Below are 72,089 nucleotides of genomic sequence, written 5' to 3'. Positions count from 1 at the left end.
AGTTTTTCCTTCTCACTAGAGTCCTTAAAATGGTACATAAGATCTACATGACTTGACCCCTCATGATTGTGTCTCTGCCCTCATTTGCCACTAATTTCCTCCCAAACTTTCAGCTCCCTCTCACTGACTTCCTTTTCATTCTTTGTATATAATAAGTAACTCTTACCTCCAAAGTGTCCATTCCTGCTCCCTAGATAGTCTTCCAGGCAGACACGTGATGTCTTCTTTCTCCTCACCTCTTTTAGGGATATGGATGATGAGGTACACCACATTTAGGAACCACGTTCATTTGAGTGAAAGCTGGAGCCATGGTACTACTTGAGACTGGGCCAGGAGTGTGTGGACAGGAAAAGATGATCACATACAGAGCCCATGGTAAGAGCGTTTAGTGACAGGGATCCCAACAGGATGGGGAAGGAGAGTTGAGAGAAGAACCCGAAGAACCTAGCTTCACAAGGAAGAGAACGCAAACACACGTGAAGAAGGTTTTTGCGTGGGGGATTTCTGTCTTTTGCGGTTTCATGTGAAAATACAAGTTTGAGGGTCTTTGGAGACAGTTTTGTGGGCCCAAGTATAATAGTAGCCCATTGGGCAGCTCAAAACCATCTGCAACTCCAGCTACAGGGCATCCAATACTCTGTTCTGGTCTCTGCAGGCACCCATACACACACAACCCAGTCTCTCTCTTTCTCCCCCACTCCCTCCCTCCCCTCTCCTCTTCTCTCTCTCTCTCTCTCTCTCTCTCTCTCTCTCTCTCTCTCTCAATCTCTCTCTCTCTCTCTCTCTCTCTCTGTCTCTCTCTCTCTCTCTCTCTCACACACACACACACACACACACACACACTTTTATACACAATAAATAAATCTGTTCTAAAGATACAAGTTTGAGCCAGGCAGTGGTGGTGCATGCCTTTTACCCCAGCACTTGGAAAGTAGAGACAGGTGGATCTCAGTGAGTTCAAGGCCAGCCTGGTTTACAAAGCGAGGTCCAAGATAGCCAGAACTGTTTCACAGAGAAACCCTGTCTCAAAAAATAAATAATTTAAAAAATACAAATTTGAAGATGGGCAAGGTAGCTCAGCAGGCAAACACCAAGCCTGAGCACCTACCTATGTTTGATCTCCAGGACCTCTCATAGTGGAAAGAGAGAACCAGCTTCTGCAAGTTGTCCTCTGACTTCCATATGCATGCCATGGCTTGCATACAAGTACATGCACACATATATACATACATACATACATACATACATACATACATACATACATACATATGAATAAATAAACATTTTAAAAATACTTGTTTGAGTAAGTATAAACTAAAAGTTGGAAGTAAAAGAAAAGAATATTCAGAAGAAGAAATAACTGGTGTGTCTAAGTCCTGCAAAGGGGTATCAATAAATGTCCAGCTAATACTTATGGTATGCCCACTTCCACATGAAGTCAAATGATAGATACAAAGAGTAAAATCAACATAAAGCAGCTTTGAGCATAATGAATGTGAGTGAGGTAAAGACCACAACTGTGAGTCCAACTCTTTAAACTCAAGGGAAATAGAGAGAGAGTAAAGGAGGACGTTGAGGAATTATGTAGACTCTGGTCTCAATTTTCTCAGCAGTCTGTAGTCTATTGAGAGTGAAGGGGCTATAAGGAGCAGACTTACAGAAGATAATTGTATCAATATTGTAACAATATTCACAAAGGATTGTTCTTTACCCAGGATCCACCCAGTAGAAAGAAAGAACTGACCCCTGAAAGTTGTCCTCTGACCTCCGCACATATTTTATTGGATATGAACATCACACACACACACACACACACACACACACACACACACAAAATTTTAAATTATTTTTAAAGATTTGCAGTAAGTAAATAAGAGGAGGAAACAATAAAGCTAAGAATAGCTCTATGTGCCTAAATAATACTAAATTCTACTAATTTGCAGAGGATTCATTGTCCCCAAGTTTGTGCCCTTTATCCAACACTCAGCGTTAAAAATATGGAAAGATCTGTACAAGTAACAGGTACCCAATGGCTTGTAAGTGAAGGGGAAGTGATATATAATCCAAGTTACTAAGTTGAGTTTTTCCATCTCTACCACATTTTCCCTTTGCCTACCTCAAACAAGGAGACAGTGAAATTCAAAGCATTCTGTCCCTAGCTCCTCTGCAGCTGGAAGAAGCCATACAACGTGCTTCTAGCCAAGAAGACGTACCCTAGGTTTGAAAATCTCCATGATCTGCACAGCTGATGGAGCTGTACATTGAAGCTGACCTGACTGGGATAATGAGGGAATAAAGAAAGGACAGACACACACATATAGAAAAGCTGGGATTGAGTGCGCCCTGCCATCTCTGATGGAGACACACCAACCACAACATGGAAACTCAGCAGATTTATTGTGTATGTATGGCTGAACAAGGAGGTGGGTTTATTACATACAGGTGATAAGGAGGTGGATTAGCCCAACTCCATAGAGGAGTGAGCTGTCTCAGGCTGTAGTATTCTGGGAGAAGGAAGCTGTGGTTGATACTTTCGGTAGACTCTCTCAACACACATACTCAGATCAGGGGAAGGCTTTGCCATTTCCGTGGTCTGAGGCATCGGGGTCTTTGACATGTCAGTACCTATGTCAACAATATACATTTACTCAAAACTTCATCTATTCCCCACATCTTCCCTTTCTTATTTCTTCAATGTTCCTGATGCAGCTTGACTTTTAATCCGTGAAAGCTCTACATAGTCTCTGGAGCCCAACTGAGAAGAGAAAGGAACAAAACATTGTGCCCTCTCGGGTCTGGGTTATTTGACTCATCCTGTTCAAAAACTAGAACACCTAAAAAACTGGCAAGGTCCTCCCTATCCTGACCACCACATTCCTCTCCCTGGCCCCTATAAGCTTGTAACAATGTCATAATGCAAAACTGTGTTCAGTCCAACTTCAAGGGTCTCAACAATGTTTAAAAATTCAAAGTCTCTTCTGAGATTCATGAAGTCTCTTACCTGTAATCCCCTACAAAATCAAAGTCAAAACACAGATCGCCTACTCCCAACATATAATGGCACAGGTTGAATTACCATTCCAAAACACAAGAGCAGAGTGAGGAAATACTGGAGGAGACACTTCAGGGCTGCTTGTGAGACCTGGACGACAGTGTGGCACAATTCTTCTAGATCTTGGTGTCTTAATGTTGCAGGATATTTGATAGCACTGTGACACCCTGAGATTGTGTTAATAAAGTTAACCTTGAATCAGGGCGCAGAGCTAGCTGACCAGTATTAGCCATGGAGAAGCCAGGAATACGGGTAGAGAGACACGCAGGATGTGTGAAAAAAGTCAACTGGTTGCTTCTCAGCTTCTCTGATCTGGCGGTTTTTCACTCTGATATCTGAATCCCAAGTCTTTATTGGTAAAGAGAGCAATAGAGACTTAGTTAAAACCTATATTTGGTGGCTGTGGCTGAGCTGGAGCTGGCAGGACTGGAAGTAGATTCAACTTCAGCCCCTAAGCCAAAAGAAAAACATCTTAGTTAGGGTTTCCATTGCTGTGAAGAGATACAATGACCACAGCAACTCTTATAAAGAAAAACATTTCACTGGGGTGGCTCGCTTAAAGTTCAGAGGGTTAGTCCATAACCATCATGGCGGTGTGAAGCAAGGCAGCATATAGGCAGGCAGATATGGTGCTGAAGAAGGAGCTCAGAGTTCTTATATCTTGACCCGCATGCAACAGGAAGTGGTCTGAGACACCGAGCATAACTTGAGCAAAGGAGACCTCAAAGTCTACCCCTCACAGTGACACATTTTTCTCCAACAAGGCCACATCTCCTAATAATGCCACTTCCTATGAGCTTCTGGAGGCCAATTATATTCAAACTACCACATACCTGGCCCCCATAAGTTTGTAACAATATCATAATGCAAAATGCATTTAGTTCAACTTCAAAAGTCCCTATAGGCTATCACAGTCTCAACAATGTTTAAAAGTCCAAAGATCAAGTCTCTACTGAGATTCATGCGATCTCTTAACTGTAATCCCCTATAAAGTCAAAATAAAAAAACAGATCACATACATCCAACATATAATGGCACAGGATATACATTACCATTTCAAAACATAGGGAAGGAAGCATAGTGAGGAAATACTGGACCAGAGCAAGGCCAAAAACCAGCTGGACAAACTCCATACTCTGCATCTCCATGTCTGATGTCAAAACACTCTTCAGATCTCCAACTCTTTTCAGGTTTGTTGACTACAACATACTTCTTTCTCTTGGACTGATTCCATTCCTTGTTAACAGCTTTCCTTGGCAGGTATCCCATGGCTCTGGCATCTCCAACGTCTTAGGGCCTCCAAGGCAATCCAGGATTCTCCTTCACAGCTTCATACAATGGCCTCTCTAGGCCTCCTTGAATGGACACCCCTGACACATGCCTGGCTTCAGTGGCTTTCTTTAGTTATGGAATTAGATTCCATAACCCCTTTCTTCTATCCTTGACTCTAAAGTCAGAACCACATGGCCAACAATGCCAGGTTCTGCTATTTGCTGGGGCTAGAGCATACTCCCCTTGTTAAGTTACATCTTCACCAGATTTCTGTTTTCAATGGTTACCTTCACTGCCTAAGATTGGCTGTTCTGGAACTTGCTCCGTAGACCAGGCTGGCCTCAAACTCAGAGATACACTAGCCTCTGCCTTCCCAGTGCTGAGATTAAAGGTGTGTACCACCACTCCCAGTTCTAAGCTTTTCTTTAATTCCTTTTCACAAGTTGAGAACTTATCTGGGTGGGATGTTTCCCAGAGGTTTCCACTCCCTTTATTCCATTCCTTAATCTGTTTATCTCCTTGAACACGGGACTTAGATCCATTTCACTCCTTTTCTCCTCAAATTGTACATTTTGCATTTTTCCTAGCTCAGCTTGCTCCTATTCATTATAAATCTTCATTAGAGTTAACATTAATAACTACATGACAGAGTCTATATTAGGCTGTTTTGATATTTCCTCTGCCAATGGAATTAATCCAAAACTCTTCACTTTAGCCTCAGACAAGGGCAAAAAGCAGCCACAATCTTCACCCAAATATCACAATAACAATCTCTAGGTAACATAGTAAAATTCTTCTCTGAAACCTCTTGAGCTAAGCCCCCATAGTTCATCAATTCACACTCAGCACCACTGTCTTCCATGTTCCTACTAGTATGCCCCTTAAGAACTACTTAAAGCATTCCACTGTTTTTCTAATTCATAGTCCCAAGGTCCATATACCTTCAAACAAAAGCATGGCCAGGCCTATCACAGCAATACCCCAGTCTCTGGTAACAACTTTTATCTTATTTATGGTTTCTATTGCTGTGAAGAGACACCATAACCATGACAACTCTTATAAAGGAAAAACACTTAATTAAGGTGGCTTTTAGTTCTGAGGTTTAGTCCATTATCATCCTGGAAGCAATGGTGGCATGCAGGCAGACATGGTGCTGGAGAAGGAGCTGAGAGTTCTACATCTTGATCGGCAGGCAACAGGAAGTAAACTGAGACACTGGGCATAGCTTGTTTCTTTTTTTCCTTCCTTCTTTCCTTCCTCCCTCCCACTTCTTGTTTGCTTTCTGTCCCAGCTTCCTGGCTACTGAGCCCAGTGACCAGTCACCTCATTGACCTGCAGCGGTAACCCCTGTGCCATGATAGACTGAATTTCATTGAACTACAAGCCAAAATAAAACCTTCTTTTCCTTATATTGCTCTGGTATTTGGTCATCGCAACAGGAAGGTAGCTAATATAACAGTGTAATGAAAAAAGAGGTGGGGATTATTGATTGGCTTACACAGCTGGAAAAAAATCTAAGATAGAAATGGCTTCCAGCCCAGGAGGATCCACAATTCAAATAACATAATAAGAACCTTGTCTCACTTCATTTCTTAGTTCTGCTTGTCTCTGCCTGACTTCAGTCTCCAAATCTGTCAATTATGTCAAGGCTCCAGCAGTTCTATTCTTGCATGAATTTAAGAGCTCACAACCCTTGGGCAGACTTTGGAGCTTTATCTCACAGTGTAAACATCTAACCTCAACAATGATTGCTTGGCCAGTCTGAGGAACCCACACCCAGGTCTTGGGACTTAATGTACATTTATAAAAAGGAAATGAAGTTTTGAAACCTTTCAAAGTTGAGAGATGAAACACAAAAAGTCCCATAAAGTTAGCATCACCTCATGCATGATCTGGTAGATTAAAGGGAAAGGCCATTCTGCCTGAATTAGGGAATGACTCTGAGGTTTGTCTGTCTGCCTGAGCTCTGAGTGGTGGGAACAAAGGCTTTTCTGAGAACCTGAGAATTCAAAAACCAGAAGTCTGTCTTCTATTAGGTTTAGGGTTCAAGTTCATACCGCTCAACCTTGGAGCCCTCCTCAACTCAAGACACTGACACCAGAGTTGGCCTTGGTTGGTAGTATTCCTTTATCCCTCACTCACATATGCTTCACATGCTTAGAAAAGAGAGTCCCCAGATTGAGACCACCAAAGAATCTCACAAGAAAACAAAACAAAGCAAATTTCAAAGCACACATATAAAGTCTTGATGAGCAAAAGCATACTAATGAAAGGAAGGCTAAAGTCCCTGAGCACTTAAAATAACAAGTTGACCACATTCACTTAATATAAAATATTTATGTGAAAATTATTTAAATGTGCTGGGTGTGGTGGTACACATCTACATTCCCAACACTTAGAAAGCTGAGGCAAGAGAGTCATGAGTTTAAAGCCAGCCTTGGGTACATAGTAAGGCCCTATGAAAAAGAAAGGAGGAAGGAAGGAAGGAAGGAAGGAAGGAAGGAGGGAAAGGAAGGAAGGAAGGAAGGAAGGAAGGAAGGAAGGAAGGAAGAGAAAGAGAGAAAGAAAGAAAAGAAAACTGAAAACAAATAGGGCCAGCTGTGGTGGCTAAAGAAATCCATTTTGTGCTAGGCATCCCTCTTGGTCCCCACTAGCCTTTTGTCTGACTCCAGCCCCTGGACGATAAGTTCCCAGTAACTCTGACTCGGTGACCTCCACACAAAAATGAACAGCTGTGACCATCTACTTTGTTACAATATGACTAACTGCTTTTTTGGCTTCTGTAACCTGCCTATGCAGACATCCAAGGGCTGTTTTGAGGTTGCCTTGACTACTTAACCTTGGGAGAGCAGAACAGCTCTCCCCTTGCTTATACAGATACTCTGAGGTCTTCTTGTGGTTTTCACTTTTAAAAACGCCCCCTTCTCGTGGCAGTCTAAAGTCTGGCTCGGGGATTGTTATCCTGCTAGCAGTTTCAGTGAATTCAGCTAATTATAATCCAGATTGAGTCTGTGGTCTTTCCCTAGGGGGTCTCAAACTCTGTAACATAGCAAGGTGGCTCAGTGGGCTACGGCACTTGCTTCCAGCCTCATTCATGACTTGGGCTCAATTCCTAGAATCTGCACAGTAGGAGAGACTCCTGCAAGTTGTCCTGTGACCTCCACATGCACACACTGTGGCACAATCATACCCACACACATGCAGACAAAAAATAACGTAATAAAAATTTAAATAAAGCTGGGCATGGTAGTGCATGCCTTTAATCCCAGCACTCAGGAGGCAGAAGCAGGTGAATATCTGTGAGTTCAAGGCAAGTTGTTCTACAGAGTGAGTTCCAGGACAGCCAGAGCCACACAGAGAAACTTTGTCTCAAAAAAAAAAGAAAGAAAGAAAGAAAGAAAGGAAGGAAGGAAGGAAGGAAGGAAGAAAATAAAACAAAGAGCAAAGAGCAATAATTTACAAAATTTATATCCATTGATAAGCATGTAGTCATTGAAATTAGAAAGTCAGTATATATTTAGCCCTAATTAAAGGAATTATTTTACATGCTACAATACAGATGCTACATTGTTGAGTGGACTAACACAGGCACAAAAAGATAAATAGCTAACTATGGTCATGCATGCCTGTGATTCCAGCCCTTAGAAGACTGAGGCAGGAGACTGTGAATGTGAAGTTAGCTGGACTACATGAGTTCCAAGCCAGTTGGGGCTACATAGAGGTACATTGTTTAATTTAGATAGATGGATAGATAGATAGATGATAGATAGATAGATAGATAGATAGATAGATAGATAGATAGAGACAGATAACTGGGGCTACATAGAGGTACATTGTTTAATTTAGATAGATAGATAGATAGATAGATAGATAGATAGATAGATAGATAGATACAAACAGATAACTGGGGCTACATAGAGGTACATTGTTTAATTCAGATAGATAGATAGATAGATAGATAGTATATGGCCATGTTTAAGTTAGATGTCTATAGAACTCAGAAAATAAAATTAGGCAGTCACCAAGGTTTGGGGAGAGGAACCAAAGAAGAAAACACAAAGGGACAGAGCAGCCATTGAACCTTTGACAGGACTTTAAACTGATTGTGCACGAGAATTATAACGCTTTTGAAGATTAACCCAACACATCTCACTTGAGAACTGTGATACAGAAACAGAGGCTCAGAATTATGAACAGGAAGTAGACTTCCTGTGCTTTGGTTATAAATAAGATGAGAACAAGATAAGAACAGAGCTTTAAATGGAAAAGTATAACTAGAGATGCAACACAGAAATGTTTTAGTTAACATAAAAGATAATAATATAAACAAATCTGGAAAAGTAGGAGAGTGGTTACAGGGGTGTTTCAGAACTCAAATGTAAAGATGAATAGACCTGTCTACCTTTATACAGTGTCATTAAGAAAATGTGACTGATTCATACAGAACATCTTCAAGCAACTTCTTGTAATAAACATTTTGATGAAAACCCTCAATAGACTACCATTTCACCATTTCCTGGTGAATCATGTTTGTCACTGTGGCTATTAATTACCACACTTTATCATATTTCTCTAGAAGACCCTGCTCTATCAAGAGAATACTAATTACTTCTTTTATAAGAGACTCTCATAACTCCAGTACCTTCTAACCAGCCATTTTATTTTTGCTGTGTTCTAAGAACACAGTTACCACTGATTCTCCATGAAGGAAGGGCTGAGAGAAGACCCAAGAACCTCCCCTGCAGAGTTTTTAGATAAACATAGTGGTAGCCCTTTTCTTTTTTTTTTTTTTTTTTTTTTTTTTTTTTTTTTGTTGTTGTTGTTGTTGTTATTTTGTTTTGTTTTCCAAGACAGGGTTTCTCTGTGTAGCTTTGCGCCTTTCCTGGAACTCACTTGGTAGACCAGGCTGGCCTCAAACTCACAGAGATCCACCTGCCTCTGCCTCCGAGTGCTGGGATTAAAGGCGTGTGCCACCGACACCCAGCAGTGGTAGCCCTTTTCATAGATAAGCTCTTCTTAACATTTCTCAAAGTTCCAGGATGTCTATGTAATAATTTTATAGGCATAGCTTTTGGGCCATACTGTCCATACAGACACGATGCCATCCTTACAGTGCAGAAAGGAATCAGAGTGGAAAAGTGGCACAGGCACACACACACACACACACACACACACACACACACACACACACTTCCAAATTAGCACAATTCTTCATTTACCTAATAATGACAAGACAGGTAAGGTGGCTCAGTAGGTTAAGGCACCTTCCACGAAGTTGGATGACCTGAGTTCAATCCCTAGAACCCACGTGGTAGAAGGAGAGAACCAATTCCTAATATCCAATGACAATAATGGCCCAAATCTTTTTGGGTCATGCTTGTTTACTTAAGCCATGTTAATATAAAATATTTCTTAAATAAATAAGCCAAATGTTTCCATGTCTTCTGCCTTTTAAGGTTATTCTTTCATCTAACATCTAAATAAAATATTCCAATGCCTTTGTGTACTCTACTGGGAACCTGCATTTCCCTGGGAATCTGCATTTCTGAAGCATTGGGAAGAGATGATGTTTATGTTCACTTTGTGTCCTCTCCAAATAGCTGTGCCGATAGACTTTCCAATCCCTGTTGGCATTTCACCTTCTGCAGGTGTTCTCGCCATGCTGTTCCATCTCAGACACGGGCTGTGCCCCTCCAAGGACCACTAATACTAGTCTGTGTGTCTTTCTCACTTTTACTTGAAGGTTTCTGGACAAAGACAGGAGTCTAAAGCACCACAAAGAATAGGGAGCCCAGGGCTGGGGAGATTGCTCAGTTGGTAAAGTCCCTGCCAAATGAACATGAGGGCTTGAGCTCAGAGCTCCAACATCCAGGCATGATACAGCACAGGTGCATCTGTGACCCTAGTGCTGGGAACAGAGGGGAGACAGACAGGTAGCCAGAGCTCATTGGCTAGACAGTCTAAGCAGTTACTGAGCCCCAGACTCAGGAAGAAACCCCATCTTTAAAAAAATGAAGTGCATGGTAAAGGAAGATACCCGACATTGACCTCTGGACCCATACATGAAAGAAAGAAAGAAAGAAAGAAAGAAAGAAAGAAAGAAAGAAAGAAAGAGAGAAAGAAAGAGAGAGAGAGAGAGAGAGGGAGGGAGGGAGGGAGGGAGGGAGGGAGGGAGGGAGGGAGGGAGGGAGGGAGGAAGAAAGAAATTGATTCAATAAAATTTTTTACATAATAAGAAACATTAAAATTAAGTGCTTTAAGTCACTGTCCTCAGAGTTTTTGGTCATTCCTACATTTCTGCACAGGGACATTCTTATTGTGTATCATTTTTCTAAGCTCCTGAAAGCATCCTTCCTTGGAGCCCACTGCTGCTCTTGAAGTTGTTCATATCTACTTGGCTTATAATGAAATACTATATACTGGTGCACATCTTTTCCCAGTAACTTAGTACAAATGCTTGCACAGGAATTGACAACTGCTATAAACCAAAATTGGGTAAGTTGGTTTGTTGGTTGGTTGGTTAGTTGGTTGGTTGGTTGGTTGGTTGGTTGGTTGGTTGGTTTTTTTGTTTGTTTGTTTTTACCAGCACATTACTCCTCTACCCACTACGGAAAACCAAAACATACTCATTACTCTATAATTCAGACCAATTTTAACACTTCATTAAACAGCTGTTCTCATTTCAGAACAGGCTCTGGGGCCTACATCTGAACAAAAGCAGCCCACTGAGACTTTCCCAAGGTCACGAGCCTTCTACTTCTTAAACAAAGTTTAGCAACTATGATCAGTTTCTAAGTAACCTATTAACAAATCTTTGGCTCATCCACGGTCTTCCTCAATAATAATAAATACCAAACATAACATTCAGAATGAAGTCGGCTCACAAGAAGTCAAAATGAAAGACAAGTTCAGGAAGCGTGTGTGGAAAAGGTGAAGCTCCCTCACAGAAGGGATTTGGGAAGCTTTGTCCGATTGAAGGAAAGCTTTAACAACAAAGCTAGTGGAAACTCTCCTCTCTGTGTGTGAGGAGGTGTTAATAAAAGTGAGAGAGCGCCCCTTCCCCTCCTTTGTGAGTCATTTCCTTCTCAATGCTTCCTGTTTGTCCTGGGCTGTTCCTCAAGCACTTGTCTGCCTGCCTCTCACCCTTACCTCCCCTCCCCACCATGATTTTCACAGCTCAACTGTTGAGTGAGTCTACGGAGGCCTCCAAAGCCTTTGATGTTGAAATCAGTTAGGAAGCCAGAAATGACTTCTGAATTTGCAAATTTTCCAGTCATGGTGAACCTGTCTCGATTAAACAGGTAGATAGATACACGTTCCAAACCCAGCCCTGCCCGTGTGTGTGTGTGTGTGTGTGTGTGTGTGTGTGTGTGTGTGTGTGTTCTTCGCCCCCGCCCATTTTCCTCCCTCCATTTCTCCTCCCTCTTCACATCATCTTCTTTCTTTCCTCTCCCATCTTTCCTACTTGAGTGTTGTTTTCATGGATTTAAAGACACTTAGACTAGGAATGCTATCTCCAGGACAGGAAGTAAAGCTTTTTTGTCTTGTTTTGAGACAGGCTCTCTCTATACAGTTGTGCCTGTCCTGGAACTCCCTCTGTGGACCAGGCTGGCCTTGAACTCAGAAATCCACTTGCCTCTGCCTCCCCAGTGCTGGGATGAAAGGCGTGTGCCACCGTGTCTGGCACGAAATAAACCTTCAAGATGAAGATTTTGAAGATGCTAACTGAACTCTAGTCTACTAGAAGCATAAGAAATAAAGTTGTTTTGTCTTTTTTTTTTTTTTTTTTTTTTTAAAGAAAAACCAGAGGTCTTTTGCCAGGGTAACCATAAAGATGAAACTTCTTAGCCTGGTGTCTCCTTATCCAAGTACGTCAGTATAACTGCCTGTGAGAATAATGATAGCTGTCTTGTGTGTGGCTACTTTTTCTAAAGTGTGCAAGTAATCAGCAAAAGGGCAGACTTTTTTTTTTTTTTTTTTAAGATTTACTTATTTATTATGTATACAGAAGAGGGCGCCAGATCTCATTACTGATGGTTGTGAGCCACCATGTGGGTGCTGGGAATTGAACTCAGGACCTCTGGAAGAGCAGTTGGTGCTCTTAACCTCTGAGCCATCTCTCCAGCCCAAAAGAGCAGACTTAGTTGTGGGATGGCTCTAAGAATAAATGCTGGCCTTCCTCACTAGCTGCCTAGCCTTGGATAAGGCACCTGGCCTATCCCAGCAGTTTTCATCAGTGGAGCGCTACTGTTAGGATAGGCCACTCCCCTCAGCGGCCGGTACCATCCTAGTTGCCAAAGGCTACACTGTGTCAGCTGCAGATGTTATTAACTCTGAATCAATTAAGTCTTATATGTAAATAAGGTATCACAGAGCTTGCCTGACACATAATTATAGATGCTCAATTAATTTTAGTTTTACTAAATTTTTTCCTCTTTACCCACCCCCAGACCTCATCATCAACGCAGTTCTGATAGGAAAAAGTTTTTTTTTTTTTTTAAGTATTATTCTAATGTTCCACACAGCTTACAAAAAGGAAAACTTAGACACAGAGGTGAACAGACTAAGATGACAATACTGAGTCAGAGGCTCCAACAGAAGATTGTTTATGCCAATTTAGAACATGAACCCAAGCCTCCAGGTGCAGGACTCCATAGGAATCAATTTATGGTTCTCAAGAGAAAAAGAGCTCTAACTCTGAAATCAGAGGGACCTGGGCTCAAGCTCTGTTCTTGCCCATTACTATCCATGTGATCTCTACAAGTCTCATTTTCCCTGTGTGCAAAAGAATACCAACATACCTAAATGACTAAATGGGAGAGTCCATGTGCAAACAAAATTTTAAATGGGATTCTTTTTCATGTAGTTTCAACTGGTGATGCAAAAACAAAACTCTAGACTATACATGTTCCCTGTATTGCAAAGCTTGGGCACTTGTTTAAAGGATACAGCCAAAGCTGGTGTTGGGACTCTTAGCACATCACCTACTTCAGGAACTGAAGTTGAGGAGGAGTGAAGAAAGATTTCTTTGGCAGGATATATTGGAATATTGTGTTCTACTGCTCTTCCCTAAGGGGAAAGGAAACTCCCATCATGTCAAGTCAATCGACAGGCTTCAGTGGAAAAATGAGTGGATCCTTCAGAGAGGCACACATCCCCGGAGTAGACAGTAGGAGAGAGGCTGAGGCAGATGTGCTTGAAAGCACAGATCAGAGAAGAGAGCGACCATCTACCTACCTACGGCAGGATGGGCACACACTAGTGTTTTTACAGATCAGCATAAGCACTCCAAGGTGGAATTAGTTTGGAAGCTCGCCACTCCATGGAAGTCCACGAAGACTAGGAAAAGTTCAATCCAGAGAGCTTCAGTTAAAGAACAGCGAGCCAGATAAGAGTTATGATATCAGAGTTACAAGCACCCAGCAGAGGAGTCTTGGAAGAACCGAAAGTATATTCCACGGGAGAAATAGCCTTCTGTTTCATATGTGCTGCGTTTCAGTCACAGTCAGATGTAAGGTGTATTCCAGCTGTTACCAAAGTCCCAGGCAATAAGGGCCTGACTTTGGGGAATCCTGACAAATTAGGTCTGACCACTCACTCCAGAAACCAAAAAGAAAAAGTAACGGGAAATAGGAATTTTACCAATATATTTAGAAAATAAATCAATGCATCCCAGGGTTGCGATATGTTACACAGAACCCTGAGGGTATCCCACGCGTGCAGAGGAACATGTTGGCATGTTGGGCTGATGCAGTGGTGGGCTGGTAGGGGACCCATTCCATGCGGTCGTGGTGGTGGGGCAACGGGTGGACATTCACAACTCAGAAGCTACATCCGGGCAGAAATGGTTCATTACAATAGATGAAGAGAAGATAGGAAAGAAGAGAGAAGAGGGGAAAAGAGATGGGGGGGTCAAGGGGTACACACCTTGTGGGAGTGGAGAAAGGGAGAGAGAGAGAGAGAGAGAGAGAGAGAGAGAGAGAGAGAGAGAGAGGAGGTTGGAGTTTTTCCTTAAGAAGGGACTTCTTGCCGGGCGGTGGTGGCACACACCTTTAATCCTAGCACTCAGGAGGCAGAGCCAGGCGGATTTCTGTGAGTTCAAGGCCAGTCTGGTCTACAAAGTGAGTTGCAGGAAAGGTGCAAAGCTACACAGAGAAACCCTGTCTGAAAAAAAAACAAAATAAAAAAAGAAGAAGAGACTTCTTCATCATAACACAGGGCGTGTTCTAGTTTGTTGGGAGCACTCTCATCCTGGAGTAATCTACCTCCAAGATGCCACTGCTCCTAGAATCCAACACAACTGTAGATTCAGAGCAACGTCAAAAACTTTCAAACACATTTTCACAGATCTAGAGTAGATTTTGTAAAAGCTAGCAGTAAAACGCCTTAGTTCCTTTTATCTTGATGACTTCAGTCTTGAAAGGTGAGGCAGACTGGGTAAATTTGAGGCTAATCAAGAAAAATAAATTTTTAAAAAATGGAGGTTAATCAACCTGTATTACCAGCTTTTACCTAAGCACTGCTTAAGAGATGAACATCACTAAATGCAGAGTTGAATAGGAATCTGACTCAAAGTAAGAGATATATATATAAGAGGAAGATAGATTTGCAAAGCTTTATTTTGCCTTTAATTGCCCATCTGCAGGCCCAAGTGCAAGTTATGACTGAGCCTGTTATAGTTTGAGTACAAAAAGCCCTCCAAAAAGACTCATATGTTGAAAGCTTAGTCCCCAGCTGGTGGAGCCAATCATTGAGAGGTGATTGGATCATGATGACTCTAATCTAATCAATTTATTAACCTTTTTTTAATGATTTATTTTATTTATTATTAGGTAATTTCACACATGTATATATAATGTATTTCAATTATGTTTACACACATTCATATTACCTTCTCTTATCTGCTTCCCATTTCCTCTGGACCCATGGCCCCCACTCCGCCCTTCTTTTTTCCCCAAAATGTCTTGCTCCTGTCTTTATGCATTGTTTTTTTTTAATGACTCAATAATTGTAATTAGAGTTGCTTCCATGAGCATAGGTATGGGGTTATTTACTGGAGCATGGGCAACTCATCAGTAGCTTTACCACTGGAGGAAAAGTGACTTCTCCCTCCTTAGCCACCATTAACTGTCTATAGGTTTAAATATTTAGGAGACATTTTGATAATACATCCAATTTAGCAAAGCATCGGTAGTCGGTTCCCTCTAGGGCCTTTGACCTCCTCATCCATGGGCTTTTGACCAGGTTTACAGTACCAGTTATGAACTCCCTTCTGTGGGGGAGGTCTCAAATCTAATTGGTAAACAATTGCTTATCTTCATAACAGTCATGCCACTATCACACCAACAGGTACATCTTGCCTGGTAGATTGGCATTACAGTTCAAAGGGCTCACAGATAAGTAAGACAGTTGATGGGTTTCTCCTTCAGCAGCCTGAATAGTACCTTCCAGCACCATGAAAGTAGCTGGTGGGGAGGAAGCTTCCAACTCAGTTCCAGTTTGATTTCACCGTGTCGTACAACCAAAGTACATGGTATCTTCAGCAACAGGGTCTTACCATCTAGTTCTTGTTGGGGACTAAGCTACTGATAGTATTGCAGCGGGTAGTGAGGGATGAAGCCTAGTTGGAGGAAGCAATCTTGTTCCTCCCTACCCATCATGCACCTTGAGGGTGGGAGGGCAAGGAGGGGGCTGCTTAGCAGCCATCAGGAGGTAAACACTTCTGCTCTGGCACATCTTCCCCATCTTGTCTCAGGACCACAGTGATGGGATCAACTACCCTTTGGGCTACTGAAGCCTCTAAAATCATGATCTGAAAAAACTTTTCCTCTTTTACATTTCTTTCTTTCTTTCTTTCTTTCTTTCTTTCTTTCTTTCTTTCTTTCTTTCTTTCTTTCTTTTTTCAGGGCTAGAGAGATGACTCAGAAGTTAAAAGCACCGGCTGCCCTTCCAGAGAAACTGAGTTTGATTAGCAGCTCACAACTGTGTAAATCCAGTTCAAAAGGATCTGATGCCCTCTTCTGGCCTCTACAGGCAGTACACACACATAGTGCACAGACATACACGCAAGCAAAATACCCATGCACATTTTTTTACATTTTCCATACCTATGTGATTCCTAAACCTTTGTCTTAGATCACGTCTTTCATCGTGAGTGTTTTATTGAGATATTTTCTTAAAGACAGTTCAATAGTTCAGTACAAGAAAAATGTCTTAGGTGTGATAGAACGCACCTATAATCATAGCATTTGGGAAGCAGAAGCAGCAGGATTAAGGATCCAGGGTCAGCAGCCTGTACATAGAGAGACAGCTGCATTGAAAGTTAGAGGACAGTCTGGGCTGCATGAGCTCTGTTAAGGAGCGGGGCAGGCCAGTGGTAGCACACACCTTTAATCCCAGCACTCAAGAGGCAGAGGCAGGGGGATCTCTGAGTTCAAGGCCAGCCTGGTTTACACAGCAAGTTCCAGCACAGCCAAGGCTACACATAAAGACCCTGTCTCAGAGAAAAAAAAAAAAAAAAAAAGAAGGAGGAGGAAGAGGAGAAGGAAGAGGCTCAGTAGTAGAGGGCTCACTCAGCATATTTTAGGTTCAGTTATCAACACTAGAAAGGAAGGGGTGGAGGGACTTGAGGCATTTGTTGCTGCTTCAAGAAAGAATTCAAACTAGGGGGCTTTCCCCTAATAAGTTTCTGGATAAGTGGTCAAGTAAATTATTTTCCTTCATCTACAGACTTATGTAAAAGAGCTAGCCTGGACTCTTTAATAAACTTAGAGAAGCCAAGTGGATTGCCTCGCTTTAGAAAGAAGTTAGTAATAATAGAAAAACTGGAGCTCTGCATTTTTGTAGAGAGCTGCCCTGAATCAAACAAAGCCTTTATGACTTGACTATTGCCAAAATATAGCTTGTTTTAGGCTTGAAAACTCACTTCAAAAGGGACCCCTGGCCCGAAGGAGAAGGGGGATGGTAAAAGAATTACTATGAAAATAGTTAGGAAACAGACAGACATCCAGGTTTAAACAGGGATGGGAGTGGAGACATCGGGCAAAGATCGTGTGCAGGAGAGTTAGCCAGACCTGAAGATGTAAGAAGAACTCACATGAGGATGTACTCCTTTATAAGATAATTTTAAAACATAATTCTTAAAAAAGACTTTGAGTAGAGGTGGCATGCATGGTAGATGATGCCAATACCAGAACCATGAGTTATTAAACTGACATCTCAATGCTGGGTATAGGCCACCTCCATAGGAGTTGCTTGCCAGGAAGGCTCCCGGGGCCCGAAAAGCCATCCAGGTTATGGCCACTGCCCTTGGTGGCCCACCAGAACTGGACAGTAAGATCCTATTCCTGAAGACCCCTTAGAACTTAGTTACAGAATACGGAGACATCGTGCTGGAACCGAGCAGGAAGTTGTCTCTCTGCTGACTAACCTGCAAGTTGTCAGGAAGGTGGCTGAAAGGAAAAGCTATCACAACTGTTATGGGGTTCATCAACTGATTTTGGGTTATGTCTGAGGCCCACTACATAGAAGGGAGTCCATTCCCAATAGTGTAATTCTGATCAAAGGCCCGTGACTGAGGAGGTCATGGGCACTAGAAGTGAAACTAGAATTTGCTTTGCTAAATAGATGTGTTGTCGAACTACCTCCTAAATATATTTATACCCTTGGACTAGTGCAGCCCTCAGCCTTGATCAGAGAAGCTTCTTTTTGTAATGAAATAAATCAGTTAATGCCCAGACCAGTGGCAGGTCAAGGTGCTGGGGGAAAGTGACTGCTGAGTGCTCAGACTTCACTAGGACAACCACGTCGTTCCCTCCAAGCTTCCAGGAACACTGAAGAAAAGGGAACTGAGCGTGATGAAACAATATCTTGTGTGTATGACAAAGCCACAGCTATACTCACAACAGTTGTAACTGTTCACAAAGGGCCCACACAAGACTGAGCCAGAAACACGCAGGCCTAGGCAGGAGAGGGGCTCATGGTACCCCGCCCCACCCAGAGGAGCAAATGGCAGTCTAGGACCAGTGAGGGAGAAGAAAGTATTGTCTTCAATGAGGAAGCTACTGACCAATGAGCCATATTCCAGTGAGTAGCTTCACAACCGTGACCACATGGGTCTTCCCAGTTAAACCCAACGGGTCACAAAACCAAACAAAGGGACGTGGGAAGAACCAGTCAGATGGATCAGCAGTTAAAGATGCTTGCTGCTAAGCCTGCTGACCTGGGTTTGATCCCGAGACCCACTAGGCACAAGGAGAATTGACTCCTGAAAATAGTTGTCTGCCGCCTCCGGGCGGCGGTGGCACACGCCTTTAATCCCAGCACTCGAGGCAGAGGTAGGTGGATCTTTGTGAGTTGGAAAGCTACACAGAGAAACCCTGTCTTGGAAAAAAAAAAAAAAAAAAGTTGTTGTCTAACCCCTACATGCACATTTGCTGCACACACCTCTCCCAAAATACATACACAATTAATTAATTAATTAATTAATAACTAATTCATGGAAAAAAGCAAAACAAAAACACGTGAAAGTGAGGTGGGGACTGGGCACAAGTGGGGAAATGATGAGAAACGGGCTGAGAGAGAGTGGCAGGATGAGAGTGGCCAGAATGTATTATCTATGAGTGAAACTGCCAACGAATAATCTTAAAGTTCATGAGGTAAAAGGACCTCTGCTTTTCAGTCCCTCGACCTTAAAACGATGAGAACACTAGTCTGGAAGCCCTTTCTCTGACTATCAGTAAAAACTAAAATAACGACAATAATAAATAGGTTAATTCAGGTCCTCCAAGAAGCAGATGCCAAAGCTGTGCTGAGAAGCTGCCCGCGAGAGCAAAAGTGACAAGAGCTGGAGAAAGCAGGGGACTGTGATGTAGATCTGACCCCAGGGAGAGAGGAAAGGGAGGATTAGATTAGCTGGGTCTCAGACTGCTGGGCCATTCTAAGAATGTTTTAGACAGGCCACTGGGGAGTCAGCAAGTCAAAGGCACCCATCAAAGGAGTCTGCGTCTTGCAGGCAAAGGCCTGAATTAATATTCATACCACACTTAATCACCGGCTCGGAAAGCCCATTAAAAGTACAAACACAATGGTGAATTCAGAGAACAGCTGCTAAGTCATCCATCACTTAGGCTTTCTCAAAACAAAGGATTTGAGTAGTGTCCTTCCTCTGCTGCCTCAATAAAAAGACTTTACCGGCAGAAGTCACATTGGGATGTATCTTGTATTCTACATCTCTCCTCATTGCGTTCGTGTGGAAACAAACGAAGCTGTACAGCTGAAAAATACTGTATCTGAAATAAGATTCCCTAGGTAGCAGAAGATGAACAGTAAACGTGATGGTGTTCAGTGCAAAGCATCTAAATTATGAATAAAGAAGGAAACCATCCATGGAGGGAGGCACTGTTAAGCAATACAGTATAAATGGAATCAGAGACACCACCCCCCAAAAGAGGGAGGAACCACAAAAGAATTGGTAGTAGCTTAAAACATTCCAAATTTGATAAAGCTCCAAACACAGACATCTGAGATAGTCAACGGACCTCAGGCCGGAGAAAACATAATGCCAACCGACTAAGACCAAATGGAAAGAAAGAATGGTTCTGACAAGAGTCTTGGAAGTAACCTAAGGAAATGGAAAACAAGGGAGCAGGGAACTCATGCAGGGTGGAGGAGTTGGGGGGATATGGGGTGCATAATTCTAGTAAAGCACAATGTCAATCCAGAAGACAAACAACATCTTGAAAGTCTTGAAAGGAAGGTAAAAATAAAAACACTAACTCTAAAATCCTATCCAAAGAAAATACATCAGGAAAGCAGGTAAAATTTTGGCATAAAAATCAAAAGCACTCACGGCTAGAAGACATACATTATATCCAGTTGTTAAAGGGAGTTCTTGGAAGGCCAAATGTAAAGGACTCCAGATATAAGTTCAGATATATACAAAAGAATTAAGAGCCCTGAGTCTAATCTCACCCAGCATCACTTAAAAAACGAATCTCAAAGTAGCAGCCAGTTTCCAAGTAAATTAGTTGCACACACAAGGACACTCAAAATTATTTAAAGGAGTGCAAAAAGTTAAAATCTGAAATTTTATATTGTCACAGTATCAGACATCCAATAAAGAATCATCAAATGTGTGGGGCTAGAGAGGTGGCCCGGTGGCTAGGAGCACATACTGCTCTCCCAGAGGACTCTAGTTCATTTCTGAGCACCCGTTAGGCAGCTCAGAACTGCCTATAACTCCGGCTCCAGGGGATCCAACGCCCTCTTCTGGACTCCATGGGCACCTGCACTCACATATGAATATACATCCCCACCCTGACACCCCAACATACATATACACATAATTAAAATATTTTTTTTCTTAAAATCAGTGCTACAGGAGGAGGGAAGAGAGAGGGATCTGTGGTTAGTCTGTAAAATGAATAAAAAAAATTCCTTAAGCGGTGCTAAAGAAAAAACTATTTTGTGACCAGAGAAAAAAGCCTAGGAAGTACAAAGAAGAAGAAGACCAGAGTGCCAGTGGAAATGGGTTCGTCCAGGAGACTGTAGAAGCAGCAGCAATCAGCAACACTGATCAACCTAGAAGTCTAGATTCTGAAGATGACTTTCAAAAACAACACAAAACCAGAAAGAAGTCATCATTAGCACATAGCACTACAAGCAATGTTACAGGAAAGTCTTCAGAAAGGATGAAAATGGTAACAATTGCTTTAATCAGGAGGGGACATGGACACCTCTCAGCCTTCTCCTAACCTTCTCCATAAGAGCCCAAGTGGGGACTCTTGGGGTGCCTAAGGAGTCTTCAGCGCCACCTCCAGCAAACTCTAAGGGCCTTTCCTGGCCTCACTTTTAAACAAGAGTATTTTAAAACACATTTTCTCTTAAGTAGTACACATTAAATAATGTGAGATGCCCCCCCCTCCCCGCCAGGGTCCCCAGTTGGTGGCGCTGTTTGGGGAGGTTTAGGAGATGCAGCCTTGTTGGAGGAAGCAGGTCACTAGAGATGGACTTCGATAGTTTAACATTCCCAATTGCTGCCTCTGCTCTGTGCTCGCTGTTCAAGTTGTGAGCTCTCGGCTTCCTGCCACAGCTGCCATACCTCGCCTCCATGATGGATTCCTATCTCTCTGAAGCCATAAGCCTAGAAGACCTCTTCCTTCTGTAAGTTGCTTTTGATCATGGTTTTTTTGTTTTGTTTATCACATCACTAGAAAAGTAGTTAGGGTGATGAATTATGGTTTTATGACACAAATATTAACAATAATAGTGAGGTGGTGATCCAAAACTGTCTTTTTTTCAGTACTCGTCGATACTGGGTATTGTTAAAATCATTAGGAATCTGGAATATGGTAAGGGAAGCAATTCAGTCAGGGGAAAAGACGATAGCAAAAATCTCAGCAGTCGTAATCAAAGTATACTGAAGTTGATCCTCAGGAAAGGGTGCTGGGGGATTCCCCGTCATAGCTAGTTATGCAGATCTGGGGCTCACCCTTCTGAATCTCAGTTTCTTCACATGTATAGCTGGGATGATGGCTGACTCTGAAAGCCTGTGATTCTATGAACAGGACTGAAGTTAGACTAACGCAGACCTCTTCTCAGTATGAATAGGTGACAGCGGGAAATCCCCCACAATCCCCAAATAACCATTACTTGTGTCATTCCAAAATTAAAATTCATATCTTGCATTTGAAAATTTTTTCAAGGCCAGGCTTGGTGGCTCACACCTTTAATTCCAGCACTTGGGAAGCAGAGGCAGTAGGATTTCTGTGAGTGGAAGGCCAGCCTGGTCTACAGAGTGAGTTCTAGGATAGCCAGGACTACACAGAGAGATCCTATCTCAGAAAGAAAGGAAGAAAGAAGGAAGGAAGGAAGGAAGGAAGGAAGGAAGGAAGGAAGGAAGGAAGGAAGGAAGGAAGGAAGGAAGGAAGGATAGATCTCGTCAAGGCTGGCTGGGGGATGGGGGGACAAAGAAGCCTTGAGTAAATGTATGAAAAGCAGATGGAGTTCTAAGTGAATGCACATGCTTTGACATGAGCACAGTAGTACTGGGGACCCAAAGCCTCAGAGCCATGGAAATGGCAAAATCTTACCCTATGCATGAGTCTCATGGGATGACAGAGACTTCCTCTGGTCCAAGTATGGATGTTGACATTGGTTCAAGTGTGGATGTTAACACTGGCCCAAGTGTGGATGTTGACAGCAAGTCTGAGCATTTACAAATGTTTGACCAGTGTGTATAAAAAGTAGCAACTGCAGGTTTCTCATCCCAGATGGTAACAGCCTGAAACTGCTACCAAAGGAGCCTCCTCCGCAGACTAGCTACCTCCTCCCTCTGTGCTGCACATAATAAAAGGGAGGAGGCTGCAGGCTGTTGGGTGGGAGTTGGTGCCACTCCATCAGCGTGTGCATGCCCCATGTAATGCCAGCTTTTCTGTATATGTGTCTGTCCTTCGTTCATTCTCTCAGCACCCTAGTCAGGGGCCCAAGCCACACAGGATGCCATAGCCAGCAAAGAGACTCAGTGGGTAAAGACACTTAGCATGCAAGCCTGACAACCTGAATTTGATGCCTGGAACACACAGAGGAAAGGGGGAACCAACCCCACAAAGATGTCTCCTGACCTCTTTGACCTCCACACATGCATGCACACAGCACACATGTGTTTTCTCTGTCTGTGACTCTCTCTGTCTCTCTGTCTGTCTCTCTGTCTCTCTGTCTCTCTCTGTCTCTCGCTCCACACACACACACACACACACACACACACACACACTACATCTCTCTCACACACACACACACACAATGATAATAAATAAAAGAAAAAGGACTGTATTTTCAAAATGTACATGTAATACACTGTCCTAGAACACATAAAATTATAGTTCAGAGAATCAACTAGGGTTTAGGAGTGAGAAAGGGGGTCAACTACAAATTGGTGGCACCGAGATTTTTTTTTTAAAACAACATCTCACTCACTGTGTAAACTGAGCTGACCTCAAACTTACCCTCACCCCACCCACACCTCCTGAGTGCTGGGATTCCAGGTGTGTACCACCACACCAGGCCCAGGGGATGTTTGAGTGCGGCAGAGTTGTTCTGTATCTTGATTGTAAGAGTGGTTTTAGGAGTGTATTCCTTTGTGAAAACCCATAAAACTACATAGCATAAGCATGGATTTTAATGCATTAAAATATAAAACTAACAGTATTTTTTAAACAACTAGAGCAGCAGTGTCCATGGTGATTCATACTGATCTTTTGTAAGTTTGCATTATTTTAATATGCCCTAGATAACTTTCCAGGTATTAAATTTAACTTTTACTTTGAACATTTAGTCTCTTAAGAGAAACTCAATTACTTTAAACATAAAAATATATGCTGTAAAGTAAATGCACTCTTTTAAAACTATGATCGTTATGTTTTAAGAAGTGTTCTGGGGGGCTGGAGAGATGGCTCAGTGGTTTAGAGTACTGGTTGCTCTCCCAAAGGTCCTGAGTTCAATTCTCAGCAACCACATGGTGGTTCACAACCATCTATAATGAGATCTGGTGCCCTCTTCTGGCCTGCAGGCATACAGGCAGAACTCTGTATATGTAATAAATAAATACATCTTTAATAAAAAGAAGGAGGAAGAGGAGGGGGAGGAGGAGAAGGAGGAGGAAGGGGAGGAGGAGGAGAAGGAAGCATTCTGGGGTGGAGAGATGGAGCAGCATTTGACTGCTCTTCCAGAGGACTCAGGTTTGATTCCCAGCACCCACATGACAGCTCACTACCAGTTCCAGGGGATTCAATGCCCTCTTCTGGTCTCTGCAGGCACCATGTGCACATGAGGTGCCAGATACACGCAGGCAAACATTTACACACATAAGATAAAAATAAATATCTTTAAAATCATTATTAAAGACACTTGTTGAAAGGCAGGCAAAGTTGTGCACACACCTTTAATCCCAGCACTAGGGAGTCAGAGGCTGGCAGATCTCTATGAGTTCAAGTCCAGCCTGGTTAACAGAGTGAGTTCCAGGACAGTCAGAGCTACATAGTAAGATTCTGTCTTGAAGGAAAAAAGAAAGAAAGAAAGAAAAAACAAAAACAAAAATCCATTGATTTTTATAATTTACATACCATATAATTCACCATGCAGAGTTGGGTAAATTTTAGAAAATTTAAAGTTGTATTATCATCATCATAATTTAATTTTTGATCACTTCATCTCCCCATAAAATCTTCATGCCTGTTTTCAGTTCAATAAATTTTCAAATAAATAAATAAATAAATAAATAAATAAATAAATAAATAAATAAATGGGATCAAGCCAGCAGGTCCAACAACAAGCTTGTTATCATAGAATGGCCCAATTTCTAGCCCCAGACGCATATCTCTACACAATGTCTTATGAGTTGCTATCAAGCCTAGCTATACCACATTCAGTGATAAGTGACCGTCTTATTTAACAGCTCATTTCATCCTTGTCCGAGTCTATACATCACACAATTATTCCTCACTTTGAAGTACTGAAGCTTTCATGGGTCCTCCATATGCCCAAACTTCAAAAAGCTCCCATGCCAGCATTCTCAAAATTTTGTAAAACTCAAAAGTAGCTAGCTCTGTTGTAGAGGGGTGGCGTGGTGTGGTGGGGAACGACAGTTTCTAGGATTGAAGATTACATTAGCAAGCAAGGAAAACGGAGAAGCAAGTTTTCCCGCGGGGGGGGGGGGGGGGGGGGGGGGGGGCTGGAGTACAGCCAGGAGCAGTCTGAGCTGAGGAGAAAACAAAGGACAACAGAGTAAGACGTTAGCTGATGGAAAGGTTCAGGCAGCTGCTTACAGCCACTCAAAGCAGAACTTTTTGTGTCCACTGAGCCAAGAGAGCCTACCAGGGAAGTGAAGCAAAGCCATGGCTGTGTAATTAAAGAGGAATCGAACTAGGATTGCTTACGTAATCCAGTCTGATGAATGTCACACTTCCTACTAAATGGCTAGGATCTTGCATGGCTGGCTCTTGTGTGCCGCCTGAGATGGGTCAAAAGACTAGGGAAGGTTCATTAATTCCGTAAGCCACCCAAGGCTTCGAGGAAAGCAGACACACTGGGTGTCTGGAAATTGTCATCTGGAAACAAAGTTGTTAGATCTGAAGTCATGGGTTTGTGAATTATTATCACACAGGGTCCGTTGTCACTCATTGATGCATGACTTATTTTATTCCTTTAGGCAAGGGCTTAGTTCCATGTTCCAGGCTGGCCCTAAACTCCTGAGCTCACACAATCCCCTTACCTCAGCCTTTTATTTAGCTACTGACCCACGTCTGAAGCTCTTAATAATGTTTTAACAAAGGACTCTGTTTTCATCTTGGCAGTTCTGTAGCCGGCTCTGAGGCCCATTCACACATCAGGAGACAAGGAGTAGGTAGGAGACAAGGACAGTAGCAAGGGCCAGACATCACATTTGCACAACCTCATCGGGTTTGAGAGCTCTGTCACACACTTCTCATTTGGCCCATACAATTTACCTACCTAAAAAGATAAAGAAATTGGGAACACTGGTGGTTTGTCCAAGGACACAGACTCACAAAATTTTAGAAGGAAATTACCAACCATCTGGTTTATCTTTCCCATGTGTCCAAGTTTGTTTCTCTGTTGCTGTGATAAAAACATCAACTAAAAGCAGCTCTAGGAAGGGAAGGGTTTACTGGACTTACAGGTTATAGGTTACATCAAGGAAAGCCAAGGAAGAAACTCAAGGCAAGAACTGAAGCACAGAACACAGAGGAATGCTACTTACTACCTTGCTCCTCATGGCTTGCTCAGCTTGCTTTTTAATACAACCCAAGACCACCTGCCTAGGAATGGTACTGCCCACAGTGGGCTGGGTTCTCCCACATCAATCATTAACCAAGAAAATGACCAATCTGAGGGAGGCAATTCCTCAGTTGAGGGTTCCCCCTCCCCAGGTAACTCTAGATTCTACCAAGTTGACAAAAACTAGCCAGTTCACCATGCTTCATTTTACAAACACAAAACCTCATGTTTGAAGACACTGAGGAAACAAGCTTCTTGCTTCTACTCCAATGGCCACTCCAGGCTATCTCTAGGAAAGTTAAAGGACTAGCCATGAGCTGTTTGAGGCTGATGTCATATGTTACATGGTGTAGTATGACCAGAATAGGTAAAGCCATTAAGCATCTATGAAATTGCTTCTATTTTTTTCAATACTCTTTTTTGGGTGGTGGTGGTGTAACCCAGGGCTGCATACTGCTGCTAGGCAAGCACTTTACCACTGAGCTACACATCTCCAGCCCAAAAGCTTTACCATTTGCATATCTATTACCCCATTTACACTTCCCCAAAAGCTCAGACAATAAACCAAATCCCTATTATGCTTTCCTTATTTGTAAGTGAAAGAAATATGTTTGCGAATGTCCTTGTCTTGCCCTGAGGCCTCACAATGACTCCTAGAGAAGACTGCATGGACCTTCATCCTTGCCTCTCAGCTCTACATTTACCCTAAGTAGGAGGCTTCCTTTCCTGTTTCTCCCTAGGTGCTTCTGTACTATTCTCCCTAAAGCAGAAAGAAATCAAGTGTATTGAGCACTCAGTCTAAACAGGGGCTAGGAGAACATCTGGAGTGATGGGAAAAGAAACCAAAGAATGCTTAGATTCCTATATCCTCACAGAAAGATGGGAACAGAGTCCTGTTGTATTTTAGGATTCAGAGAGACACTGAAGTTCATGTAGTCCACCACTTAAACAAAACTGAGTCTCACTCACACACACACACACACACACACACACACACACACACACACACACAACAGCTGGGAAAAAAAAAATAAATGAAGACCCAGATTTTCATGCATCTGTCTATCACCAGTACTCAACTTCTACAGGTACTACTCATTGGTTTGCTACCACAGTTCTCTGCCTGGTGACTTAAATCATCCCTTACACTCCTTAAAATATCACAAGCAGGTGACTCTCACTTGTTCCACTTGGTGACAGGCTGGCAAACGGTGTGAAAGGGAACATGTGAGTCCTCGAGACCATGGTGACTTGCCTCAAGCTGCCTCGGGGGAGTTAAGAAGCACTCAGTACTTACTGAGTGTATTGAAGTGTCTTCTCTACACCCAAACTGTACAATGACCACATGGAAACGGTAAGCGGGGATAAAGAAAGAACGGACACACGTGTTAGTAATTCCATTACTCTCACTCTGCCCAGGGAACACTGATGACTCAGACTGGAAGAGTCAACAGGAAACTGATAAACAGCAGAGGTGGCAGTGGAGGGGAGAGGATTGTAAATTTTGTTTTGTTTAATAAGTACATTAAGAGACACGGACCTCCCCCAATGCTGTACATACCACTGAATTCCAGGAATGTAACAAAACAATGATCCGAAAAGACATTGTGATCTTAAAAGAACCAAAGAACATCTTTGGCTTAGGAAGAGATTTCTTTGAAAGATATTTTACTATGCCAACCTGTTCGTAGCTTGCTCTACGAACCAAGCTACCTAGCAATGAGGGTAAACATTAACAACAGAACTGTCAAGTGAGCCAATGCGACCCCTTGTATTCACAGATAAAGGTGAGGTGTGATCAGACAAGTCTTCCAGGGTACCAGGAACAGCAGCTGGGAGTCTGCAAGGTCCCTTTCCTGACAGCTACAGACTGCTTTCTTCTAGGGGACCTTTCTGTCTCACCTGGGCTAGCAAATGGCTTGGTTCTTTTACTCTGAAACAACTTTAAAAAAAAAAAAAAGTTTTCAAACTATTTCTATAACACACAGGAAGTAGGAGGTACTTGCTATGAAAACAACAGTCCCCACCCCACCCCAATACTACTCCACCCCACTACATTAGCAAGAGGCATAAAAGGTGGGAAGCTCAGACTATATCCTAAAGAAGAAGAAAATTTACCATCCCTAGTCTCAACAAGCTCAGTCTTAAAACAATAGGAACAAAATATAAAGTATATTTGAAAATTTTGCATTATACCCATTGCTTTGTACACTGACTAAAAAATAATAATAAAAGAGGCATGTTGCTGGGTACAGTAGTTCACGCCTTTGATTCCAGCACTTGGGGAGGTAGTGCCAGGTAGATAGATCTCTGCGAGTTCCGGACCAGCCAATGTTTAAAATCATAATAAGCCCCTAAACCAGTGGTTCTCAACCTGTGGGTCATGACCCCCTGGGGGTGTCAAATGGCCTTTTCACAGGGATTACCTAAGACCATCCTGCATATCAGATATTTATATTATAATTCATAACAGTAGCAAAATTACAGTTATGAAGTAGCAACAAAAATAATTTTAAGGTTGGGGTTGCCACAACATGAGGAACTGTATTAAAGGGTCACAGCATTGGGAAGGTTGAAAAGTACATAGGGCCTAAACTATGATGCCACAGATATTTCAGTCTAATTTCTGAGACATTGTTTTGTTAGGTTAACCCTTTGTTGATATGAAAATTACCCCTGGCAGCTTCCACCATAATTTTTTTTTCTGGAGCTGAGGACTGAACATAGAGCCCAGGCAAGCACTCTACCACTGAGCTAAATCCCCAACCCCTGCTTCCACCATAAATTATGATCAAATATGATTCTTCCTTGAAATGCAAAATTAATAAACTCAGAACAAAATAAAAATAAATACTAAAGGCCAAAAGTGGTGGCACACGCCTTTAATCCCAGCACTTGACAGGCCAAGGCAGGCACATCTCTGTGAGTTCCAGGCCAGCGTGGTCTGCATAGCAAGTACCAAGCCAGCCAAAGTTACATAGTAAGATCTTGGCACAAAACAAACAAAGTACATAAATAAAAACTAAGGCTGAGCATGTACTCTGTTCTCACTATTTCTATTTTCATATATCCAAATGATCCTCCTTCAAGACATTTGTAGAAACACGTGACTCTGTATGTACAGTGGCTTGACTTATCATGAATGATCAGTGCTTGATGTCATGATTCCGGTGAGCCCTAGAAAGTGTGGTCCAGCAGGAAGACCTTCTCAGTGGCTTATCTACTGTTGACTGAAAAAAAGTGCCTCATGGGTCCCTGAGGCTGGGTCTGCGGCTGGGTCATAATTACAGTGGTTAATCTACTGTTGACTGGCAGTTATGACCCAGTCACAGACCCAGCCTCAGAACCACACGAAGCACTTTTTTGAGACAGGGTCTCTCGTATCCTACACTGACCTGGAATCTTTACATTAACCATGGACAACCTTGATTTCCTGATCCTCCTACCTCCACCTCTTGGGTGCAGAGGTGGAGTTATAAGTATTATAAGTATATGCCACCAAGGCTGGTCTACATGGTGCTGGGGTCAAACCCATAGACTAGGCAAGCACATTCTTATTTATCTATTAAGTCCTAAATTCATTCTTGGATGGTGATAGTGAAGATAAATTTGAGAGATGTCACCCCCACATCACTTGAGAGGATCTAACTGATGAACTTAGGGTACCAAGTTGTCAGTGATGGGAAACCTGGAAAATGTTAATGAACACTTTGCTTGGCCTACTTCAAGGATCCCAGGGCTGTCTGCACTATTATTTGGGTCTAATAATTACCCTACAGTGGATGAGGGCCACAGTGGTAGTTAAGGTTCTAACCCACAATTATTAAATAAAACACCAACCTGTCCAGCCCTTCTGTCTGTGATGCCTTTCTCCCCCCCGGTGCTTATGATGTTGAATTCTTCTGTGGCAAACGTACTGAGGTTCCCAGGAAAAGCCCTCCCCTTGGTGCATGAATGAAGTTTGTCTTGGAGGAAGTCTTAGCCCTGTGCAGAAGGGGCTTTTGTATCTCTGGAGGTTAGCTTCAAGCTCCAGACTCCTACATTCCTGTTGAAAACACTAATTTTATAAGTGAACAAAGTGTTGGCCTGAGAGCCAAAGGGACGGTCACAAGCATCTCTCCTTAGCATCTCTCCACCAGGGTCTTACTTAGCATGGGACCATGATTACACCATCACTGATCTTAATAACTTCCCACTCTTAGTTCTAATGCTGAGAAATCTTTGAGCAACTTTGTCAGGTCCAGTGACCTCAACACGCACTTCTTAGCAACTGCTTGGGCAGTGTCATCACAGAACAGAAAGAATAAGTTCTCTTTGATCAAAGGGGGTGGTTTTTGTTTGCTTTGTTTTTTAACGTGTGTGTGTGTGTGTGTGTGTGTGTGTGTGTGTGTGTGTGTACCTGTGCATGCATTCGTGTGAGTGTGTGCTCACAGCAGGGTGCACACATGCCATGGTGCACATGTGGTCAGAGGACAATTTCAGGCATCCATCTTCACCTTCCACCTTGGTTACCTTATTTATGGCAGGGTCTCTTCTTGTTTTTTTGTTTGTTTGTTTGTTTTGGTGTTCTTTTGGTTTGTTTTTTGTTTTTTGTTTTGATTTTGGTTTTGGTTCTTTGTTTTGTTTTATTTTTTGTTTCTTTGTTTTGTTTTTTTCGAGACAGGGTTTCTCTGTAGTTTTGGTGCCTGTCCTGGATCTCACTCTGTAGACCAGGCTGGCCTCGAACTCACAGAGATCCCCCTGCCTCTGCTTTCCAAGTGCTGGGATTAAAGGCATGCGCCACCGCTTTGCCACCACCACTACCACCACCACCAACAACAACAACAACAACAACACCACCACCACCACCACCACCACCACCCAGAGGCAGGGTCTCTTCTTGTTTTTCCACTATATACATATAGCCAGGCTAGGTGGTCCTCGGGCCCTTGGGAATTCTCCATGTCTGTCTTTACTTTCATTCTGTACCTACTGCAATAAATATAAATATCAGATATGTCACAGCATTTTATCTGGAATTACTTAAACATAGTAGAAGTCCTAAATGTCCTTTGTTCTATCGGAAATGTTGACAAGAAGTTGCTGGCAGAAGAAAATTCATTCAGTATGCAAACTGCTGCTTTAACTTATTGGCATTTTTTAAGATTTATTTTTAACTTTTCAAATTGTGCACGCACGCGTGCGCATGTGATTGCAGCGCCTATGGAAGTCAGAGGAAGGTGTCAGATCTCCTGGACTGGAGTTACAGGTGGTTGTGAGCTGCTACATCTGGATGCTGGTAAGCTAACTCAAGTCCTTTGCAGGCAGACGATTTTAGTGGTAAAGATCTCAGCATCGTGGCTCTTACTGAACCACTATACCAAGAAGTCCACTGCTCTTGCATAAACTCTACACATAAGGCCAACTCACAATGTATTATTTAAAAGTCTCACCGAAATCGCAATTTGATACATATATGCAATCATACAACATGAGCAACAATGACTTTACCAGGATATTTATTATAGTCATAAAGCTTACTTCTAACAATTTTTATTTTTTGAGATACAGTCTCATTATGTAGACCAGGCTAGCCTGGAAAACATACAGTGATCTTCCTGACTCAGCCTCTGAAGTGCTGAGATTACAGGTTTGCACCACCACATTCAGCAAACAATTTTGATCTCTTGCATCAAGCATTATTTCTTATTAAGGCAAGTTTGGCCCCCTTAAACTTCATGAGGACATAAGCTTTCTCTTAAGGCCTTGAAACGCCAGGTAAGGAATGCCTAACAGCCTCAGCCATGTCTCCTGGCACTACAGACTGAATTGTGTGATCAGAAGACGTGGAAGCCTCACCTAATTAGATGTTCTTTGAGGAGAAATTGAGGAGAATGAGGGCATGAAAGAGAGGCTTCATCATGGTATTAGTGACATGGCTAGAAATCAGAAACCCAGTCTCTCTCTCTCTCTCTCTCTCTCTCTCTCTCTCTCTCTCTCTCTCTCTCTCTCTCTCTCCCCCTCCCTCCCTTCCTCATTCTCTCCCTTCCTCCTCCCCCCCACTCTTTCTCCCCTCCCCCTCTTCACCCCCAATGTGATGTCACAATCACAATAGGAAGGAAGTTGTCTACAACCCAACAGTCTTCTGCAGATCCCAACCTTGTAAACCTTGGAGTTTTCGCTCCCAGAACAATAAGAAATGAAGTTCTGTGAAGTCACCCAATCTGTGATATTTTGTCATGGTAGCCCAAGCTGACTAAGACACCAGACCCTCAGGATACATATTCCTAGCCTTGTGGTGCTGGCTCACACCTTTAATCCAAGAAACAGAGGCAGGCGGATCTCAGAGTCTGAGGAAAACCTGTAATGGCAGATAGCAGAAAGGTATATAAGGCATGAGGGCCAGAAACTAGAAGCACTTGGCTAGTTAAGCTTTTAGGCTTTGAAGCAGCAATTCAGCTGAGATTCATTCCGGATGAGGACACAGAGGTTTACAGTCTGAGGAAACAGGATCAGCTGAGGAACTGGCGAAGTGAGGTAGCTGTGGCTTGTTCTGTCTCTCTGATCTTCCAGCATTCACCCCAATACCTGGCTCCAGGTTTGATCTTATTAAGACCACCTAACAATTCATGCTACAAACCTGGTCTACAGAGTGAGTTCCAGGACAGCTAAGGCTACACAAAGAAACCCAGGGCCTCTCCCAGACCTGTGGGATCAGAAGCTGCGTGTCTAGAAGGTGCTGGGGTGATCTGCACATGTGTCATAGGCACAGTGACAGTTTGAGAACCTCTATTTGGCGGAGCTGTTTCAAGATAGAATACAAACCACCCAAGTATTTCAATCCAAGAAAGAAAGATCCCTGGAGTCCAGCTCTTTAACGTGCTCCAAATCAAGAGGCACTGGATTCCATAGCAGCCCTTGCAGACGAAATCCACACGGTTAGCTATACCTGCTTTCTTTCCAGCTCGACCCCGTCTTTTTGGGGCCAGGTACTATGTCAGGAGATAAGTGCAGAAGCAGAAGATAACCATCTGACTGGAATTCATCTGGACTGTAAAACTCTCCCAGTCTATTCCACCCTAAAATTACATGTTAAGGTGCAGTGGGAACTAACATTAACAGGAACTTGTAGAGGGCAAAACCTACCCCTGTCCACCTTGTCTCCCTGCACAGTGAGGCTCATGCAAATTCTGGCATCTGTGGTAGATCACGAGGCCCTCCCTTTCCTCTTCAAATGCTGTGTTGCATTTCCACTTTTTTATCTGAAATCTAAAGTACTTCACTAGTGCTTGTTCTGTCTAGTGTAGAACCACATATGGCTGCTCTTAGTGCTTTGCTTAGGGTTTTTGTGTTTTATGTTATACACACACACACACACACACACACACACTTCATTTTTTTCTAAAAGTTTCAGTTTCTCAGGAAAACTTCATCCAATGCACGGAGATTTTCCTCACCCCATCCTCTCACATGCACAGCCTCCCCGGTTCAGCACCCTGCACTGGAGTGGGACATTGGTCACAACTGGTAAACCTACAATGAAGCACATTATCAAAGCCCATGTTATCAAGAGTAGGAAAATTTTAAAAAAAGACCATAGTGGTATTTCCCATTAGTGCTAGCAAAAGTCCTGGGAGCTCCTGGGGAACGGAGTGATGTTTGATTTACCTTTGCATCCCAACATCTAGTATGAAGAAATGTCTTCCCAAAACTTGCTGAAGTAAGAGAAACCATTGCATTGCCCAAGTGTCATAAATCATCTAAACCAGTATCTTTTCCCCCATCCTCTTAAATGTGGCATTTGCTATGTATCATGCCTGTCCTGCCCTTTGTAATAAATTCCATTCTCTACTCTAAAAGGTGAAGAGCTCCAGTGCTCTTTCTACTGTGTGCCCTGGAATCCCTCCCTCCCTCCCTCCCTCCCACCCTCCCTTCTTCCCTCCTACCACTTGAAAATGCACTAATGCTGCAATGGCTTTCCAAAAACTGTCTTTCCCCCACCCAACCTTCCCAGAAACTGGAAGAGCCCTTCTGTCACTTGCTTGGACTAATAAATAAAATCAGGAGCTATTTTGAGTAGCTGGCTCTCAGTTCTGTAGAAGAGATTGAACTGTCCTATTCCTCCAAAACACTAGTAACAAATCACTAAGAACTGAGTGTAAGTAACATTGTGTTACTTCACCAAGAGCCACAGCCTGCTATTTGTTTTTTCCAGCCACATTGCAAAGCCAAAGACTAGACCATCCATCACACCTGAGTAGCAATGTCAACAAGTTTTGGTCATGACCTTGACAGTCCACTATACTGAGTCCCCATCTTCTTCAGCAATAAGTGAAGTGCTTCCAAACTGTACCTTCTCAGCTAAAGGTTACAAATACCCTTTGTTTACAAATAGCTGAGATCATGACTTTGACTTTTAGCAAACCCCTAAAGAAAATAAGGACTTACCGACAAGCATGGAGGGCTGGTCTTAAGTGGATTAGTTCCTGCACCAGCCTTTTTATTTGGTTGTTTGGTTGTTTGGTTGTTTGGTTGGTTGGTTGGTTGGTTGTTTGGTTGGTTGGTTGGTTGGTTGGTTGGTTGGTTGGTTGGTTTGGGGTGTTTGGCTTTTTTGAGTCAGGGTTTCTCTGTGTAGCCCTGGCTTGTCCTGCAACTCACTCTATAGACCAGAGATTCACCTGCCTCTGCCTCTGCCTCCAGGGTGCTGGGACTAAAGGTGTGCATCCCATGCCTAGCCTGGACCAGCTTTTAAGGAAAGAGGTCCATGATGTTAGACTGCTCAAAGGTCCACACAGTGGTTCAGTAAGAGCAGAATCATGGCCAATATCTTTACCAGCCAATGTAAAGTACTTTAGTACCAGGCTGGGGACATCAAGTCACCAAACAAAAACTTAGTATACTAAATGACATTTATTCCATATTTCAATCATTTCAAAGGTTTGAGGTAGAAATCTGGTCATAGTAAGTTAAAATTTGACTGTGAGATGAACTGAAAACAACAGATAGAAGTATTCTCCCACAAGCCTAACTACAAAGAGGACAGGAGTGTAATCTCAAGAGAAGTATTTCTGTGTCCATGAAAGAAAGATGCTTTAAAGGAAAAGCAAGGGCTAGGGGACAGCTCAGTTGGTAGAGTGCTTGCCTAGCATCCATGAAAGCCCTGGGTTCAATCCCTAGCCCCACCTCGATGGACCGTGGTTGTAGGGTAATCAAGAATTGAAGGTCATCCCCAGGACAGGCTGGGATACATAAAGACCCTATCTCAAAACAAAAGCTGGGGCTGGAGATTTAGCTCAGTGGTAGAGTGCTTGCCTAGCAAGCGCAAGGCTCTGGGTTCGATCCTCAGCTCAAAAACAAAAACAAAAAAAAGCTAATGGTCCTATGTGTACCCTTATTGGTGGGAGGGGGGCAATATGCACACATGCATGCATGTGGAGGTGGTATCTTCCTTGACTGTTCTTCATCTTTTTTAAAGACAGGATTGGAGCTCATTGGTTTAGCTAAGCTGGCCAATGAGCTCCAGGGATCTGTCTACCTCCCTTTCTCCCCAAGCAAAATCACTGTGGCTACCCAGCTCTTTACATGAATCCTGGGGATATGAACTCAGGTCCTCATGCTTGTGTGGTGGACACTTTACTGACTAAGCCATCTCTCTAGTCCTTACTATATTAATCTAACTCACTATTCATTTACCAATACTTTGAACTTTATTGTTTGTTTTTTTTAATACATATGGGTCTTTTGCCTGCATGGGTGTCTATGAACCATGTGCATGCCTGGTGTCCTCAGAGGCCAGAAAAGGGTATTATTATATCCCCTGGAACTGCAGTTACAGACAGTTGTGATCTGCCCAATGGGTACTAGGAATCAAACCTGGGTCATCTAGAAACACATCCAGTGCTCTTTACTCCTGAGCCAACCCCTCACCCCATTAACAATACTTTTGTTGAGTGCCAACACTACATGAGTTGGGATAGATGCCAGTAATGCTTAGAGAAACAAAACTTATTCTCAAGGCTATGGTACTCCCCTCGTGAGCCTTAAACTCCCTCTGTGTCTTAAAGGAGAAAAGCTCCCTACTATACACCCCTGTAAGATCAGCATCTCCACTCTGCTGAACACTGATCAGGCCTCCCATTTTGGTTCTCTGATCTGGCATCTCCCGCAGATTGGGTCTTGCATTTGCATCCACAGAGCCTGGAAAAGCCATGAGGCAGGGGGAGAGCAGGGCAATAAATGTGTCATCTCCACAGAGGAAAGCTTAGGTTTCTTTTAAACCTTAGAAGACTAGGGGCCCAGCCTGGAGCACACCTGGGAATAGCAGTAGTTAGGAGGTGGTGCCAGAGGGATAACAAGTGTGAGACCAGCCAAATGACACAGCGGGACAGGAGGGGAGGAGAGGGAAGAGGGCGTGAACACATGCATCCACAGAGAGCCTGCTAAGGAGGTGCACTCTTCTTGTTGTTAGTTTAGGGGGTTGTTGTTGGTTGGTTGGTTGGTTGGTTGGTTGGTTGGTTGGTTGGTTGGTTTTTTGAGACAGGATTTCTCTGTGTACCCCTGGCTGTTCAGGAACTCTCTCTGTAGACCAGGCTAGCCTCAAACGCAGAGATCCACCTGCCTCTGTCTCCCAAGTGCTAGGATTAAAGGCTGCTCCACCATCGCCCAACAGAGGTACACTCTTTAATCCAGCACTCCATAAACTGAGGGAGAATATCTGGAACCCAGGAATTCAAAGCCAGCTTGGGGGTACATAGTAAGACCTCCCTCTTTTCTCTTAAGATTTTCTTTTGAACATTTCTTTAAGTGTTTCTCAGCCATTTGAGATTCCTCTATTAAGAATTCTGTTTAGATCTCTATCCCATTTTTTAATTGGATTATTTGGTTTGTTGATGTCTAGTTTCTTGAGTTCTTTATATATTTTGGATACAAGCCCTCTATCAGATGTGGAGTTGGTGAAAATAGTTTCCCATTCTGTAGGCTACTGTTTTGTCCTACTGATAATGTTCTTTGCCTTACAGAAGCTTTTCACTTTCATGAGCTCCTATTAATAAATAAGACCGACAATAGTCTATCTTAGTGCCTGTGCTACTGATGTTCTGTTCTAGAAGTTGTCTCCTGTACCAATATATTCAAGGCTATTCCTTACTTTCTCGTCTATCAAGTTCAGTGTCTCTGATTTTATGTTGAGGTCTTTGATCCACTTGCACCCATGTTTTATGCAAGGTGATAAATATGGATCTATTTGCATTCTTCTACATGCAGACATCCAGTTAGACCAGCACCATTTCTTGAAGATGCTTTCTTTTTTCCATTGTGTATTTCTGGCTTCTTTATCAAAAATCATGTGTCCATAGGTGTGTGGATTTATATTTGAGTCTCTGACTTGATTCCACTGATAAACCTGTCTGTTTCTTAACCAACAGGGAAATACAAATCAAAATGACTCTGAGATTCCATCTTACACCTGTCAGAACAGCTAAGATCAACAACACAAGTGACAGCTCATGCTGTCAAGGATGTGGAGCAAGGGGAACACTCCCCCATTGCTGGTTGGAGTACAAACTTATAAATCAATATGGCAGTTCCTCAGAAAATTGAGAATCACTCTACCTCAAAACCTAACTATACTACTCTTGGGCATATACCCAAAAGATGCCATGTCCTACCTCAAGGACATTTGATCAGTTATGTTCATAATGGCTTTATTCATAACAGCCAGAAACTAGAAACAAACTATGTGTCCCTCAAACAAAGAATGGATAAAGAAAATGTGGTACATTTACACAAGGAGTATTACTCAGCTGTTAGAAAAAAATAGCAGGGGTTGGGCACTTAGCTCAGTGGTAGAGCGCTTGCCTAGCAAGCGCAAGGCCCTGGGTTCAGTCCTCAGCTCTGGAAAAAAAAAAAAAGGAATACCCATATTTGCTGGGCAGTGGTGGCGCACGCCTTTAATCCCAGCACTCGGGAGGCAGAGCCAGGTGGATCTCTGTGAGTTCGAGGCCAGCCTGGGCTACAGAGTGAGTTCCAGGAAAGGTGCAAAGCTACACAGAGAGACCCTGTCTCAAAAAACCAGAAAAGAAAAAAAAAAAAAAGAAAGAAAGAAAGAAAGAAAGAGAGAAGAAATTTGTAAGCAAATGAATAGAAGTAGAAAAAAATCATCCTGAGTGAAGTAACCCAGAAAGACAAACATGATCAGTGCCTAGTCCAGTCATCATCAGAGAGGCTTCCTCCGACAGCTGATGGGGGCAGAAGCAGAGAGACACACAGACAAACATTAGGTGGAGCCTGGGGAACCCAAGATGATTGTAGGAGCCAGAGGGGTCAAGGTCACCAGGAGAATATGGTCCACAGAATCAACTAAGCAGGGCTCATAGGGGCTCACAGAGACTACAGCGGCCATCACAGAGCCTGCATGGGTCCTCTGCATGTGTTATGGTTGTTTAGCTTGGGGTTTTTATATAACTCCTAATTGGGAGCTTTTCCCTCCTACTGGGTTGCCTACAGCCTTGATATGAGGGTTTGTGGCTAGTCTTATTACAACCTATTATACTGTGTTCTGTTGATATCCCTGGGTGGCCTGCTCTTTTCTGAAGGGAAACAGAAGCAGTGGAACTAGTGGTGATGGGGAGAAGGGACATGACTCCGAGGAATAGAGTGAGGGGAAACTGTAGTCGGTGATGTACTGTGTGAGAGAAGAATAAATAAAGAGAAAAAAGATCTTATATCTATATAAAAAGACATATATAAGACATATACACACACACATATATATATATGACACACACATATGAATGAGTACAGTTCCCAGAGGCCAGAAGAGGGCACCAGATCCCCTGGAGCTGGAGTTACAGGTGGTTATGAGCTATTGCCAATGTAGGTGCTGGGAACCAAACTCGAGTCCTCTGTAAGAGCAACAAGTGCTCTTAACACTGAGCCATCTTTCCAGCCCCAGGATTCCAACTTTTAAAAATAAATAAAACCAGGGGTGAAGTTTGGGGATTTTTCTAAACGAAATGTGAGGTGCCATGACATCAGCACCTTCTGGTTTAAACAGCCCACTCCAGTCCTTCACTTGGAGGCCATGCACACACGAGCTTACTAGGGAAGACACGGGCTGAAAGTAATCCCCCCTCCTCATCTCCACAACCACCCCCAGAAGATTAACCCTCGCAGCTCTCTCCCCTCAGAATCGGGGTTAAGAGCACACAGTTTCCTTTCTCCCCCCATTCTCCTCCACACTGCCTAGGGACTGTGGCAAGACAAGGCTCACACTGCCCCCTACTGCCCAGTCACATGTTGTATCTTCCTTGACCACCTTTAGCTCCCACTTTGAAAAAAGAAAAGCAACAGAATACCCCCACAAAAGTCAAATGTCTTTATTTTATATATAAAAAAAATTTGTACAGTTTTAGTTCCTATGTTTAAGAAAAAAATCCCTAAAATTGCCATAATGTTTAATCCACTGCAAACTGTAAAAACAAGCTTTTTATATATTAAAAAAAATTTACATTTTACAATTTTCTACATGCATGCACAAGGTCTCAGCTCTGTAACCAAAAAAAAGAAAGAAAGAAAGAAAGAGAGAGAGAGAGAAAGAGAGAAGGAAAGAAAGAAAGAAAGAAGAAAAGGAAAGAGAAAGAAAGAAAGAAGATAAGATTAAAAAAAGAAAGAAAGGAAAGGAAATGGGGGAGAGGGAATAAAAAAATCTAGATTTAACAATGGAAAAGTCTACATTTACACAATCTCACTTGGAAGAGATTCAAGAAGTCCCTTCCTTCTGCACACAGAACAAATGACCACATTCACACATCAGAACAGAGTCCATCAGTAGATGTTGCCCCATGGGGAGAACGGAGGTGGAGGGGGGGACTGACAGACACCAGGAAGGGGCAAGGTAAAGCTAGGCCCGACCAGGAGGAAAAGCACAAACCCTGGGAAACGGACATCTGGAGTGCGGACCTCCCAGGAATCCTGCCTCCTTGCCTTTAATCAGGGTTTATGGTGGGAATGCTGTGGTGGGCTAGGAGCAAAAGCATAAGGGAAGAGATGGAAGGAAGCAGGAAGACGTGAGAGAGCCTGGAGAGACATAAATAAAAACAGAACAAGAACACATCTTAGGAGAAACCAGAAAGGGACCAATGGGGACAGAGACGGAGTGGCGAGGTAGGTGAAGGACTGAGGCACGGTGTCCTGGTGTGGAGGGAAGAGAGGTAAGCACTCCAAGGTCGTGAAAACAAAGGCCAAGTTGTGCAGTGGGGATGAGCTAGGATGCCACACAGACAGACAAACAGGCGCTCTGAAGTAGCCCAGCCCAGCACCCCCTATGGTGACAGTGTTGGGCTGGGTAGGCACATTCCTACAGCGGAAGGATAGAAACCAAGTGAGTGGGGAAAGGATGGGTGGGGAAAGTGCTCAGAGGGACTGAGTCAGATGCCCACCCATAGCAGGTCACAGCATGAAGACAACTTCTTATTCTGGAGAAGCAAAAGACACACACACACACACACACACACACAGAGACACTGACACACCTCTCTCTCTCTCTCTCTCCTCTCTCTCTCTCTCTCACACACACACACACACACACACACACACACACACACACACACACAGAGACACTGACACACCTCTCTCTCTCTCTCTCTCACACACACACACACACACACACACACACACACACAGAGCTATACATACACTTGACAATTCATCCTGACATTTTAAAAAATAATAACAACCAACGTAGACAAAGATACCACAGTTTTGACACAAAGGACCACACGCTACCATTCTTAGTCACAGCCCTTAGTGCTTGGACAGAGTCAGGGAAACTTTTTTTCTTTTCGTTTTAGGGAGAAGGAATGAAAGTATCACAGTGATTAAAAAACATGGCAGGTTCTTAAAAAACACTCCTGTGCCCCTAACCTAGGGCATCCACTAAGATCCCAAACATGTTCCTTCTGCCCTCCCCCACCCACTGCTCAAACCAACACCACACCCCATTCTTGCCCACAAAGGCAGCGACCCCAATCACCATCCAGGCCCTGCTTTCCAGGATAGTGAGGTATTTAAGTGACCCAAAAAGGACTCCTCTGAAACCTGATTTTTTTTTTTTTTTTAAAGAAAAGATACCTTCCCATGACCCAAGTACAAACTAATTTCACAGGAGTCTATCCAGGAACCTCTACCACAGCCTGGAGGTTAACCCCGAGGCCCTGCCTAAGTCAGCTCCCAAAGCCTATCCCTGTGGGAACAAAGTAAGCACTAATGGATGAGCCCCTTTGTTAGGGGTAGGTGGGCTGTGGATCCTACAGCCTCACAGCGGGATCAATGGGTACCTCATCTCAGTTTGTGCTTTGCACAGAAAATACGCAATATTTCCAGGGAAGTAAAGGAGCTATGCAGGGGCGTTGGGAGTTGTTTGGAGAAGTGGCCCAGGAACACTGCTCCATCCCAGCCATCAGAACCATCCTCCACATGGACGGACGCTGGGAGGATGGATGTGGGTATTTTCTATTTTTATTCCTTGTGATAAAAAAATGATTTAAAGGCGTCTAATTTAAAGGCTCAAATTTGCTCTGAAAAATATCCATTTGAGGGTGAGTGAATCCTGCTCAAAATGAGCTTTAAATTACTGAGAGTCAGATCCGGTGCAAAGGCTATGTTAGTTAAAATGGGATGAGGAGCTAAGACCCACAAAAGGCAAGAATCCTGGTCTCTCACCCCAATATAGAGCCTAGAAAGCGAGGCAGGGAGAGAAGAAGATGGGACCCTGGAAGGCCATGGAAAAGAGACCCCTGAGACAAAGAACTGGACTTAAGGCAGGGGATGAGAAGGAGCTGCTGGCCCCTCCCCTAAGAAGAGATGAGGCCACAGGTCTCTAGAGCTGCAGGTCAACGGGACTAGGGTAGCTGGTGCAGAAAAGAAAAATGTCTTAGACCATAGTGCTGATCAGGGTCTGCACGTCATAAAGTCCCTACAGAAGTTGACATGCATCCTTCACAGGTAAGGGTGGGAATGCACAGCTCAGAGGGGTAAGGGTCAGTGGGTTCAGAGGGATGGGGGTCAATGACAAGGGTCTCTCCAACCTCAGGGGTCTATCCCGCCCTTCCCTCAGGAGTTGTCGGAAAAAGAAGTATTAGACCTCCCCCACAGCCCTGGTGAAGTGGTCCAAGAGGTTCCACCTCAGTTTGCCTATGATCATGTGATCACACAGGTCAGAAATAGCAGTGAAGACTCCTGGGGAGCAGATGGGGCTCCCCGCTTGTTCTCTGTGTGTGTGTGGACCAGGAAAGTACAGCTGTAACAGGGGGAGCAAGTGACACCCCAGGGAGATTCCTAACTCTGGGACGACTGTCACAGGTGCATCCTTGCCCAGGGACTCAGGGCTATGGGGTGGGGACAGGGAATAGGGTTAGCTGCTGTCCCGCAGGAGTTTGGCACCATGGCTCTCTAGGGTCAAAGCTCTGCCCCCCAGAGGACCCCTATTAAGGGCCACTGGAGAGCAGTGCTCTGAGAACTTAGGTCTGTTAAGTGGGAGCTCAGGGTTAGGGTACAATCAAGAAGGCCCCACACACACGCGCATGTGCGCACGTGCCCTATGAGGAGGGACTTCCACCCAGGGGAAGAATGGAGTAGGAGGTACTGTTTCCTGCAGAGCCTGGAGTGATACAAACTTGGGGGGCAGGGTGGTTCCCAGATATTGTTAAAGCAAGGTGGTCTCTCTAGATTTACATGGGGAAAATGAGGAAGAGGGGTGGAGACTGGATACAGGATAAGTTAATTCAAGTAAAAAAACAAAACAAAACAAAAAAAACCAAAACAAAACAAAAGCAAGAGCAAGAGGAAGGAGGGTGGCAGAAGCGTGGCAGGGCCTGAGATCCAAGCCACTCCCACTCCGCAGGAACACCGATGTCCCCCTCCCCTGCTGCTGCAAAGTCACACGGAGGTCTCCGACTGCAGCCGCATGACAAACTTATGTGACTTGGGATCCACAAATTCCTCAGAGAGTTTGAAGAACGGCACCTTCTTGGTGCTCACCACCAGGCTGAAGTCCTGGCGTTTTAAGAGGAAAACGATGCCATCCTTAAGCCCATTGGTCACCGGCTCCTCGCTCACCAAGGTCCACTGTTTGGCCAGCCAGCGTTCCTTGTGGTACTGGATGGTAGGTCCAGCTGCCAAATATCGCTCCAGAAAGGCCTGAGGAGAGGAGAAGACACTGCCTGGGCATCTCTCCCACCCACCCTTCATCCTCTGACAACACACAGCTTTCAAAGATAGCCAAGAGGCTTTGGAGCTCATTCTACACACATGAACAAGTATCTTCAAAGGCGAGAGCAGAAGAGGGCCTGAGGGAAGCTTGATGTATAGGCGAGGAGGATGGCACACACAGAATATAGTGATATAGCTCCAGTCAGGACCAGAATTCTCTCCCGTACTTTCCTCTGTTCCTTGCACCAGGCTGTGCCTGGGGCAACTCGACCCTCTTCCTTCCTTCTGTCTTCCTTCCCTTCCATACAGGTTATATGATTAGACCCACAAAGGTCTGCACTCAGAGGGATGTGGGCCAAGCCAAGATTCAAGTGCAACTGTGTGTGTGTGTGTGTGTGTGTGTGTGTGTGTGTGTGTGTGTGTGTGTGTAAAATCAGGAGCTCAGGCCTGATCTAGCACTGAGCTCCGCTCCCAGCCTCTTTATCACCTACTCAGCAGAGAAGGCTCCGAGAAAGCCATTCTAGGAAGCTGGCAACTGGGTGGAGGTCATCAACAGCTAACAGTAAGCACAGGCAAAAGCTTACTTTTGGGGTGAAGGGGACAGGAAGGGAAAGGTGAGGCTTGGAATGAAGACATTCCAGAGCCTTCTGAAGATGAGAAACAGGCCTCTGACATCCCGCAAACAGTTCAGAAGCCTGCCCTCGCCTCCTCTGCTCCACACAGAAAGGATGGATGGGGTGGGAACGAGAAAAGAGGTTACAGAGAAGAGGTGAGGGTGAGGCTACGAGAGCGAAGGCGAGTGAGGAGAGAAGCCGGGAACACGGCCACCAAGCAAAAGAACTAGAAGGTGGACGCAGAGGAAGGTGGAGGAGCAGCAGGCCTACCTTGGGTGTCATGTCGTGAGTGATGCAGAACTCCAGGTGCTGCAGGATGCTCTCCATGGTATGGTAAGGCTGCTGCTTGGTGGTCCGAAGGTACTTCTGCATGGCACGGGCCATGGATGCAAAGATGGCTTGGGCTGCTTCCCGGGGATCCATCACCTCCCTGGGGTTCTTCTGCTCCTCTTCCTGCAGCCGCTTAATGTGAGTGAAGGCCTCCTCCACAGCCACCACGAGCCTGGGGGACAGGCAGTATCTGGAGCAGATGCCCACTGCTCATTCTACCCTCTACCCGCTGGCTGCAGCCCTCAGAGCAAGGTCAGGCCTCTCAGCTCTCCCTGAAGTAATAGAAGCCCATTTGGAGCCAAGAGCCTGGGGACTAAGAGATGAGAGCGGTGTTTTCCTCACAGGCAACAAGAAACAGTTGTAGAACTCAGTGGACTCAGACTAGGGACTTAAAGTGAACAGGCCTAGCATCAAATCCGGAAAGACACCTAGGAACTACGCTACCGAAAAGGCCAAGTGTCCCATCAGATCCTAGGAAAAGACTCCACACCACACTACACTACGCAAAAAATTAATAGATATGAGTAAAGGGAAATGGCCCATTATCATCATCATCATCATCATCATCATTACTTATTATTACTATTAAAGTTGTTTATGTGTGTATGTGGGCATACACAAGCCTTCTGTGGAGGTTTGAGAAATCCCTTCTCTCTTTCCAACACACGGATGCTGGGGATTGAACTTAGGTCATCCGGCTTTACTCCTGGCCCTGGGAATGACATTTCTATTCAGCCACACCAGCAGAGGCAATGCTGACACCTGACTGGGGGGAAGTGGGGGAGGGATACCTGTAACAAAGAACTGGTATCTAAAATACACAAAGAATTCACTACGAATCAGGAAGGAAAGGTTAAGGACCTTTAAAAAATAACGAATAAAAGAGGAGGTGGAGAAGATGGGAGGGAAAGGGACTTGCCACCAAGCCTGACATGTAGGTCCAGAATTCTACACCCTGGACCTACATGGTGCAAGAAGAAAAACCACACCAGAAGCCACCCTCTAACCTCCCTGTGAACTCTGAAATGTGCATGGCTACATAGACACATAGATAAATAAATAAATGTAATGCTTTTTTTTTTTTTTTTTTTTTTTTTTACAGTGGGCAAAGGAGCCAGGAATGACGACACATTCCTATAATCCCAGCACTTGGTAAGCACACAGTGCTTACCTTGGAGACTCACAGGTTCCAGACCAGGCTGGTCTACTTAGTGAGACTCTGTCTCAAAAAACTAAGTAAATTCAAATAAAATCAGACCAAAGCAGTAAAGGATTCATATGAAATCTGAAAGATACTAGGCAAGCAGAGATAGAAATTAAACATTAATAAGCGGCGGAGAGATGGCTCAGTGGTTAAGAGCACCAGTTGCTCTTGCAGAGGACCCAGGTTCTGTTCCTAGCACCCACATGACAGTCCACAGCTGTCTGTAACTCCAGGTCCAAGGGATCCCATACCCTTTTCTACCTCCCTGGGCACCAGGCACACACATAGTACAGATACCTGCAGGCAAAACAATAATACATATAAAATAATTTTTTTTAATTTTTAAAAATAAGTAATAAAACATTAATAAGATGCTTCTTCATCAAAATGGAAGATAACTATAATCCTAACACTGGATAGGAAGTCAGGGACATTCTGTGAACTACAGTGCAGCAGTAACATGTGACGAGAGGGATACACAGAACACATGGGTGAACAGCAAACTACATTAAAGAGGAAGAAGAAAAAGGTCAGTTTAGCAGGAAGATTTGTATGAGTTCGAGGTCAGCCTACCTACATAACGAGTTCCAGGCCAGCCAAGGCTACATAGATGACTTAAAAAAAAAAAAAAAAAAAAAAAAAAAAAAAAAGTCCGTTTACACTAACAGCAGAGAGCCACACAAACCCACACATCACTTGTTCAAAACCACAGATTTTTAAGGAACTCAAACTAGATTCAAGTAGATGAAGAAACTATGACCACCAAGTGGTAAGAGCTGAGGACAGCGAGAAGTGTTGTGCACTCCAAGTCCAAAACCCAAAATAAAACCCACCGACCTAAGAGTAGGACTGGCCTGAAGAGACAGGATAAGAATGGATGTGAGGCCTATAGCCAAGAATCCAGGCACCTCAGGACCTTCAACGAGCTCAGGATGGAACTCTAGGCTAGTACATGCCATCTGTCTGTATGTCTTGTTTCTGTGCATCCCTTTACCTCCATTAGTAAAGTTTCTTCCGAAAAGATCTTTTTGTTTCGGGTGAACCAAAGTTTCCTACCTACAAGCAAGGTAACAAACAGAAGAGGAAATAAACCCGTGTGCCAAGAGTGACAGAGGCAGGCCATGATATCCAAGACCCTAGTCAGGGGAAATGGCAAAGGGGTTTGTTTTCCAACAACAGAAGATGTTAAGAATTAGAACCGGTGGTCTTCGTCCTCCGGGGACACAAGGGGACAAGATGGGGCTGTCTCTCTGCCCTGACACCCAGACAAGGAAAGTGGGCAGAGGGCAGGGTGGATGTTCTAGCCCCGTATTTCTGCTCCTCTTTTCTCCAGTGAAATCCCAGAAGCTCCAGGTGGAACCTGGTAGCAGCAGGCATTGAGAAATACTCTTCGGGTATGATTTAAGTTCTTACAACAAAAGGGAAAAGTGAAGACAGCGTTTAAGAAATTACCAAGAGGCCAGGCGTGGTGGGAGACACACCCTTTAATCCCAGCTCTTGAGAGGACCAAGATCTCTGTGAGTTTGAGGCCAACCTGAGCTACCTAGTAAGTTCCAGGACAGCCAGGGTTACATAGTAAGACCCTGTCTCAACAAAACAAACAACAACAACAAAAAGATCCACTTACGATGGCCTGTACTTTTAATCCCAGCACCAGGGAAGCAGAGACCGGTGGATCCCTGGGACTTGGGGACCAGCCAGCTTACCCTAACCTACTTGATGAGCTCCAGAGCAATGAAGAGACCATCTCAAAACACAAAGTGGATAACACCTGAGGAACGATAGTCCAGGTTGTCCTCTGGCCTCCACACACAGACAGACAGACAGACAGACAGACAGACAGACAAATATCCTTTGTGGCCTGAAAACCAGTCTTCCCTGTAGGTGGCAAAAGTCAGAAAAAGCAGGCTCCTGTTAGAAAAAGCTGGAAACTGTGGAGAGGCATGACATGAAATGATTCCGTCAAAAGCCAGGGAGGTGGGAAGAGACCAGGCTCAGAAGAGAGTTGTACAGATTGTAGCCTTCAAGGTCCTTTTAGCCTTCAAGGTCCAAGCAGGTGGCCCAGCCCACCTGAACCTGACCCATGGAACAGAGCAATAATAAATGTGCTGTTTTACCGAGTCTGTGGTAATCAGTCACGGGAGCACTAGAAAACGAATATGCAAAACCTGCATCATCGCTGCTCTACTTCCGGCAGGTACAAGGGTCTCTTGGGCTTCCTCTTCCCTGTTCACCCCATAGACACCGCCAGCCCCATTCTATTGGCTCTTCCCTGTAGCAGGAATCTTAAAGGTACTTGTAGCAGGAGTCTTTAAATTTCGTATTAATAAAATCAAACCCGAGGCCAGTTATTGGGGTGAATGCTGGAAGATCAGAGAAGCAGAACAAGCCACAGCCACCTCACCTCACCAGTTCCTCAGCTGATCCTTTTTCCTCAGATTGGAAGCCTCTGAATCCTCATGCCAATGGCTCTCAGCTGAACTGTGCTGCTCAAAAGCCTGAAAGCTTAACCAGCCAAATGCTTCTAGTTTCTGGTCCTCACACCTTATATACCTTTCTGCTTTCTACCATCACTCCCTGGGATTAAAGGCTCTCTTTCTGGAATCAAAGGTAGGAGTCACCACCGCTGGCTGTTTCCAGTGTGGCCTTGAACTCACAGAGATCCAGAGGGATTTCTGCCTCTGGAATGCTAGGATTAAAGGCATGAGTCTCTATGCTTGGTCCTTGAACAGATGGATCTCTGCCTCTGGAATGCTAGGATTAAAGGCGTGTGCTACCACTGCCTATCCTCTATGTTTAATATTATGGCCATCCTGTTCTGTGATCCCAGATAAGTTTATTAGGGTGCACAATATTTTGGGGAACACAATACCACCACAATCTCCCTCCCGGGTATTCGTCAAGCCCTGAGCCCACACAGCCAGTACCCACCTGGCCCTGCGCTTCCGCACTCTGCGCTCATGCTCGGCCTCCTCGTAGTAATACTCATTGTGGCTGTTGTCCCTCCTCCGCGCCGCCGCCGCAATCACAGCCCTTGACTGGCCAGTGGAGTTATTGGTGCTGTTTTCTGCACAGGATCAGGATAGAGGAGATGGTCAAAAAAAAAAAAAAAAAAAAGAGTGTAGCCCTCTCTCTGCACATTGTTGGAGCTCTGGGAAAATGGCCTGACACATCCAGAGGATGTGTCCCCACCACCCAGCCAGGCTTTCCCGTCCCAGCCCTCCTGGCCACCTCTGGGAGACACTGCAGGAAAGCAACCAGGAAGGCATCGGAAGGGCAGAAGTCCCGCATCAAAGCCTCCTGATGCAGGGGGCTTTGCAGCTCAGGGCACGGAAGGGGAGAGACCAGGGCTGTGAGAAGACACAGGCACTAAACCAGGGGCTACACCGTAGCATCAAAAGGATCAGCAGCTAAGACCAGCTACCTGAAGTCGAGGGAAATGACAGAACAGAGGGGGCTGGGACACAGGCCAGAGAAAGGAAAAGGCAAGGGAAGTATCATGGAGTCCTGCTTAGGAAGAGGCCGGGAGGGGCGGAGGAGCAGGGCCGCTCACCCTCTCCGAGAGAATACACCTTGAAGCCAGACACTTTCTTGGCCAGGACGGACTTGGGCAGGTTGAGGAGGGCGGGGTTGTAGACAGGGAAGTCATGGTAATACTTCTCCAGGATCCACACTGCCACACGCTGGATGCTGTTGGGGAGACGGCAGGAGGGGAGGGAGAGGGACAGACAAGGGGCGCAGGGGAAGGGACACATCAGGGCAGGTCGGCAGGGCTGGAGAGGACACGTGACAGGGACAAGCTGCTTCCAGGAAGCCTGGCTCAAGCCTGAGGTCTACTCACCAGGTCCCTCACCTTTCCCCAGGCTGGGTCTGCTAGTCATTTCCTACCATGCTGAAGCCCAGAGGTAAAGGGGCCCCAGCCAAAGGGTCTCCTCATCCCCTTCCAACATTCTCCCAAGGTTACTGACAGGACCTGGGAGGTGCCACGGATGCTCTGCACTTTCTATCTCTCCCTCCTGCGGTCCATCTCTGGCCAGCTCATCTCAGTAACAGACACTGACTACTCACGGGAAGCTGTGCCTCCAAGAAAAGGTTAGAAACCTTCTGTTTAGACCTCTCTCCCCTTTGGTCCATCCTCCTCTAAGAGACCTGACTTTGAATTGCCTTTCACTCCTACTTCACAACGCCCATAGGCATCTTGCCCACAATCCCACATAAGGCTTTGCCGTCAGGCTGAAAATATCACTGACCTCTCTTCCTGTGTGCAAACTCCCTTCCACCCAGCCCCTCTGATCCATCACCTACTGTCCCCACCACCACACCCTCCCTGCCGCCCAAACCCTGTCAAGGTCTCCTCTTTGTCCTAGGCAAGTCCCACCTACTGCCATGCACTCACTCATACCTGAGATGGCCGACGTTGTAGAAGCGGCTGGCCCCATCAGTCGATCGCACGACCTTGAGCGTGAACTGGGGCTGGAGCTGGCGTAGCTCCAGCAGAACTACAGCCAGGTAGTGCACGAAGAGCAAGGCATCCACTAGCGAAACAGCAAACTGCACCACGCCCTGGTAGCTGCGCTCCCGGGCATCCAAGATGCGCACACCGTAGAAGAGCCAGTAGGAGATAACCAGCAGGAAGACAAGCACCATGAGCAGGGCGCGTAACACGAAGACTCGGGGCAACGCGGCCTTGGGCCGGCGGAAGAACAGAGCCCAGCTGCCCAGCAGCAGGATGAGCAGCTTGAAGGCCACAGAGATGAAGAGGCCTTCACAGGCCGTCCCACATGGCTCCAGCTCCTCCCGCCACAGCAGTGGAGGCAGAAGCAGGAAGACCAGTGGGGTGAGGAAAGAGAGCAGCGCCAGAGTGGCCCCTGCCGCCACGCCCAAGTGGCGTGAGCAATCCAGCGGGACGCTGTCCTCCATGTCCTTGGCGATGCGTGTGAGGTCATCGTGGGAGATGCTGTGCTCAGAGGTGCCTGTGACTACGGTTGTTGTTTCTCCCCAGTTGTCGTCCTACAGTCGGGAAGGGGGTGAAGAGAAAAGGGTGAGGAGAGGAGGCAGCGGCGCACGGACACAGCCGGAAGAAGACGGGAGGTCACCACACACGCAGTCATCAGAGAGCTCACTGAGCTCCACCATGTGCCCATCTAGTCTCTGCAGAAACTGCAATCTGAAGCTCATGTCCTTGGGGAGCTGCACCAGGATCAGAGAGGAAAACGCGGAGTGTGCAGTGACGACCCTCAGGAAACGGAGCACAGGACCACTGCCCAGGGAATAGCTTGGGCAGTGAGGATGACCCAAGAGCAGGCTTGCCAAGGCAAAACAGATGCTTCCAGAGAGTGACAGGACCCGAGCTGACCCCCAGCAGCAGGTGACATGCAAAAGCTCATCTGAATTAGTGGTTCCCAACCCCAGCCACACACATTAGAATCACCTAGGGAGCTTGGAAAACATACCAATTATGCAAAGTGAGATCTGGTTGTCAACCTTTTTTTTAAAAGGCTCCCAAGATGATTATAATGTTCAGCCAAGATTGGGAACTCTGAACTAAATGATCCCTAGGGGCTGCTCGTCAGAATGCACTCTGTGGACCGGCAGCGTGGAAATCACCAGGGAGCATGTGAGAAACGCAGAACCACAGACCCACCCCACATTTACTAAGCCGGCACAGTCTGCACTTAAACAAGATGCCCACGAACTGTTTCAACTCAGGGCCCTCCTAAATTTCTTCTAGCTTGCACAGAAATCCATGATTTCAACACAAGCCAAAGACAGATGTGCAGGGCAGAGATTCAAAGAGCTGGGGATACAAGTGCAGGGGCAGAGAAGGGGAAGTCAGAAGCCCCTTGTCCAGGCCATGTGACAGTGCCAGGCTAAGCAACAGACATCTATCCCAGTCAAGTGAGCTAAGGCATGACTATGATCCCAGTACACAGGAGGCTGAAGCAGGAGGATCGTGTAAGTTGAAGATCAGCCTGGGCCACACACAGATCAAGACAATCTCAAAGAGGTGGGGGGGGGGGGAGCCAGGGGCTTTTACATGCCTGTAATCCTAGCACTTGGGGAGGTGGAGGAAGAAAGATCAGAGGTTCAAAACCAACCTCAGTAATATTAGTAAGTTCAAGGCCAGCCTGGATTAAATGAGACCTTGTCTTTTTAAAAAGCCATCTATCCTCCAGCCATTAGGAGCTACTACAGTTCTCTCACTAAGGGAGAAGAGGAGACAGGAAAACCAGTGAATGACATAAATAATATATGGGAAACACGTTGCAGACTCAGGATCACCGTGGGTTTCTATGAAGTTAGCTCTGCTGGGGGCCATCTGAATTACCAGGGTATAGGGTCTATGGAGTCAAGCAGTGAACAGGCTGGGCTCCTCTGCCACCCTTCAGAGTGTGAACTACCCAAATCTTGTCTCTCTGCAGTGGCTAGAGACCATCTTATAAAGAAGTCCCAAGACCACCAGGACATTCCAGCCTGGGCATATGGAATCATACCCTGAAACCCAGGGGATGCAGGCTACAGGACTGAGTCACACAGTGCAGTGTAAGGGTTAGCCTCGGGTAGCCTGGGGTAGCCTGGAAGGGCCAGTGACTAGAGAACTGAGGAATCTCCTCTCCTACAGATGGGGCAAGAATCCAATCTGAATATAGAAAATAGAAGAGCCAGCCACTGTCAGCTGTGGGACTGGAACCACACCCTCACCCGGTGACTCCAGATACACTGTCTACCCTCTCGAGGATCAAGGCCTAGGGAACCCCACCCCAACAGGCAGTTACCTAATCATGCCTCAAGATCACTTCAAAAACCTATGAAGCCTGGTAACACAGAAAGAAAAGAGTTCCCAATGCCAGGCAGGTGTCGGACCCCACGTCCCCCTGAGGAAAAAGAAGCTAAGACTCTCCATTGCCTAAGATACTCCCAGGAAGAAAGCACAGGAATAAGATAAGCTCACTGTCACTGCAAATCCTGTCCTTCCTTCATTCCAGGGCTGTTCTGCCTACTGTCCTCTCGACCCAGGGAATTCAAAGAACCAGACATTAGGGCAGACACAAGGGCTCCCCTGTCCTGGAGAATTCTTCTCCAAGGTGCCTCCCTCAACTGCTCTGCTCTCCTCTCTTGTCCTAGTTCCATCTACTCTTCCCAAAACCTCTTTTTCCCTAGGACCTAGGTGATGCTGTTCCACAAGCTAACAGCAGGGGGCATAAACCCGAGGGAAACCGGTGGTCTACCCACCCAGACCCCCTCCCTCCTACTCCAGCCTGCACTGGCCTGACTGGTGGACAGAAGCTTTGGGGGGACAGGGACATTTCTCCTTACTCAGCTAAACTCCTTCTGCCTCTTGGGAAAGGGTAGAAGCTAGTACCTCCAAAAAGGTTTCCACTAAAATCCCCTGAATTCCACTGCAGCAAGGCCCCACCTTGGAACACTAAACAAAGGAAGAGAACAGTAGTGCACACCCGTAATCCCTACATTTGGGAGTCAGAGACAGGAGGATTCCATTTTAAAACCAGTCTGGGGGCCAGCCATAGTGGCATACACCTTTAATCCCAGCACTCAGGGGACAGGGGCAGCCGGATTTCTGTGAGTTCTCTAGCCGGGATTACACTGTAAGACCCTGTCTTACAACAATAACCACCACCACAAAAAAAAAAAAAAAAAAAAAAAACCAAGACCAGTCTGGGCTACATAATGAGTTCAAGGCTAGCCTGGGTTACAAAAAGAGACCCTGTCTTGAAAAACAAACAGATACCCTTCTGGATCCTCTATCTGTCCTAGGAGAGCCATCTCAGCCCTTCCCTTGACCAGCGGGGCCTCCCCCTCCCCGCAAGGGCTCAGAAAATGTCAGATTTAAAGCACTTTACCCCCAGTCCTCACCCGCTCATCTCCCCTCGTGGACTCGTTGTCCAGCAGGGGCTCTCCTGGAGCCTGGATCGTCACTGATTTATCTCCACGGCTCCCATCCCGGCTCTTAGAGCGGTGTCGGTCCCGCCGGTCCCTGCAGCCAGAGAAACCGGCACAAAAAGTCAAAAGGGGAGTCAAGGTCCCTTCAGCCCCTACTCCCCGCACCCCCCGCCCCACCTCATCGTACACAGCCTCTCTCCACCACTCAGCCGGACCCACCTGTGCTTTCGGGAGCTTCGGGAATGTCCCGACTTGTAAGAATAACCCGAGTACTGGGACTCGGTGTCCATGGCGTCGGAACGCCGTGCCTTGTAGCGCTCCAGGGCCGCGGGCTGGGGCCTCTTGGGGGGCCCCACTGCCACCTCCTTCAGCACAGGCTTCTTCAGGCCAAGAGGCACCTTTAGGAAGTCAACTGTCACCCTGAGGGACTCTATTTTGCTGGACGAGTGGGCTTCTCTCAGAGAAATTCAAGCGACGATCCCTGAGGAGATAAAGCAGTTGCTTAGGGGTAGCTCGGGCTCCCCATGGGCGAGGACACAAAAGAAAACCATCCCCGAAGCTCGGGTAAGCTCGGACACTACCTGAGACTACCTCATTTTGGGTTCCTGTGCTGTCCAATGGGCTCAGCTCCTCCTGCTCTGCCAGCTAGAAAGACCCTCCACCCACAGTGTGTCGAGGGCTCAGGCAAATGCTGGCACAGGTTTCCAGGGCAAGAAGGTCACCCAGAATAACCCAGCTTGGATGCCCCATTGGCAAGAATCAAGGCAGTACTTTCCTATTCTCAGCCAGGAAAATGGAGACTTAGCGACACATGCATGTATGTACAAGCTCACAAACATCGAGCTTGGGCGCTCTCTCTCTCTCTCTCTCTCTCTCTCTCTCTCTCTCTCTCTCTCTCCCTTTCCCTTCCCCCCCCCCCCTCTCTCTAATGGAGACTGACAGCACAGTGAAGTAAAAAACAAAGAGAAGCATCCTCCAAAATGCCTAAAGTCTGCAGCAGAGGATGGCATCTCCTCCCCAATTTTCCAAGTGCCACCCACCATTGCTGTGGATATCATTCAGTATAAATAAAATGCTGATTGGCCAGTAGCCAGGCAGGAAGTATAGGCGGGACAAGGAGAGAGGAGAATTCTAGGAAGTGGAAGGTTGAGACAGAGAGACACTGCCAGCCACCGCCATGCAAAGATGTTAAAGATACCGGTAAGCCACGAGCCACGTGGCAACTTATAGATTAATAAAAATGGGTTGATTTAAGATACAGGGGCTGGAGAGATGGCTCAGAGGTTAAGAGCAATGGCTGTTCTTCCAGAGGCCCTGAGTTCAATTCCCAGCAACCACATGGTGGCTCACAACCACCTGTAATGAGATCTGGTGCCCTCTTCTGGCCTGCAGGCATACATGCTGTATATATAATTAAATAAATCTTAAAAAAAAAAAAAAAAAGAACAGTTAGCAAGAAACCTGCCACGGCCATACAGTTTATAAACAATATAAGTCTCTGTGTGTTTACTTGATTGGGTCTGAGTGGCTGTGGGATTGGCGGGTGAGAGAGGTTTGTCCTGACTGGGCCAGGCAGGGAAACTCTAGCTACACACCATCCTTCAGAGCCCAGCCCCAACTCTCACAAAAGCCCCAGCTACTCTAGGAACCAAGGTCCTCTTCTTCACGGATGCTGGCAACACTAACTTAAGTCATCACCGTGCCCTGAGCACCTCCTGTCTTCACTCACTGATGGAGCAGACCTCTCTTAACTCACCTACTTTGAACTACAGACTTTGCTATGCCCTGGGTGTTGCGGTGTACCTGACACTGAGTTTATGGTCTAGGGGAAGATGTACACCGAACAGCTAAGCCAATAAATACAAGCAACCGTGTCAGTGTGGGGGAAGGAAAAGAACAAGAGGTCAGACAACAGGCAAATGTATTGGGGATGGAACCCTGTGTTCTAAGCAAGCATTCTACCACTGAGCTAGCGACATCTCCGGCCCCATGGAGCAACTTTAAACTGAGTGTCTGGAAACGGGCGGAAAACGACACTCAAACGGATGCCCAAGAAAGGAAGAAAAGGCCCCAGGAGAGGAAGGAATAACACCACGTGAGGGAAGGCCAAGTCAAGAAAGGGCTCGTGTATTTAAGGAACAACCACCGACTGAGGACCAGAGAGGCTGACAGAAGCAGGGGGAGGCAATGGAAAGATCGGGTCTTACTCGAGGGTTATCAGGAAGCCTCTTTAGCTGTGCAGATTTGTTTGGAAAGAAGAAAAAGTAGAAATGGAGAGAGCAGTGAGGAGGTCCTCGGCAGGAAGACTTGGCCCACCAGAACCAAGGAAGAGGTAAGAAATGGACTGACTCACAGAACCAACCAGACCTGATGAAAGGCTGGCTGAGGGGGTGAGGCACACAAAGTAATTAAGTAAAATGCAATCAAAATTTAAAAAAAAAAAAAAAAAAAAAAAAAAAACTAGCCTGAGCAAAGGAGAAGATACTGAGTCTCTGGTGAGGCAGAGAATTTGGGATGATCCTGTTTATGAAGGAGCATGTGTGGGGAAGAGCAAGTTCGGAAAGGAGGGCTGTGAGTACTGTACTCCACACATTGAAGCTCATGGCTGTGAGGAATGGACAGTTGGGCATCCAGGGAGCTGGAGTCTGAGCTGGAGGTCCAGGCAACAGGCAGACACGGCACCGAGCTCAAGAGCAGGCTATGTAACTGGATTCAGGAACTCCAGACTGCACATGGGTGGGGGAATCAAGCAAAGAGGTTGAGAAGGAGAGACCAGAGGCCAGCTGAGTGTAATCTCAAGACCACCAATAAGACAAGTAGAATTCTAGGGAGGAATCAACACGACCAGACCCAAGGCTGCTGAGAAGTCCGTTGTTTGACGCACTGAAACAGACTTGCTTTCTGAAATTATCTTTTTCCCAACCACGTTAAATCACCAACCACTGGAGAGTGAGCTGGATAAGTCATACATATTTGTGGACATCGCCCCTGCTGCAGGTACAGAGCAAATAACCAATACCCACCTAGTAAACAAAAAACACTTGTCTGTCAGGGAAACTGCCATTGTGAGGAGATAAGAATCAATGTGAGCCGGGCCATGGTATCGCACGCCTTTAATCCCAGCACTTGGGAGGCAGAGGCAGGCAGATCTTTGTGAGTTCGAGGCCAGCCTGGTCTATAGAGCGAGTTCCAGGAGAGGCACAAAACTACATAGAGAAACCCTGTCTCAAAAAACAAAAACAAAAACCAATGTGAAATCTATTCACTTCTCCTCCTAACAGAGTCAATATCCCTGAGCCGGCGATATCAATACCCCCACATCAAAGCAATATGTGATAGACATATTTTGGGGACAGATACATCTCAACCCAAACCTGAACCTCTCTAAAACAAGGCCACAAACAGGGCCCATCCCATGTTCACCCCTCTGTGTACAAATTACACGTTGGGCTCCTCTACCCCTCCTCTGGGAACCCACTCCACTGGTTTACTCCTCCATGCGGTTTGGACAGTCACGGCTGCACTGCTTTTTGATGTGGTTCCCACCTATTCTTTCTAGTTCTTAAACACTGAACTTCACCAGGAGGCTCTGAGACCGACAGATTGGGCAGGAAAGTGGGGATGAGGTAAAGGACAAAGAAGAGCCACGGATTAGATCCAGACAGACAGTAGAGCCCTCTCATCCGCCATCCTCATCCCCAAATACCTGCACTCTGTTTACCAGAGCCAACAGCAGAAAGAGCCTGGGATTTACACAGAGATCTGGGTTTAAACCCCACCATTCCCACTGCTGAGCTATGTGACTGTGCGCAAGTTACTGACCCTTTTGTGCTTATGGCCCGGTGGGCCCTTTGGTAAGACAAGAGGTGATGATGATTGATACCGCCTTCGTGGGGTAGCTGCAAGGAACACAGGGGTGAAAGAAGTGCTTCCCTAGACTGCACAGCTACTAATAGTTAAGCAATTAATAAGCTCTCAGACTCCAGTCCCTAACCACTTCCTCTGAAACTAGGGAAGGCAGTGGTATAAATAAATTGTACGACTAAATAAAGAACTCGCACACACACACACACACACACACACACACACACACACACACACACCCCAAGCAGACCCACTACTTCAAACACACCCAGATGTGAGGCGAAGCCGCTGTTTCCCCTGCAGATAAATTTCAAGCCAGACAGGGTGCCAGCCATCTCCCAACTCTTTGTTCTGAGTTCCTTAGCCTGGAGCCCCCTCCCTTCCTCCCTAGCAAGACAAACCCCACAGCCCTGGCATACAGGGGGCTACCCAAAATGCAACAAATCATGCTCCTTCCTCAACTACCAAACACAGGGGGCACAAAGGACCACAACTTCTGAAGCCCTTGCCTGCTGTCCCTTTGGGGAAGGGATAAAAGGTAGGCAAAAAGATGGGCAGAAGTCCCCCCCCCCTTACTTAATCAGTCTCAAGAATCAGGTTTGGAGGGTCTCCCGGGTGGGCAGCATTCCCAGGAAACAAGGTGGGGGAGGGGATCGGGGATGAGATCAACAAGTAGAAATGTCAGAGTGAAGAGAAGACGGGAGCGGAGTCTAGACTTGGCACACGGCAGAGAGCTGCACCCAGCTGAGGGGCAGAGGGTGGGAGGCTGTAAAAAGCGAATATGCCCCACTGTTTTTCAACTCACCCCCACTCCTCAAGACACAAACACAAGCACCCAGTCCTCTACTCAAACCAGCCATGGATTATCTGGGGTTAAAAGGAGGCCAAAGAAGAGAGAGGGAGAGCAGAGAGAGCCCCACACAAAAAGGAGACCCTTCTCCCTCCAAAGGCCTTTCAGAAATAAAATTAATGGAATGTGTCTCAGTATCACCCCAAGGGAACTGGGGGGGGGAGGGCTGAGGGGAATGTGGGGGCTTTTGTCCCGGCTGCCCAGCTTCTCCCACATTGATCACCATAGCAACCAAAGCCCCCTGTTGCCTAGGTGATGGCAGCCAGGTCCTGGAACCCATACCCAGCATCCAAATCGAGAAAGGTTATAGAGGTGGGGGAACAGACAGAGGGGGAGAGAATGGGGTTTCTCCTCTGGCAGCCCCAGCTTTTGTCTGAGCTTGGGATCGGGTTTCTTCAAGAAACAATCGGAGGCCTCCAGAAGAAAATAAACTGAAAGCCTGGTAAGAGGCAGAGGGAGCAAGGCCCTAGGGGACATGGTCCGTGGGTGGATATGGGTGCTGGGAAAATACAGACCAGGACCAACTGACCCTTCCTCATCCACCCCTCACAGGAACAGCTGAGTGGGCAGCCAAGTGTTCTTCATGGGTGCAAGCGCGCGCACGCGCACACACACACACACACACACACACACACACACACACACACACCACATGTGGCAGGTGCTCAGGACAGGCATAGGAGCCCGTGGTCACCACCTCCTTTTACCATTGCCCTAGCCTGTGGTCACTACCTTTTACCATTGCCCTAGCCTGTGGTCACCACCTCCTTTTGCCCTTGCTCTAGCCCTGCAGGGCAATTCAGGTCTTTAGGCCCAGGATAGGGACATGAGGCAGAACACAATGAGGAAACATCTGGAAAGAAGCAGGAGTCAGGGTGACTCAGCCAGCAGAGAAAGGTAGGGAAGGGACCAACCCCCACACTCTTCTTCATCTATACTGGTATCAGGGCTGGAAGTAGCAGGCCTGTGGGGCAGAGGTATCTGGGTTTCATGAGGATGGGAAAGCTGACAAGAAACTAAAAGTACTGCTTTGACAGGAGTCTGTCTCTGGTAGGCCCCATTTCCTCTTCTCAGCCAGAGACTGGGAAGGGTAGTCCTGCCTGGCGACAGTTATTCCTTTGGAGGTCTCCTGAAGAGGCATCCATCTGCGGGACCTTGCCTGTTACAGCCCTCTGATTCCTACACAAGTCAGGGTCTTACTGTGTCTGGCCTGGCCCGCCTTCTTCACCACAACCTGTAGGTAGGCGAGTGACCCCTAAGTTGCACTCACAAGTGTTGAGTGCCTACTTTGTGAGGGTGGGGTTTACTTAGCTATCTGGCCAGGAGCAGAGCACCTAGTCATAAGGCTGGTCATCTAGAGGCAGAGCAAAGGTTCAAAGGCTCTTTCGTTCTTCACCACATTATCAAAGATGAGTCCAAACAGGTGCCCCGTCAGGCAAGAGTAGAGACTCAAGGCTTCTGATTTGGGTAAAAATACAGACACCTAATTTGAATCTTTAAAGAAAGTGGTGGAGCTCTCTGATTCTGCCCTCCTCTGTCCTACACTGGGAGAAAGTGAACTGACCCACCCAATTCTGTCAGCAGCCTCAAGCATTAGCTGAATGGTAACTGAGATCCCTAAAACCAACCAAGTTTTACAGTAAGGCCCAGCAACAGAAAGGAAATGGCTAGCTAGTGGTCACTACATCCATGACAGCCCATTCTGGCTCTCTCTCTCTGTGTGTGTGTGTGTGTGTGTGTGTGTGTGTGTGTGTTTTGTATATCTATTTGCCTTATCTGTGCCTGGTGCCTGTGGAGGTCAGAAGAGGGCACCAGATCCCCTGGAACTTGAGTTACAGACAGTTGTGAGCCACCATGTGGGTGCTGGGAATTGAACCCTGGTCCTCTGCAAGAGCAGCCAGTGCTCTTAACCACTGAGCCATCTCTCCAGCCCTCCCATTCTGGCCTCTTACTGCTGGAGAAACTTCGCTAGCACTTGGGCTTAAGGGGAATCTCTTAAAGAGCAATCAGATTCTTCTGTGAGCCCCCTCTTGCTCTTTCAACAGACAAACAGTACAAGAAACGGTAGGGAAGGGAGAGATTTTCTGACTCCTGTCCTGAGCCTTCCCAGCAGTGACAAAGGGTCAGAGGTCAGGCAGGCCTAAGCCCAGGGGCAAAGAATCCCTATGTAACCAGCCACCACCCCAAAGAACATCAGCACTCCTTCCTTCCTCCTCATCCACCCTTGGACCCAGACAGGCCACCCATCCCAAGTAGCTCATGCGAGATCCTTCCCATCACAGAAAGAACCACGGTCCAGAATGGGCACGGACCAGCCCTCACATAAAAATGGGCTCTAGATCCACTCTTAGGCCCTCAGAAAAGACCCAGTGGCTCTAGCTACCAAGAGGCCAAAGGAGGCAGCTGGATCTCGGGGGGCCCAGTGGGAAGGCTGCAAGACCGGGTGCCCAGGAGCTGGCACCAGGTGCCCCACCCCTGTACTGCTAACCAAGCACTCTCCTAGGAGGGCCAGACATGAGCTCACCATCCTCACAGCCCCGGGGTGGGGGCAGGAGCCTTCTCCTAGCAGGGGAGGGGCGGAGTAGCAGGGGAAGAGCCCATAGATGGGCTCCTGCCAGGGTACCAGACACTAACTAGAAAGGAGCTAGAAAGCAGAGCCACACCCCTTTCCACCTTCTGTAATTTCCCTCCGTGTAAAGCCGGGGAGTGTGGAAGACACCCTCCACATCCAGACATGAATCACTGACACACATACACATGCCCATATATTCTAGTCCCCCTTCTGAAACCTGGAATGGTTCCTGCCTGCCCCACCCAGCTCCACCCACCCTGGCTAGGCAGGTTCTGTAGAGACCTGTTCTGCTCTCTCTCTGGCACCCCCACCCCCATCGGGCTCTCAAAGTCCCTGCCCCCAATCCAGCACATACACACGCACATGCACATACAAACACACGCACAGCCCATAGCATCCCATCCTCTGGTTTCCCCTAGATCCATCCCTGGTCAATCTGGAGCAGGAGGTAGAGGGATGAATATTCCCTTTGGCATCTTTCCCAGGGTGAGGCTCTAAGGAGAGAGAGGACACAGAACTTGTACAGAGGCAACCGGGACTGAAATACCAGGATGCTCTATTTAATTTTCACCACCCACAGGGCTTCGACCTGCTGCCTCCCAGGCTGTTTCAAAAGAGGCCCCTCCCTACACACCAGGTGAAGTGCAGATGGACTACGGAGGAAACAGGAGGACAACAGGAAGTAGGTGAGCTGTGCAGACCCACAGGCCCACTTCCCACCCACCGTCATACAAAATATCTCCCTGTCTTCACTGCCTCATGTCCTGAGTGGGCCTCAACTGTCCCTGACCCCAAGAGACCTCAAAGCCTGCTCTCCCAGCCCCTGCCTCAAGGCTGGAAGAGTTATTTAGGAAGGGGAAGCCAGCCAACCTGGTAACGTGGACCGGGAGAGCTGAGATGTGGGGATATAGGAAGGAAGACATATGGGACACTGTGGGTGAAGGCCGGATTGTATGGGGAAGCAGTAGTGTAAGCCTCAAGGCGTGAGATACTCTGTGTGTGTGTGTGTGTGTGTGTGTGTGTGTGTGTGTGTGTGTGTCCTAGGTTTCCCCATAAAACCCCTTCCACCGACCTCAGCCCAGGGCCACTCATATCGGGGAACAGTGAGCAGGCCGAAAGGCTTGAGTTGCAGCCAGCCTCCGCCCTCCTGACAACACCCACCTCCCTCACCCGACCGACCGAGATTCTCACTCTTTCTGAAGATTATCAACTCCCCCATCCTTCTATCTACCCCTTCCATTCCTGGAGGAAAGCAGGCGACAAAAATATGTGTTTCTGTTCACACATGGCTGTTTTTTGAGTTACCACATCACACCTCAGGCTCGGCACCTGTTTCTGTCTGACCTCCTCCCTTATCCTAAAAAGCCAGAGCCCCCATTCACAAACCCCCTCATGTCTTCCGTGCAGGCCAGGGGAGCCAGGCACTGGTGAGAACCTGAAGTGCTACAGTCACGACCGTGGGAAAATCCTCGGGCAGTGATGGCCAAGGTCCCGCTCCACACAGGACTCCATGAGCTTAGTCTCTGCTGCAGCTCCTACTCCACACAGGCAGGAAGAGCTTCAGCTCCAACAGGAGCCCTGCCATGACTTAGACAACGAGGGGCCCCTCCTGGGCAAAGACTGGGTTTCTCCCTAAGACCCCATCTGCTTCTCATCCTTAGAGGATGCCTCCACTCATCAGGCTACGTGGACTCGAGCTGGCTTTCCAAGGGGGAAGAGGAATTAGTCACGTTCAAGATTAAAGCCAAGAAGGAGCAATCGGATAGAATCTGGATGACAGCATGGACCGACAACAAGAGCACTCTGGGAACAGGAAGACCAAAGAGATCACAGAGATCAAGCACAGCCTTTAGGAGCTACGCCATCTTGAAGACCTCCTTGCCTTCTCTAAGCTTATTTTCCTGTCTGTAAAATGGGCATGACAGTGTTCTATATAATGTATCTAGTGAATCACAGAAGCTGTAACATACAAGATGCTCAATAAGGCCAGGCGTAATGGCCACACGCCTTGGTGATCCCAGCACTTGGGAGGCAGAGACAGGCAGATCTCTAAGTTTGAGGCCAGCCAGGTCTACAACACAAGTTCCAGGCCCATCAGGGCCACACAGCGAGACCTTTAAAAAGATAGATAGATAGATAGATAGATAGATAGATAGATAGATAGATAGACAGAAACTGATGCTTAGTGAAATGTTGGTTTCCCAATTCTTAGGTACTGCAGGTCAATCCTTCTACTTCTTTCTTCTCATTATAAAAAAGGTAGCTTCCACTCAGAATAAGGAGGAATCATCTTTGGGTGCAGAGGTGGTTCCTCCCCAACATGGGCCTCAGCCAGAAATTAATCGCACAGTGATCCATTTCCTCAGGAGCTCTTGGGTCCCCTAGCTTCTCTCTTCCCCTCCTCCCTAGACCTCAGTGAGGTCAGGCCTAGGATCCAATGGCTTCCCACTCTCCTCCAGGCTCTCATCCTAGCTACTCATCGATGGGCAGAGGAAGGAGGCCCCAAGCCTCCTGCCCCACCCCAGCCCCCAGCTACTGCCCACTCTCCCCTCTCAGGGCCCCACCCTGATTACCAGGATAGTCCCAGTGCTGCTGATTCCAAACTTGCTTCTCCCAAACCCCTTCCCAGCTGTCTTGTCTGTAATTACTAACCTTGCCAGGGGCATCAGACTGGCACGGCAACAGCTCATTTCCAAAGGGCCCTACCATAGAAGCCTCTGCCTCCCACTGTACCAAGCTGGGGGAGGGGGGAGAGATGAAAAGCTGGGTAGCTCTGTCCAGATCACAGCAGAGAAGGTGACAAACGGCTGTCGCAGACCAAACAGGTAGACAAGAGTCCATCTGCACCTCTGCTATCAAAATCACATGGAGCACAGGACTACCCACCTGCAGAGGGTGAGAGGTTTCAGGTCAACTCAGAGAGAGAGGAAGTTGATTGGAGGCAAAGCAGGAAGACGAATTCGCACAGGGATGAGGGCAGAGGCACACAGGTGCGAGCTTTGAGGAGAGAGGAGGAAAGGGTGGGTTATAAAAAAAGATCTGAGAAGAGACAGCACTATCCCAGTCTCTCCCTGATGCAGCCACTTCTACCAACTAACACCTCGGGACAGGGGAGGAAAGCAATCATTAATATTGTTTTATAGCTAGAGAAACTGAGACCAAATCCTCACTCCAGACTCCAAGAGGAGCCAGCACTACCAAACATCCCACAGTCCTTCTGGCTCGTGCTCAGCCTCTATCAGCAAACCCCTCCTCGGTTCTCTCCCTGTCTTCTATCCCTAAAACGGCTTCTATCTAAAAACAGCTAAGAAGGGCCAGGCGCAATGGCACAGGCCTTTAATCCCTGCACCCAGGAGTTGGAGAGGCAGGCAGATCCAGGCCAGCCAAAGACTTTAAAAAGCACGACCTTGCCTCAAAATAGATAGATAGATAGATAGATAGATAGATAGATAGATAGATAGATGATAGGTAGGTAGGTAGGTAGGTAGAAATGGGACCATCTAAGGAATAGGCATGTGGTAGAATATTACTAAGCCATAGATGATATACATACATGTTGCCACATGAATAAGCCTTGTAAACATGCTGAACGGAGAAAGCTGGACATAAAATGATGACATTTAGAGGAAATAGCCAGAACAACAGGTAACTCCACAGAGACAGAATGCAGCTGGGGGGTGGGCCAAGAACTGAACAAGGGGGCATTGGGAACTACAGCTGAAACTGTCTGCGGTTCTTCCAGGGTTAGTAAAATGTTCCACAACTAGACAGAAATGGTTGCACAGTACTGTGTGTGTGTGTGTGTATGTGTGTGTGTGTGTGTGTGTGTGTGTGTGTACACGCACGCACAGTAAATTCCATTCTCTTCAATGTTCATCTCACATTAACTTCTAAAACCCCAGTGGCCAACACATCTCCTTCAGGAACCTTGCCCAATACTCCTCCTCAGAACCAAACTCTACGCTGCAAGGGCCTCCAGAATACACCTCCATCCGGCACTCAGGGGCTTACGGGGATCGACGTGTTCAAGCATGCTTCCCCTGTGAACAGTGTCTTCTTTACCCTTCCATCCCCCGTGGTTCTCATAACACCTGGCAGAAAGTGGACTGTGCTGAATGTGATCTGCCAGAGGAGAGCAGAAGTAAGCTCACTCCCCTGCCCTACTGCCCATCCCTTACTACATCCGTGGATTAAAATCCAAACCATGCCAGGCAGGGTTTGCTAAGTCATTTCCCCCTGTGCCAGGCACTGAGGAACACACTCTTTGCAGGTTATTTCACTCAGTCCTCATAAACCTAAGATGTGGTATTATCATCAACCCCATGTAACAGGTGAGGCTTACCGAAGTTCTCCGTTTTGTCTGAGGTCACGGAATTAGGATGTAGCAAAGCTAGAAGTTAAAAGCAAACTGTCAACAAGGGAGAGGGGTCACAGTGCCAGGAGGGGGACTTGGGGTTCCTTGTGGATGGATTCAAAGTGGGCTTGGAAGATGGTGTCTTAAAATAAGGCTAAGGAATGAAGCTCAGTTACATGCATCAGGTCACACGGCTCAGCACGGAGTGAAACCATCTGACTCTTCCTTTTGCCCTCACGGTGTGGGAGCCAGCAAAAGAGAAAACTGGAGTCCCTAAGGCTCAGAGGGAATGAAGGGCTCAGGAAAGGAGGCTCTTCCTCCAAGTCCTACAAGAAGGTGAGGGAGCAGAGAAAAGACAGAAAGGAAGGCAGCCCTGCAGGAATCAGACAATAGAGAAGGAGGGGCCCGTGTGGTCACTGGTTCCCAGTCTGGAAGTACTTTCTGAAATGGCACTTCCTATTGTCTAACCACAAGTCCTCCTGCTTGGATGATAACGCCTACTGGTAGGGAGCATCAGTTGAGCCAACAGGTAGCCTGAAAGCCAGGGCACTGTGGGCGCTCTGTAGGTTTGGGGAAAACCATCTGATGGGCGGCCAGTTTGAAGGAACGGAGCACTGCAAGGGACGACATCTAGTCTTTTCCTAGCCTGCTCCTCGTCCTAGTCCAATATTCTCTAACCCTCTCCTCTTTCCCTGGGCTTTAGGAAGGGTAGGGAGCTCTGAGGGCTAAAGATGGAACATTCCAACTGCACATGCCCATCAGAGACCAACATTCCAGTTGCAATTACCCAGGGACTCTAATGGGCATGTACAACTACAGCCCCTGTCTTAAAACCCGAGTCTCCGCCTAACTAACCTCTGGCAGTAAGGAAAATGGTCAAGAACACACATCTGGGAACAAGACTTGGGTCCCAGAGATGACCATCCATTTCTTTCCTTCACCCCAAAAGAGAATGAACAAGAGCAAAGGGAGAAAGGAGGTAGCTGCTACTTCTCAGGGAGGAAGAGATGTCTTCTTCATGGTCTCTGACATCCCACCCACTCTCATGATGATGAACACAGACCCTTCCCACCAGATGGACATCTGGCCTCTGGCAAGCTCAGCGCCAATATGCACACACGCAAACACACACACACAGAAACACACACACTTGAACATAAGCACATGTGCACATGAACTCACACACAGTCACATTCACACAGAACACAACACACACTTGAACACAAGCACACATACACATATGAACTCACATTCACACACGTGCACACACACAAACATGTACACACACACACACACACACACACACACACACACACACACAGACACTGCTTCTCATCAAGAAACTGCAGGGTAAACTACTCGGACACACTTGCAGAAACTCCCAGAGAAACACCCCATGTCACTTTCTCAGTCCTGCGGCTCCCAACCAGGTCTCATGCCTCTGTGCATGCTTCTTCTCACCTCCAGACCACACTCCTCAGGATCCTAGAGGCAGGGAAGAGTTGGGGGGCTCTAAAGTGGCCACCTTCAAGATGGCTTTCCAAGAGAGCTGTGGCCTAAGAGAAAGTAACTGGGGCAGAGCAGCCAAGCATGTGGCCTCAAAGAGCACTGAGGCCCACCCCAGAACAGTGGGGAAGGTCAGGCCTCTAATTTGTGTCCTTGACTCCTTGAACCCCAAAATTCAGGACTACAGAGCCCCTCCACATCCCCTGAACCTATTCCCCATTCCCCCACAATCCACACAGTCTTCCAGAAAAATCCATCTTCCCAAATACACACCACCTAAGACAACTCAATACCCCCCAAATGCACAATCCCCTTTAGGGTCTCAGATACTCAAGACACTACCCTAGAATCTAGGCAGGGCCATTCAAATCCTGCAGACTGCCTTCCCTGTGGGCTTTCTGCCAGGAAAATCTGCCTGCAGAGCCAAGAGGTACCCCCAATATACACTCAAAAATACACACCCTAGCAAAGGCAGGCACACACATTGATGTCTACCCATCAGTACAGGTTATTCATAAGAGCACAGATTCACTCACACATACACCCCTTCCCACCACACAGGTGCACAGACACTTATCCACATATACCACCTATTCTGCTCTTACAACCCCACCTTCTCTAATACCTACCCACCTCTTTCCTATAAGCCCCTCTCTCAGCACATACACACACAGATACACACCCCTTCCCTAGAGTATACATACAAATACATACCCAAACCCAATGGGCGCTCTCTCTCTCTCTCTCTCTCTCTCTCTCTCTCTCTCTCACACACACACACACACACACACACACACAGAGAGAGAGACAGAGACAGAGACAGAGAGGCAGAGAGACAGAGAGAAGAGGGAGAGAAACATCTACACATCCAAACCCAGGGCCCACCTGCAGGAACACGCAGCACCGTCAAGGCGTGCACACACACACAAAAACAAAGAATCATGCATACTGATCCCCCAAACAACCCTTTAAAACTCACTAATGCAGTGCTCAAGACCTTCGATGAGTAAATAGGACGAGGGAGAGAGATGATGTAGTCTGCCCCCCACCCACACACCCCGACACACATTCCCCGGTATCACCGCAAGTCCCATCCTTGGGCTACACACACACACACACACACACACACACACACACACACACACACACACACAGGGCCATCTCTCTCAGGGATCCACTCTACCCCCTGAACATATACCTGCCCCTTCCCTCCCCACACTTCAAAGGTGTGTATATGCATCCCTACATACCTTCAGCTTCCAATACCTCCAGCCTCCGATCCTTCCACGGCCTCTCCCACCACCTCCAACACACGTTTACCAATCCCTGGCTTCAATGGGCTCCCTTAGGATCATTCAAGCGCCTGACCCGGGCCCCCGGCCCAGGAAAGTCCCCGGCTCTTAAGGCCTGGGCTCCGCCCCTTCCCCACGCACCCCTTCCCCTCCCCAAAGTTGGGGGTACTCGGTTGTTCAGTGGAGAAGAGACCGGAAGGGGGTTGCCTCAAGCCCCCCTTTCCCCCCAGAAGCCACCCCGCTTTCTCCAGGGCCGGGCGCTCCCTGGTCCTTTGCTTGATTTCCTTCTTTTTTCTGCTGCTTTCTTTCCTTTTTTTTTTTTCTCTTTTTCTGCAAACTTTGCCCGCGCCCCCGCGGCCCGCCACTCACCCGCCGCTGCGAACAGCCGGGTGGACTGGGCGCACGCCCCGCTCCGCTCCGCGCCTTTGTATCCGCAGCGCACCGGGTCGCTCCGAACTCCGCGCTCCAGGACCGGCAGCGCGGCCGATGGGGGTTGTCGAGGGGGGCTCCGGAGGTCGCTCACCCCGGCTCGGTCCCAGACCACTCGCCTCTTTCCCCCTCGAGGCCCCGGGGGCAAGGGGCCGGGGGGGACTGCAGGGCGCTCAGGCTCCCATGGCGGGACCGAGGACTAAGCAATCGGGGATCAGGAATCAGATCTGGAGCCGGCGGCGGAGGGGGAGGGGACAGAGGGGGGAGGGGACCGGAGGGGGGCAGGGGGCGGGGAGCGCGCTCCCAGGTGCCGCCTCCCGGCTGTTCCCGCAGCCGCCGCCCCTCCCGCCGCTGCGTCCATTGTCTGCGGCCCGGCTCTTCCCCAAGTCGCGGCACCCCCAGCTCTGCGCCTGGCCATGCCCTGCGCCCTCGGGATCCTGGGAATCCGCTCCGGGTTTGCGGACCTGGCCGGGAAGGTGGGCTTGCTGCTGCCTCGGTTCTTGGCTTTGGTCAGCCCGCAGCCCCTCTTGGAGCTGTCTTCTTCGACCCCCCGTTGAAGACCTTTCCCCTAGGCCCTGATGCTGGCCATATTCTCATCTTTGGGTCCATAAACCCTGCCACACTAAATCCAATGGAATCTGAGACGTGGGAAGATTGATATCCCCCGTTCCCCGCCCTCCCCCCCCCGGCCCCGAGCTGCGAAAAGGGTCATCCCTGATTTTAATTAGTGACAAGAGACAGGCCCCCTCTCCCTTGTATACGGAATTTCCCTGACACCATCGCCACCATACCCCCCTTCTTCCAAAAATAATTTAATTACTTGGTGTTCTAGCTGTGAGCGACGACCGCCTAGTCAGACTGGGACGCTCGCTCATTAACACGTTTTCCTCCCCTCTGGTTTGAGTGTTGGGATTAATTACAAAGGGAATCCTGCCCTACGGGAACGGGGGAGGGGGAGGCGGCGACGACCAGGGCCCGGGACTCTGGGAGGCCGAGGAGACCGGGGCTTTCTCCCAGGAAGCCTAGAGTAAAAAATGCCTGGGTCGGTGCGAACTCCTAGCTCTCCACCCTAGGACTTCTGGGCAGTTGAGCGTTGCCGGTAGGCTCCAGGTTAGCACGAAATATCTGGCACATTTAAGGCACCCCCACTTCAGAGCACACGAAGAAACAAACCAGTTAAGAGTTCCTTAAGCGGGAAAGAACCCAACAGGGGCGAGCCCACCATAAAGTAGCTGTGGGAAGGCCAGGTTGCCCTCCGAGTTGCGTGAAAGCAAAAGTATTATTATATTGCCTCTAGTATTATTTACCCTGTAACCTGCCACTTACCTAGAACAGTACCGCTTCAAAAAGCATCTTCACACAGGTCTCAACACCCCCACCATCTCCACCTTTCAATTCTGATACCTGCCCTCCCAACCCTGTGATTAAGAAATCCCAGAGAAGGCGACTCCCAGCCTCCGTTCCTTCCTCTGATGGAGTCTTTTCCTACAACAGCCTGGTCTCTGCTCTACATTCGAACCCGTCCCTAAATGAGAACAGATTGTCTTTGTCTGAGTTATGACTGTTCAAAGGTGAAGAGTCTAAACAAACGCTTCTCATCTACCTTGCCCAGACCCTTGCTTTTCCTCAGCCACTCTTCCCCCTTTATGGGTCAGCAAAGAATTTAGCACCAAGACTTCATGAAATAGCCATCCGTGCAGGGACCACAGTCTGCGCAAGCGCATTGGCCCTCATTCGCCTACTTCTATCATGCGCCGGGCACTGGGCTGCTTTGAGGAGGTCCCATAACACCAGGAATTTAAGGGCACGTGGCAGGAGAGCAGGAGATAGTAAAAGTAGATAGGAAAGACATCAGAGTCCCCCGCCCTGTCCAAAGCACACTTCCAATGTTGAACACAAGTTTATCATTGGACAGGGTTGGGGTTCCACGTCACTGGCAGGCCCTCTCTTATGTTTAATGTATAGTATATCCATGCTCTGCCAGCTTCTTTCCCAGACCTCAGAAGGCCCCCCAAAGAATTGGAAACGAGTTTCTGACGTCAGAATTACAGATGATGTTGTAGACTGGCCCCAGCTAAAGCTTGAAATGTAAGTCAAGATGTCATGTCAAAACATGAGACTTTAGGATTAGTGCCCGTGAGGCGAGAGCCTGGAATACACTCGGTTCTTCCTTTCTCTCCGCTGAGGATGAGACGTCATTGAGAAATTACGTCTGCAGTGACAAAACTGTCTGATAGAGCTCTCCGACACTGAATGTAATTGTTCTAGTGTGTCCTATCCCACAGCTCTCCAAACAACCCTCCTCTCACACCTGTAGAATGAATTTCACACATCCTCAAATCAGAGTGGAAGCCAAGATCCGATGACAATGATTATGCGTTCAGGGTCTGAAGGACTTAGCTTAATTCTTTAGGATGAAGAGCACTGAGGCAAGCAGCATCCAGCCACAGTTTTCCCGAGGAGAACAACCTGCAGAAGCGGACCATGTGGTGGGACAATTAGACTCTGAGGGTGTGTGTGCGCGTGCGCGTGCGCGTGTGTGTGTGTGTGTGTGTGTGTGTGTGTGTGTGTGTGTGTGTGTGTTTGTGTGTGTTCCATTATATAGTCTGGGTCTCTTTATGTAGTCAGGCTGGCTTGGAATTTAAAACCCTCCTGTCTCAGCCTCCCAAATACTCCAGGTCTGGCTTACCATTCTTGGATGCTGACTGCATCCAACTTATTTATTTAAACCTCAATTCTATCCATGTAAAAGGTACTAGTGAGGTAACACAAGGAGCCCCCTCCATAGATCCACAAGGCCCCAGTCAATTCCAGTCAAGCTTCCCTGTTCCTAGGACACCCCTGGTTTTTTCAGGATTTTTTTTTCAGGGAAGGCAATTCCTAGTCCAAAGTCAAGGCCTTCAGTAAAAGTTCTTTTAATTCCTTGTCAGCTCATGGTTACTGTCCATTCCCTTCCTTTCTAACATCTTTCTTTTCCCCGTTTTTTATCTGTCTCGAACTTTTGTGGCTCTCTTCTTAATTGTGAGTTTCCTTGAATCCAATTCCATTATCACTAATCTAAAAAGTTACCTACAAATTAAACCTGTGATTCTCAAACCTTCATCATAGGTTATAATCTCATGTGAAACTTTGAAAATATAGCAATGCCCAGGACTCATTTCATACTGATTAAACCAGAAACTTCCAAGGTGTTGTCCTTGGAAAAAAATACTATGGGTATTTTTTTTAAGTTACCTTAGTAATAATTCTAATGTAGAATCACTACCGTAATTTTGTTTTGGTTACTTTTCTGTTCCTGTGGTAAAACACCATGACCAAAGCAACTTATAGAAGGGTTTATTTGAGTTATGGTTCTAGAGGGATGAGAGTCCACCATGGTAGAGAAATGGAACAGGAAACAGCAGATTTGGTGGCTAGAAACAGCAGATTTGGTGGCTGGAGCCGAAGCTGGGGGCTCACATCTTGAACTGATAGTAGCGAGCAGAGAGAGCAAACTTGAAATGGCACCAGGCTTTAAACTCTTAAAGCCTGCCTTCAGTGACATACTTTCTCCAATAAGACCATACCCAGAGTCTTTCCAAACAGTGCCACCAGCTAGGGACAAAGTACAAATCTCATTCATCACCACAAACTTTTTGATTTCCTTCATCTTTTCTAGAAGAATAAATGACTGTACTTACTGGAGACTACGCCCCCAGCCTCCCAGGAGGCGGGTCTTGTCCTTTTCCAATTCTGTCATTTATCTCTAGTCTCTCCCTTACCTGACTTTTCTTCACTCATCTGCACCTCACATAACAAAGTCAAATACCAGCCAGATGGTAGTGGTGCACGCCTTTAATCCCAGCTCTTTCGAGGCAGAGGCAGGTAGG

The 72,089-nt window shown here is 46.4% G+C and overlaps 1 protein-coding gene across 4 annotated transcripts; it reads right to left on the bottom strand.

Moving 5' to 3' along the window:
• Positions 1-41,195: 41,195 nt before the first annotated feature.
• Positions 41,196-68,481, bottom strand: Vangl2 (VANGL planar cell polarity protein 2). 4 transcript variants are annotated; one of them, XM_036202738.1, is made up of 9 exons: positions 68,161-68,481; positions 63,526-63,636; positions 53,573-53,834; positions 53,327-53,447; positions 49,854-50,461; positions 49,005-49,141; positions 48,383-48,518; positions 44,188-44,419; positions 41,196-43,291 (listed from the first exon to the last, which is right to left on the bottom strand). In XM_036202738.1, the coding sequence occupies exons 3-9, from the start codon at positions 53,641-53,643 to the stop codon at positions 43,031-43,033; spliced, it is 1,566 nt and encodes a 521-aa protein (XP_036058631.1). In that variant the 5' UTR covers positions 53,644-53,834; positions 63,526-63,636; positions 68,161-68,481; the 3' UTR covers positions 41,196-43,030. The 4 variants fall into 4 exon arrangements, with proteins under 4 accessions (XP_036058631.1, XP_036058632.1, XP_036058630.1 ...); XM_036202739.1 differs by lacking the exon at positions 68,161-68,481 and adding an exon at positions 64,982-65,005; XM_036202737.1 differs by lacking the exon at positions 63,526-63,636.
• Between the last annotated feature and the right edge of the window lie 3,608 nt (positions 68,482-72,089).

This window comes from Onychomys torridus, chromosome 11 (genome assembly GCF_903995425.1).
Source record: "Onychomys torridus chromosome 11, mOncTor1.1, whole genome shotgun sequence".
Taxonomy (NCBI): domain Eukaryota; kingdom Metazoa; phylum Chordata; class Mammalia; order Rodentia; family Cricetidae; genus Onychomys; species Onychomys torridus.
This window is presented reverse-complemented; position numbering and strand designations above follow the sequence as displayed.

Bases quoted from the DNA above. Each gene is read 5' to 3' on its own strand.
- Vangl2 (XM_036202738.1), bottom strand. From the start codon at position 53,643: ATGGACACCGAGTCCCAGTACTCGGGTTATTCTTACAAGTCGGGACAT. The intron at 53,448-53,572 runs GTGGGTCCGGCT...CTCTGGCTGCAG, and splicing joins CGAAGCTCCCGAAAGCACAG to GGACCGGCGGGACCGACACC. The intron at 44,420-48,382 runs GTGGGTACTGGC...CCTGTCCCCCAG, and splicing joins GTGCGGAAGCGCAGGGCCAG to GCTCGTGGTGGCTGTGGAGG.